Genomic DNA, 72,089 nt, shown 5'->3' on the forward strand with positions numbered 1-72,089 from the left:
AATCGCCTACCCCTTCTGATGACCCTGCCTGTTTTTACCAAAGAGTGTTTCCTTTTCAAGCTTGCCCTTCCCCTATTCCCTCCAAACCCCTACCCAAACCCAAAAAGCTAAACCCACATCCCAAGCCTCCCTTCCACATCCAAATCCTCTGTCACACCTGCCCCCATGCAAGCACCCATACCCCTCCCCCAATAAAGAGGCCCACACCTCAAAAGAAAAAGACCCCCCTCTCAAACGCAAGCCCACCCATTCCAAATCCAACCCCACCCAAGGATGATCCCTGAGGTGCCTGCCTGCCTGCTTGATGCACCTGCCTGTGGAGGTTTCCTGGCAGTGACTGGAGTCAAATGTGGGCACAGCAATGTGCATGGACACTATGGACTGGCCAATGGCCTTTATTCTAAATCATTTGGATGGAAGAAACCCAAGTTGTTGTTTTTTGGGTACACATTAGTTCTGCAATTACTTTTCTATCTTTATGCTGTTCCTGAGTAACTTGTGTTGTATGCCTACAGTTGTGTGTGTTTCACCCAAATTGCTGATCCATTTACTGTTGTTTGCAATATATGACTTTGTGGGCAGTGCTGATTTTACCCAAGACAAAAGTAGATGTTGACTGTATGGATATGTGGGTGTTTATCCAATTTGGGTGTCATCACGTTGTATTCTGTTTGCTATGGTAAGTATTTTGTCTTGTGTTGTCCAACATCCGCATATATGGTATTAGACTTGTCCCTCTGATATGGATTGTACATTTGTCTTGTGTGGAAGCTTGAGTTTTGTTTGTCCAAACTTAGAGGCTGTTCAATTGTTGTTGCTTCACTTGCATTAGACTGAGCATATGTTCATTTTGATTTGCATACCTTGCAGCTACAAATGTGGCCCATGCTGTTGCTGTTGTATGTGCTTTATTGACTTGCACTTACACATTATGCAGATAGGCATGTCATTTGGCCCTACTATTGTATGTCCCTGAGATACATGAAGGGCCAGTTCCTGTGCAAATATTGTTTTAGGGGCATGTGCAAAGTGTAATGAGTCCCCGGGGCAGCATCCTTCCTGGAGTGCTCCTGATGCCCCATCCCTATTTTGCAGGTATTGTTTGCCTTGTGAGCTTTGGATAGTTGTCTCTTTGACTATTGTGCATCCTACTGACCTTCCATTGTATTGCAATGTGGGTGACATGTGGGTCCATTGCAGGGCTGTTTCATGTGAGCAGTGGTTTTGTTAAACAACAAATCCATACATGTTTGTCTTCCATTTTGCGATGGTCCGTGGCATGTGATCAATGTGTCGGTGTTATTTGAATTATGTGTGATGCTGCTATGGTGTTGCTGTTGCGTGACACAATGTTCTGTACACTTCACTGTCCCTGTGCCTGAGATGGGCAGACATGTGTTTTTGTGGAGTGTGGCTGTGCAGTGGCAGTGATCTGCCCAAAGGGGACATTTAATGGCTGTCAATGTGTCCTTCTTTGTGAATGACTCTGACTATGGACACAATGACACATGTACTTGGTGCCCATACTGTAAGCCCCATATCATGTGGATAACGGCTCAACTCTCTATTCTTGAGCTTGATGACACAGGTAGGTGTGTGTTCTTACCGTTGGTTGCATCCATGGCACCATGTATTTTGGACACCTTCGATGAGCAGCGGCAGGACATGTGTGATGGGCTCAATGGCATCACAGCACGTGCAACACTGCCTGCGGGTGAGTTGCTCCCTTCATACTCTCCGTTTCCGCCTGCTGGGACATGGTGGTTGGACCTCTTCAGTCACACTGGTGGTGTGCAACATCATAATGTGTCCAGTGAAAACACTGGCTCTGTCAGTCTGTTTGGCCTGCCTCATCATCACGGGGTTTGGTGGTGCCTGACGGTGCTGGCTCCATCAGTCTGTTTGGCCTGCCTCATCATCACGGCAGTTGGCGGTGCCTTACGGTGCTGGCAGGACCAATGCTGTCTTTGCTCTATGGGACCACCAACAGAGTTATACAGTGGCCCGACCGCCAAGCCGATCAATCAATCAGTCAGGATTTATAAAGCACAGCTAAACACATGATGTGGAATTCAGACACTTGCAAGTCCCAGAGGCTTATTCAAACAGCCAGGTCTTGAGGGGCCTTCACAATTCCGGATATGAATTGATGGTCCGGAGGTGTGTGGGAGGCTGTTCCAGGTTTTTGCTGCAACATGAGAGGAGCGTCCGTGATCCTGGGAGTATGGGCAAGTGAAAGGGAGGCAGAGCGTAGTCTTCTCAATGGTCAGTGGATGTTCAGGCGGTGGTTAGTGTACTTAGGTCCTGTCGAGGTTGTGTAGAGCCTTGTGTGCAGGGGTCACCAGCATGAATCTGCATCTCTTCTTTCCGGGAAGCCAGTGGAGTTGCCTGAGGTGGGGTTTGATGTGGGTTTGTCGGGGAAGGCTGAGGATGAGTCTGGCTGCGGCGTTCTGTATGGTCTGAAGTGTCTGTAGGAGGTGTGAGGCGATTCCTACATAGAGGGCGGTGCCAGTTGACTGGTGATGAGGGCCTGTGTCATGGTGCATCACGTGTGTAGAGGTAACCACTTGAAGAGCTTAAGTAGCATGCGCAAAGTGAGGAAGAAGGTGGAGGAGACAGCGTTGATCTGTGATTTTATGGTGAGCTTGTTGTTAACGATGATTCTGAGGTTTCTGGCATGGTCGGTAGTAGTGGGTATGGGTCCTAGGTCTGATGGCCACCAAAAGTCTTTCCATGTGTTGCTGCTGTTGCAAAAGATCATTACTTCCATTCTGTCTGTGTTCAGCTGCAGGCAGTTGTTCTTCATTCAATCAGCGATGCTTGAATCTGGTTCTGGTGGTGGAGGGGTCGTCAGTGAGTGAGAGGATGAGTTAGGTGCCTACTGCGGTTGGACCACCACCACTGCCATGGTGGTGCACGGACCACCAAACTTCTAATCAGGCCCTAAGATTGGAAATAGAATAGTAAATCTGACCACACCGGCATCCCAAATACATGCTTTTTCTCCAATGATAGTAGAACAGGAATTATAATGGCAAATCTGACCACCCAAAATATGCACTTTCCTGTAAGTTTGCAGTTAGAAAAGTAATACAAGTGTATGCACTTTACCCAATATTTGTGGCTGTCGGTTTAGAATAATAATTATGACCTCTCCAAACATATTCACTTTCCCCAATGTTTTTGGGACTGTAGTGATCATAGTAAGTTTGGCTTCCCAATATAAATGCTTTTCCCCAATGTTTGTGTGACTTTTGTGTGACAACAGTTAAAATAGTAAATCCGAACATATGTACTTTCCAACACGTGTGTTGTACTGGAGTTTAAGTAGTCACTCTACAACCTCGAAAGTTATACACTCTTCCCAATGTATGTTGGCTTGGAGTTACATTAGTAAATCTCACCCTCAATTTTTACTAAAGTTTTAAAGTTAATATTTTTCACTCAACATTTTTGTACTTTACATTTCAAGTTTGTAAAGCCAATATTTAGTTGAGATTTTGACAACACTATTTTTCTGCTAGGATATTTTTGTGGTCAGCATTGTGACATGCAACTGCCCCTTGTCCTACGTTTTTTTCTGCTACCCTAGCTGCTCACATTCTGTGTCTTTTCATCTGTTCTCTACTCATTTTGACAACTCCTCGCCTTTGTATAATTACTACGTCTCGTATATTCAAGTTCCAGTATAGAGTTTGCAACATGTGTTTGTCTTCAGTTTGCAATAAAAAACACACTTCGCTCAAGTTGACACAGTTCCTCAGTGAGTTGCGCCCATAATGTTTGTGGCCTGCAGATCATGGGATCAAATCCCAGCAGAAAACAAACTCAACCTTATAATTTTCTGAGACTGGTAAAATTAGCAATTTCAAATGTCCTAATGGTAACAGTTTCTGTTTATATGTCTGAAACAGATCAATGCGGCTGTTCTGCGTGGGACCTGATGCTGCTGCTAGAAATGCCTTTTATGTGAGTTAACGTTCTACCTGCAGCAGGCTGCGCTATAACTATTCTGCAAGTCTGTTGGGATGGTTGCACAGTTGGTATCTACACTACACCTTCCCTCAGTGGTTAGGTCAGTGATGCTTGAAAATACATTTTCACTATAAAAATACCAAAACGATTGGCTTTGTCAATGCTAATTGTTAATGTGCCATTATATGTCTCTTTCCATCACTTCCCCGTCAAGCTGCAGGATCCCTCCCTCCCATTATAATATTTGGGTTCAACTAGAGTTTATAAAAGCCGTGATTGCTGATCATATGTTTTGGGGTGCGACACAGTTAAGTAATCCAATGTTGTCAGTGAGAAGAGGAAATAATTCAGAAAACAGTGGTTGTTCTCCAAACAAGTACAAAGCCGCAGTCAGTCACTTTGCAATTTATATATGGTATCGTTTCATCAGCACATCAGTCTTTTTGACATATTTTACATATGGCTGGCACAGGGCTATTTCAACATTTAAGGTCTAAATTTACCTGAAGAAATTGCGAATACAAACGAAGCAAAATCCTTAATCATCTAACGCATATACAATCGTATCTTATAATGCCAGCAAAGGCTAACATTCTGGGCAAACAAACAAGAAGCTAGTCTGCAGATTGGCTGGTTGTATCCCCGTTTCATTTCTTCAAAGAAGCAAGCTATAGAAGCCGCAGAAGAGCTGAACATCTGTCTTAGCATGGAGGCAGATATTAAAGGTTAAATTAACCTGAAATGAATAGAATGATGTATGACAGGGTACAGATGTCCCAGCCACAGTGTGATAATTTCGGTGGATAACTATGTGATGAATTCCATACATTACAGAAATACAAATGCACCACTTTAGGTAATTGTGATGAAAAGGTATGAAACACAGTGGATAGACAGGCACGGAACCCATGGGCATTTTTCATTTGCTATTTCTCTTCAGCCATCTTAAAATGATTTTTAGCAGTTTTAATGCAGGTCTATTACTACATGTTTTCTTTTTCGCCCTTAACATCTCAGGCCGGAATGACTTGAGGAACATTAGAAACCATTTAATATGTCTTATTTTCTGATAGATCGGCTACCCTTCTATTTTGCTTTTACGGTTTATGAAGCTGATATCATCTTAAGGACACCTTCAATGTGCCTTAAAACAACACACTGTCACAGTTTTGAAATACTTTGAGCAATACAAATTATAAATTGGCTTTTACAGACCATGTAATACAAATATGTGTTTTGCTACCTCAAGTCTACTGCAAAGAACTGAACAGCGAATGCTTTATCATATGCTTTTAGAACCTTGGGATAGACCATGTCCGTTGCTACTCACTAGTCACTGAGAATGCCACGCTTAAGAGGACAAAAGTAAATATATGTGTGACCAGGTTAACAAATTGGCAATTCCCCTAATCACAGATTTTTGGCCAGAGATCTTCGCCTCCGCCTGTCATATACATATATATTCACTAAAAAAACAAAGTTTACAGGGACGTCATAGTTAGTTTCAGATTTTACATGTACAAAACCATTGAAATTCAGCTGGTATACAACTAGTCAGAGTTATTTTGAGTAACTATAACTCGTACCCTTAGGTAACTCTAACTCGCACCCTCTCCTTGCAAAGTTTTCTCATCAATCATTTGATTGCAAATGATACAGTCCTATTATCAATGATGTCATAGAAGATGTCATGAGTGATGTAATATCTGTGGTAACTAGCAGTGCATGGCCAGGGCATGATAGCCACCTTAGGGCACAAATTATAGTTACTCTAAATAACTCTAACAGCTGCATTTCTATGGTTTTATGGGTGTAAAATCTGAACCTAACTATAACGCCCCCGTTAACTTTGGCTTTTTAGTGAATTTCTAAGTTTTTTTTTTAAATTTCTATTTCGTAACTATAACATCCCTGTAACCTTTGTCTTTTTCAGTGAATTTCTAGGCTTTTTTTAACAATAACTAAGATTCCCATTGCAGTGCAAGGTGGGAAGAGGTTGGATGCAGGGCCTAGCCTGGCATTGTGCTGCCCCCATCCAAGCTTGCTGCTCCCGCCCCCTCCTCCTTGCCATCCATTGCCCATGCCCCTGCTCCCTAATTACAGCCCTGTGTGGCTATTGTTCTGCCACTACCCTTTCCTCCTGTCCTGATGGTTAGCTTGCTGCCCATCCACTACTCCCTGCCCACTGTTGCCTGAGTCCATGCACCAGCCCTCTTCCTCCTGCCTGTATGGTCAATTGTGATGCCACTGTCCTCTATTTAGTTTAATGTCCCTGCCCACTGTTCCTGCCATCCGTTGCTCACTTCTATGTCCCATCATTGCCCTCCTGCTTAGTCTCTGTGCTTAGCTTGCTGCCCCACCCTCCTTCCTCCTGCCCTCTGATGTCTGTGTGCATGCACCTAATCCCTCCTATTTGCCCAGAATGTTCCAGCGACCTGCCACTGTCCCTCCTATCTACTCTGAGTGTTCTGATGAGCTGCTACTGCCCCTCTCACCTGCCTAGCATGGTCAGATGGCTGCCATCTGTTCCTACTGCCTCCACCCTGCCTGTCTGAGTTCCATGTCCCTACCCCTTCCCTCCTGTCCTCCATGGTCCATTTTGCTGCTACTCCCTTCTGCCCTCCTTGCTTTGTTGTGCTACAAGTGCTACTCCTGCCTGAACCCACGTGGTCTGTTGTGAAGCCCCTTTCCTTGCCCTATCTTTTCTGTGTCAAGCCCTACCCCTCCTTACTGTGCTCCAATGTCCTTTGTGTATGCCCCTGCCACCTCCTTCTTGCCCACCATGGCCATTGTGCTGCCACTAACCCTCCTGCTTGCCATGCATGGTCTTCTGTGCTGCCGTGCCCCTCCCACCTCCCCTGTGTAGTCACTTGCTCTGCCTGGCCCCTCCCACCTTCCCTCCGTTGTCTGTGTATATGCCATTATAGCCTCAATGCTTCCCTCTATGGTGTGTTGTGCTTCTAGTGCCCATTCTGCCTGCCCTCTATGGTCAGTTTGCTGCTTTTGCCCTGCCCCCTTGCCCTCCGCCCTCTGTTTTCCATGTGCAGCCCCTATCCCCTCCCTCCTGCCTTGTTTGGCCCTTTGTCATGCCCCTGTCCCCTTCCTCCTTCCCTTCATGGTCCGTTATGCTGCAACTGCCCCTCCTGTCTGTCTGGTATGGCCTCTTCCTCTCTGCTCACTGTTGTCAATGTGCTTGCCCTGTCCCCTCCCTATTGCTTTCCATGGTCCATTGTGCTGCACTGTCATCTAGCTTGCCCTGTGTGGTGTATTGTGCTGCTCCAACCTCTGACGCCTGGCCTGTAAGGTTAGTTTGATGCCCCTGCCATCTCCCTCCTGCTCTTTGTTCTCCAGTCCATACCCCTATCCCATTCTTCCTGTCCTCCGTGATCCAATGTATCATACTTGCCAATATTTTGGACTTGATAATAGGCGGACTTTGGAAAAAAAATCCTGGGAATTTGATTTTCTACATTGATTTACTTTGAAAAAGAGGAGATTTTAGGTAGGCAACAGATAAAATAAAGCCCTTTTGGCATTAAAACATTGGGAGTCTCCTGCCAGAACTAGGTCTCTTGGCATTTATGGTTGTACTGCCATTGCCTCTTCCTTCTTCCCTCAATGACCTGTTATATCGCCAAATCCTCTCTTGCCTGTCCTGCATGGTTTGTTTGTTGCTCCTGCTCCCCTTTACCCTTCCCTCCATGGTCCGTTGTGCTGCCAATGCACCTCCCACCCATTCAGCATGGTCAACCCACCTGCCGCTGCATCATGCTCCCAGCCCTCAATTATCTGAGTCAATGCCCATGACATCTGCTTCCAACAGTACTCAAATGAACAACTAGATTGCTAGCATTCTTTATTTGTTACAAAATTGTCGTCATCTTGATATTTTCAAAACTGTAATACCAACAGCATTTCCTTTAGAAACGGAGAGGGGCTTATTCCAATAGAAATTATGATTAGTGCTAGTACTGAGTTCTCAATTAGCGACAAATCACTTTTAAATTATTTGACATCTTGCTGTTTTTTTATCCAGTTGATCGATTGATTGTATGTTGCACTGAGGGGAGAGAATGTGGCATTGTTTGCAACTGGAAAATCAGGTTTGAGTTTCAGCGTCAGCTAGACATTCTGTGTTTCTGGGCAGATCATTTACTCTCCCCATGCCTAAAGCCCAAAAGGAATGTGTCCTTGTGTAATGTAACTGATGCTCATGTAAAGAACTCCAACACCTTCGGGTCAAGTCTGTACTACATATCTTTCTAGATTGGCGTGGATGGCACAGACATTTGAGGTGTGCAAATTTAGAGTGTTGCTGGTGCTCCTTACTGGAGCTGCTCTCCACCTAAACTTGGGAACATTCTTATTTTGTGTGTGTATATATATATATATATATATATATATATACATATCTCCACAGCGGGTAAGATGTAAGCGGCACAGCTTCCAATGGCAAGAATCTTCCTTATTCTTTGGAATGAAGAGTGCAAAAGTGCACGTTTCGACCATAGCCTTCTATTTTGTCATAGAGTCGGAACGTGCAGTCTGTACAATTTAAAGGGAAAAACACTCATTAACCATCATCATCTACAAAAAATCAACGAGACTGCTCAATTATTTGTTGTCTCATCCAGTATCATCTTCCATTTTGTCATTTCCATGCATATAGGTTACTCAATACGTGACCTCATAACACAGTGCAGCAGAGATCTTTTGCATCACTTCACAGTGTTGCATTTAACCCCAAGGTGAAGTATATATATATATATATATATATATATATATATATATATATATATATATATATATATATATATATGTGCATATATATATATATATATATATATATATATATATATATTCACTAAAAAAGCCAAAGGTTACAGGGAGGTTATAGCTAGGTTGTGAATTTACTTGTACAAAACCATAGAAATTCAGCAGTTATAGTTATGGTTAGACTTATTTCAAGTAACTATAACTTTCATCCTCTCAGGCTCACTCATAGACTCACACTCCTATTTTTAGACCCACTCAGACTCGTCAAGCACCCACTCACACATCCACTGACAGAGAGACCCTGTGGTCAACCTGCATTGCGATTGGCGTAAGGCCATACGTGGCATGGATTTGGGTGGTTATAAGGGCTGGGCTACAAGAACATAAGCGAGATGAAACCAATAGCATATGTCAGGGAATTCTAGTGAGACTCAGGAGCAGAATGTGGAAATTTCCCAATGCCCAACTCCCAGACTCTAAAACCATAGAGGGGCTACCTGAGGTTATAAAAACTAAAGAAGAGGGAATGGGGATGGAGAAAAAAGACGAGACTGCCACATCCAAAACTTCCAGGTTTTCTTCTTTCAGTCTGCTCTGGAAGTTATGTTGGTTTGTTGAAGAACTGAAATTACATTTAACTCTCAAAGTACATTTATTCATTATTTTCATTTCTCTGCTTCAATTTAACTACTTTTTAAATGGAAAATCCTACTTCTTTAATGGACTTGGCCTTGGCTTCTCTTCTGTAATATTCAATAGATAATAACTTCAGCTGTTTTCTAACCTTACTATGTAGCACTTGTATTTCATCTATCTATGTATATTTTAAATAACAAATGTCTTGTCTTATCTACAGGTACTTGGTGACCCAACGGCCGGTTGAGTAGTTGACATCTGCTGCTGGATGAGGTGAGTATAGAAGATCTCCTTCTTCCAGTTCTAAAATGAAAAGCTCACATTATTTCCCTACAGTTAAGCACAAGTTAACTAGTCAATATTCAACAAAACTAGACCAAGGATGACTTGCCACAACCAAGTAATTATCATTGAAAAAAGCGCTATGCACTGGCTATTGAACATAGTCCAGTAAGCGCATCAATTGTTGGCCCAACACGCATGAGCAAAAGTGGGGAATACAACTCAGACACTACTCCCCAGAAGTCTTCATAAGAAACTAGACAAGCGTGAGCAAACATGAATAACTAACTTTACCACTACTCACAGAAAATCCACTATTCACGCATCTTGACGTGCATGTGCAGGTACAATATTTGACTATGAACACTACTCACTCGATACAGAGTTACTGAGTCTGCGCAAAACTAAGCGATAACCGATGAGTCCGGATGCTACTTGCTACCACGAGTCGTTAAAAATCCTGACAGACTTTAAGGTAGCGTGGCAAGCACAGAACAGGTCTATTCAGGGCAAAAGCTTCAGTGAAGTGCGCATTTTGGAATGTGGTGCACTCTAAAGATTCTACTACTGGCTCCCAGAAGGTTCCAAGGAAGGCAGACAAAAACCTAGACGGCTAACCTTGAAATCCTCAATTCATCAAGCTCTTCTCCTTGGCAGAGGTTCCTCTTGATCCAGAAGTAATCTGAAGTTGTGTGGTCAGCAGTCTAATCCTTATACTCATTTCTGCCTTTGAAGTAGGAACACTTCAAAGGAAAGTCTTTGTAGTGTGAAAGACCCTGCCTCTTCCTTGTCTTGCCCTTGTCACACTCTTGGAGGTTGGAGACTGTGTTTTGTGAGGTCAAGTACAGCCCTTTCAAGTGCAGGTGTTAGCTCCTCCTTCCCACTCTAACCCAGGAAGACTCATCAGGATATGCAGGACATACCTCAGCCCCCTTTGTGTCACTATCTCAAGTGAATTCACAACCAGCCCATTTTGTAAGGTGGGTCATTAGTTGTGTGATCAGCACAGTAATGGGTCTGCACTCAACCATCAGTGGGAACGAAACACCCCATTGTAGCGCTTGAATCTCAGAGGGTAACATTGCAGAACAGTCCAAGGCTTACACAAGGGAGGTGATGTTGGCCAGTAATCACCATTCACAAGCGCACAAGAATAACAATCAATGATTTCTAGTCTGTGATTTTCCTATTGATAAAGTAAAAGTACATTTATTACACACACACTACTCAATACTATGCAACAATTTACAAATATACAAAAATTGATGGAATTACTTATGGATGACATTGCGTAATCGTTCTTGTCTCCCCTGATGGACATATAATCCAACAACCCACATTGCAAAACATTTACTTGTATCCCAATGCAATATTTGATGTAACTTGGAGTGAAAGCACCTAATTCCTGCAATAAAGTGCATCTACTTTGAGAAGTGGTGGTTGTCAGTCTGATTACTCAAATAAGCATGGACAAGAACATGTATAGGCATGTTGGAATGATTGGTGTGCTTATGATTACTCTCAGACTACTTTCAGATTACTCTTGATTAATATTATGTAATACCATCCTGCACCTCTAGAGAGTGCTTTGCCATATGACTTTTCACAAGTCAAACTATTGGCCTCAATACTGGGACCATACATTTTTCAAATACACTTAGCATGTTATGCTACCTTTTCCACCATTACTGTAAAAACACTTAGAATTACAGCTTATGCTCCCTACAGGGTGCAATTCCATGTGTCAAGAACTAAAGTTCCAGCAAGGTCATGCTTAAAACTTAAAAATCCTTTGGAACCCTAGGGGGATTATCATTCTTTCGTCCCACCCAGCCTAGGGTGGGTACAGAAAACTGTGTTGGGGGAGGCTGCCCTGCTCCTGCAGATCCCCCATGCATGTGCATTCTGTTGGTGGTGACCCCATCTTCCTGATGGCCGACACAAGCTGGGAAAGGAGCCAAGGAAAACATTGTGCCTTGCAAGGCACTGTGGGGAGCTGTGCATATTTGATTGGAGGATCTCCTGCTGAGCCGGGAAGAGCCGATTTGCTTTCTTCAGGCTGCCTCGTGCCATACTTTTCTGAGTCCTGGGGTGTCTTGTCCCACCCAGAGACCCCCTAGATGCTGCCTCATTGGAGGGCAGCATGGGGCCCCACTCCAGGCAGCCCTCATCTTTGGGGTGTCTGGTCCCACCCAGACACCCCTGTGCGGTAGGTGATGTTGGGGTGCGGCTCGGGGAGCCCAGCCCCTGCCGCTCCCCCACCGGCTCCTTTCAGGCCAGCACCTGGTGGTGCTGCTGCAGGAGCTGACACTTCTCTCTTTGGAGTTACTGAGTCTGCATGGAACTAAACACTAACCAATGACTTTGGACGATACCTGCTACTGCTGAGTCATTGAAAATCCTGATTGACTCTGAGGTGGTGTCGCACACCCTCCCTGGATATCTGTAGTAAATGATACTTGACACTAATATCTCCCTTATCTTTCATTATGTTAAGATGGTTTATTTACTATTTGTGTATTACTATTGCTTTAAATGTTCAGCTGCATTTTACGATCATATAGAATCTTTTATCTGGTTGCTAGGTGAACGGTCAGTTTTCCCTGACTCTTCACTCAAGCAGCTCATCCTGGCCGTGGGTCCTTTCTTTCAGACTTCAGGAATAAACTCCTTCTAGCTACTTTCATCTGGCTCCTGTGTTGGTTATTCAGCCTTACTCCGATACTACATTCATCTGGCGGCCATTGGCTGTCACCAGGGAGGGGTTAAAAGAATTCTCTGGTGCAAAGCACATGAGAATTCTTTTTTTTTTCCACAGGGGTGACATACAGAATAACTACTGCATCTTTCTCACCCCCGTCACTCCTACTTGTGACGTCAGAATGCCGCAAGTGCACTGGTGTCACAAATCCCTGCTGGAGTGGCTTGGAGGAAGCAGATAAGGTCTGCTCCTGCATCCGACGGTGTTTTGGGGGATTTTAGATCCCACCCATGTTGTGGAAGACATCGCTGGAAATGGGAGAGTCTCCATATTTCAACACACACATATATATATCTATATATATCTACATGTATATATATATATATATATATATATATAGATACATATATATATATATATCTATATATATATATATGGAGAGAGGGACTCTCTTTCTCTCTCTCTCTGGAATGAATTGCATCAGGGTCAACACTAGTCCTCATGCGAGGACTACCATTGACACTTGTGTAATCCATTCCTGTCGTAGGCACTTGGCCCAGGAACACCAGTGGGGTAGCATTTTTATTAGGACAAGTTGGGGAATGCTTGGTGGCAAGAAGTCTGTGGATCCTTGTATATCCCTGTAATTTACATCACAGAAATGCAAGGAAAAACAGTATTGGTTCAGTGTTTCACCTTTTCAGGGCATTCTCTGTAAGTAAACTTTGAAGGACCCACACAAGCAATACCTTCCTGGACTCCGCTTGATATCTACTTTTCGGAAACATTTGGGTTTGCTAGGTTTCCCTGCATGGTTGCTGATCCCAGGACTAATTAGTATACCTACCATAGTTATCAATATTGCTAAAATGTGTTTTGGGCTCTTTCCTGTAGCGGGAATGTGGCTCATCCAAACAAGTGAGGTACCATTTTTATCAGAAGACTTGGGGGAGTGCTGGATGGTAGAAAATCTGTGACTGCCTGCAGATTCCAGAACTTTCCATCACAAAAATGTTAGGAAAGAGAGTTTTTTAGTGAACGTTTGAGTTTTGCAAGGAACTCTGAGTAAAAACACATGGTGAGAGCCATGCAAATCAGCCCACCCTGGTTACAAAATCTCAAGCTACCCACATTGGAAAACATGGTCGTTTTCGGTGGAAAAATGTGCTGCATCCATGTTGCGTTTTGGGGTGTTTCCTGTTACAGGCACTAGGCCTACCCACAGAAGTGATGACCTGAAGGAATGACAGATTTCGGAACTTTCCATCACAGAAATGTGAGGAAAATGTGTTTTTAGTTAAAGTTTGAGGTTTGCAAGTGATTCTGGGTAAAATAATGTGGTGAGAGTCACACAAGTCAGCCCATCTTGGATACCCCTATGTGTCTAATTTTCAAAAATGTACAGGCTGCCTAGGTTTCCCTAGGTGTCGGGTGAGCTACGGTCCAAAACCTCGAGCTACCCACATTGGAAAAAAAGACAGTTTTGGGTAGAAAAATGTGCTGCGTCCATGTTGCATTTTGGGACGTTTCTTGATGCAGGGACTTGGCCTACCCACACAAGTGAGGCACCATTGTTATCAGAATACTGAGAGGGATGCTGGGTGGAAGGAAGTCTGTGGCTCCCTGCGATTCTAGAACTTCCCACCACAGAAATGTGAGGAAAATGTGTTTTTTTGTGAAAAGTAGAGATTGGCAAGGGATTCTGCATAAAAAGACTAGGGTTGAGTTAGGGTCCAAAATCTTGAGTTACCCACATTGGAAATGTGCTGTATTCATGTAGCGTTTTGGGCTGTTTCCTGTTGTCGGCACTTGGACTACACACTCAAGGGAGGTGCCATTTTTATCCAGAGACCTGGGGAAATGCCGGGTGGAAGGAAGTTTGTGGCTTGCCACAGATTCCAGGACTTTCCATCACCGAAATGGGAGAAAAATATGTTTTTTAGTGAATGTTTGAGGTTTGCAAAGGATTCAGGGCAAAAAAATTGTGTCAATTGGCCATCATTAGAAAAAGTTATAGATGAAAATGTAACAAATACCCATTTTTCCTACACATTTTCAATATTTCTTCATTTCAACAGTTCTTTTCCATGCAAAACCTTGGGGGCTCTACACATATGGCTTGTTGTTGAATTTGGAATTTTGTATACTTTTCAGAAATGTATAGCTTTTGTAGATCACTCATGAGTTACATATTGGTTTCTAACACATACTGGAAGTGGGTTGAGAGCATAAAAATTCGGGAAACTAGGCTACCTATTAGAAAAATGCCAACACTGTGGTACAAAATTAGGTTTTGGGATTCAGCTCTCCATGTTTCTGAAAACTGGGAAGATAGTGGCTTAGAACAGAAAACGTTTGTGGATGCCATTCTTAGGGGAAAATACATTTATCTGGAACCCTTTTCCCCATTTCTCTAAAAAAAAATCAAAATGTTGCTATATGCTGCCTATTGTCTTGGTCCCCTCCAGGTGAATCCACAAACCCTGGGTACCTTTACAGTCCCCAGGATATAAAAAAAAAAATTATGGAACCCCAAACACACACTACCCCCAATAACCAAAAAGGGCTCAGCATCGGGTGGGGGAGGGTCCAGCAGCTAAGGTATTAAGCAGTAGTTCGGTTCTCTCACATCTTCCACCAGGCATGGAGTGTGAAAAGTGTGAATGGAATAAGACAGCGACAACATTACAAATGCATTAAATAGTAATATTGTTCACAATGTCAGAGTTGTGAGGATATATTATATTGTCAGTGATGTCATTGATTGTGTCATGGGCCAAAGTTACAAGAATTATTGAACCCAATAAAAAGAAACTTTGAGATAAGCAAAATGTATTGGATGTGATAATAATCACCTATTCCAACTTTTTGAGGACTAACAACTGAATTTTTAGGTGCTTACCTCACCAAATCTGGTCATCCCAGTAAATACAGAACATTTTCTTCTGGTACAATCTGACAGGTTTGACCTGTCAAAATATAAAGGAGGATTTACATTTTAGCACACCTGCTAACTAACTGTAGGTTATAAACATCACACCACTTATAATTAGTTAGAATCCCTGAGCAAACAAGTGTTTGTGAAGGGATTGCGAGATAACAACCCATGCAGAGCATGTGCACATTTAGGTTTTGTTTTAGGTGTAAATGAGGAAGTGTCAAGATGAAGTGTGTGAAAAATGAGGAATAACCACTACATGGGCCTAATTACAAGTTGAAGAGTACTGAAGTGTATTACAACTTATCATTGTGTGATTACATGTGATTTAGTGTTTCTGTGTGGTAAACAGTGTGTGATTATGAGTAAACCTCCATAGAATGGGGAATTACTGTCTGGGATCCATTTCTCTGGTCATAAAATCATACAGAATTCCCACTTCCAATTGGTTTTAATGATTACATTCAGGACCTGCTCTGAGCAGGGATGTTTTGGTGCTATGTAGCTGATGAAAGGGGTGATGGGTAGGGGAGGGAAGGGCAATGTTTTTTTTTATGGCAGAGGGGTGCATGCTCCCAATGGTAAAACATAGGAGTGGGGTTGTTGATGCAGCCAAAGATTTACAATTTTTTTTCCAAAACAGGTGTGGAAAAACCTACCTACTCTGAATTAGGTCAGTTCAAATTCCATATGGCAATTTTTCCCCAGCTCAGAAAAGGGGCTAAAGTGGGAAGGGAAAGGGAACATTAGGGCGGGGTGGGTAGGGAGAGACAAATCACTTGCAACACACAAAGTTTACACTCACATCTACCCTAGTAGAAAGAGGTTTATCTCTACTTCAGCCAAACCTTGTAGTAAGCCACACACTACACACTGCTACTCACAGTTCTTATAAGGGAATCGCATAAAAAGTAACAAAATCTAACAAAAATAAATTACATTTAAAAAATGTCAAATAACTTTACCAATTGCACTACCTCAGAAGAACCAAACAGTAACAATGTTGAAAACGTTACAAAATGAAAGAAATACAATCATAATAAAAAAATGAAGAAATAACCTCATACCCCTCAAACACCAATGTTGTAAAAAAGTAAGAAAAAAAAGAAAAAAGACCACAATCAAAAATAACCGTCATATAACTTCAGACACACATATAAATAACATTATACATGTCAAAAAGGGATCAAAAGTAAAATAAGCAAAATCAATAAAAAAAAAAATCATAAAACACTATACATTGTGAACCCCCAGAAAAGCAAACTTGTAGACATATAAACATCACAGATGCACACACATCAAATAATTACAAATATATAAATTGTACACAAACACGCACACACAATGACACAACACACAACTGTAATCGAAGCTTCACAGTGTACTGCAGCAGATGGAGAAGTAGACACAGCCCAGGATGAGGGCTTTATTTATGTGCTTCCTCTTGTAATTATTGTCAGGCATGTACTATTTTCCTCTGGTGATGCTGTTTCCTCTTTTTTTTATAATTCATAGTTTTACATAGGGAAGATCTCCACTTAACGTGTAAAGAACTACATGTGGCAGATTGTTATATAAAAGTCACCCATAAAGTTTTTGTAGTATTTTTATAGTCATATTGTGAGTTCTACCTGTCCCTTCCCCTTCATGTATAGGATTGAGATACCTACTACTACCATTAGCTGTAAATCATTCCCTGGAGCTCCTGAATTAATCTATGTGAGAAATGTCCAGGCATAAGAATACATCTACATATGGGGAAGTCTCTGCCTATAGACTTACATTTGTGAATTGGACAAAATACATACATATGTAATCATATGTTTGCGAAAGAGAAAAACTTTATTATCTTGTTAAAAAATAAATGTTATATCTACAAGTGAAGTCTTTTTATGTACTTGTATTGCTATCCCCAATCTTCTTGTTTAGAAACTCTTCTTGTGCTTTTGGTTAATATATACACTGTACCTGCACCAGCCATGCATATACATATATAAACAAACTTTCTTAGCAAATTAATTTCTCGGATCATGAGATAACGCCCATCATACCCCCCATCATGTTTGAAACTCTGCAGGCCCATTAAGCCACATACCTATCAACCATTGTTGGAAAGTGGATCATTGGCAAGGTCAGGTAATGACCTACACTTAGCAATAGGCCACTAACTGCCACAAGGTCTCAATAAATTTTTCCCAGCTCAACCCTTGGTAGCTTGGCAATCACCGGTTAAGCTTAACTTAGGATACACGTGTGTAAAGCATTTAAAAATCACAAAACAATAAATAAGTAAAACACAAAAAAGATCCCACACCACATTTGGCATGGGCAGTGCAGGGGCACCCCGGCCATCACCATGGCAATGTTCACTGTCTGCTTTGCAGGCAGTGAACATTGCGAGGGTGCTGTTGCACCCTACAAGTTACAGCATTGCTGTGAGCTCGATTATGAGCCAGAGACAATGATGTAGCCTGTTTCCCGCTAGGCCAGAGGCAGAAACTCAGGTTTCTGCCTGCCGACCTAGCAGGAAACTCTTAATAAATCCATTGGGGTGGTCACCGCAAAGGCGGCGGCCACCCTGTTGGGATTTTGGCAGACTAGCTTTCCCATCTGCCAAACTCGCAATAGGGCCCTGAGTCTTTTTCTTGAAGATTTTCTTCACCAGGCAGAGGTCATAAGTCAGATCTGCCTTCCCTGGAGCCCTCTTTGGATACCCGTTGCAGGAGACTTTGGTGATGAAATCGACATTCGGACTTAGTTGATTTTTCGTTATGGAAATCTTCGCCTGGGACTACCTTCAAATTGAAACTGACCTTCCTGGAGCCCTCTTCGGGTATGCCGTGCAGGTAGACGGGCCAACTTTTTTCAGACTCAGAAACTTTTTTGGAGCTTTTTTTTTCCAACGTCCGACGACCCTCCACAGCAACCCAATTTCGAGTCAACATCGTCGGATTGCCTTTCCAGGAGCCCCCGGTGAAATCCTGGAAGTCTGGGGCTCCGGAGACTTTCAGCGGGATGAACCTTCAAGTTCGGCCAGGTCGTGGTCGTCATAAGCCGGCTTGGCTCACGACGTCGGGTCGGTCTACTTACGGAACTTTTTTCCAAAGTTGCTCCAAACTTTTCAAAACGTCTGAGCCTTCTTCCAGAAGGTCTCTGAAGGTCCTTTAGGAGTCCACAACTCACCCCACAGTTCCAGAAGCTCTGAGTTCCTCCTTGAGGGTTAGGACTCCAACTCCCAAAATGCACCTGGCTCAAATCCAAAAATGACTACTGGTCAGTTTCTTCAGGGCTTGATGCAGGGGACTCTGGTCAGATATTTCCTCACTGTAGCTAATAGGGAGTAATTTTGTGAATCAGTTGAAGACAGGCAAAGTCCTTTTAGTGGTGAAACCCAAATGTGCAGCTAGTGCAGTCATTTGGAGTGCAGTGTCCAGGTGCAGGGCAGGGGTCTAGCAGGGCAGTCATTCTTTTTCTTTGTCATGTTCCAGAGCTGCACCAATATGTGATAGTTAGAAAGTTCACTAACCCCAGGGACCTTGCCAAGGAAGCAGACATCTGGCTCAAAACCAGGGTGTATAAGAATGTACCCTGGGAGAGACCCCGAGCAGGGAGGTTCAGGTTTCTCCCAGAAGAAGGAGGGGGCGGTCCAAAGTGACAGCGAGTGGTCCCAAAATAAGGCAGAGGAAAGTATCCCATGTCCATTCTAAGAATAGGGGGGGGTCTTGCGGGCGGTAGCCCAGGGCACCACATTTCCAAATCCAGTTCTTTGATTGCTCCCAGTTGGGGCACAAGCAAGGGGGCCCAGTCTGTACCAAGATACCATCCATTGACAGCAATTCCACAGAGGTAGCCAGTGTGGCCTTAGGGGAAGGTATTACCCAGAAAAAGAGAGTAGAACTTTCCCTTAGCTTGGAAGGGGATTCCATAGGTAAACTTGTGATCCCTGAGGGTGGGGCTTGTCAATTCCATTAGGTCACAGTTAATGGGATACCTGTCACTACTCTGAGTGATACCTATGCCAGTCAGACCATGGAGGTGGAAAGACTGTTTTCCCCAGAGCAGCACACTGAACAAGTGCATAGGACAGTTCAGGCTAGGTACTAGACTTCTTTTTCCCTATCGCTCTAGTGTCCCTAAAACGGGGCGGGGAAGTGACCCAGAGGAAGGTCATAATTAGTTCCCAGATGACCTTTGCCAGCCTTCTGGAAAATGAGTTAATATCCCTGTTTAAAGAACTGGGAGGAGAGCCTGCCTTTGGTGACCTAAAAGATCATGTTTTTAAAGGTTCTCCTCCTAAAGCAAAAGTGCAGAGGCACAGATGGAGGGGCTGGAGGTAAAGGCAATCCACAGTGAAAGACCAGTGGATCAGTGGTTACCAGCTCTGAGAACAGAGCACCTCAAAACTGACCCTGGGGAGGCCACCTATGACCTGGAGGTGCTACCTGTGCAGAGACAGGGGACAGGAGACCTACACCAAGCACCCCCCTGCGTGACACAGATTGTGCCACCTTTGAGGGGGTATTGGTCCTCCGTGGAAGTCTTGGCTTGCCAGGCACCTGTTCAGCCTGAGGGTTTTGACCCAGGGTTGAGTGGCAAGTTGGACGGCCTCAGGAAACCACCCCTGAGCTGGTGGGAAGGAGAGTAGCAGTAGGGTGCCTAGCACAAGAAGTTTGTGCCCACTGTTTGAAAAGTTATAGAAGTCAGAGAACCCTCATGAGCAAGTTGGGGACTCCTTGAAAGCTCGAGGCTGGAAGTAGGGCCTGAGCAAGACCCCCACTTAAAGCCTTTGCCTGGCAGTGGATGTCCTGGGGCCTGACACTTGACCCTGATAGCTGTCAGTGGTCTCAGTTGGTTGTGTTTATGGGGAGAGTTTTCTCTGAGCTTGGAACAAAAGTCTGACCCAAGGGGTGGAGTGGGCCAAATCAGCTTGTTGGCCCTGGTGGTACTATCTGCCTACTGGGATACATCTGTGAGCAAGTTAAAGCAAGGAGCTACACAGATGGGGTCCACAGTTGAGTGAAAAAGGTTTCCCATGGACTAGTGTAGTTATCACTGAGGATAATGCTGGGGGTTGCATTTAGGCTTGGATGTGCATAGGACTGAGAGGTTCCACTGCAAAAGAGGGCCATGATGCGCTTTCTTACTCCTTAGCAGGGAAGTCCATAAAGGTACTGATTAGACTACCCTAGATTATGTAGATTTTGGCTGCAGGGTTCAATGTTATATTTGTCCTTTTTGCAAGGTCTCCTTTAGATTGTTGCCTTCTGTTGCTGAGTTTTGTTTTGTTGCCATTAGGACTGTGTTTACTTTTCTCAGTTAACCAGTGGTAAATTGCTTGTGCTCCCTCTTTAACAGCATAGTCCATTGGCATCTACCTGACTGGTACATTTACTTGTAAGTCTCAAGTACATGGTACTATATGTACTTGGATCTGTAAATTAAACGCCACTAGAGAGCTTGAAGCACTCATTGTGCCTCTCACTAATTAGCCTCTTAAATCATCTCAGGCCTGTCAGTTTTAATCTGTCATTTTGCCAGGCCTAAGCCTTCCTTTTTACATGTAAGTCACCCCTAAAGTAGTTTCTAAAGACAAATAGGGCAGGGTACATTGTATTTAAAAAGTAGGACATGTGTACTTATGTTTCACATGTCCTGATAGTGAAACACTTCTAAAGTTGTTTTTCACTGAAAGGCCTATCTCTCCCAATGCCTAACACAGGGTTACCCTATTACTGCATTTAATAAGTGATACCTTTGGACTGGGAGCACATAGTGATATGCTGGTTACACTCAAATGAATTGTAATTTTAAATCCTCTTTAATGGTAAAGTCAGATTTTAGTCACAATTCTGAAAATGCTACTTTTACCAAGTTGACATTTTCTTGTCCCAACCATTTGCACTGCCTGCAACTGTCCTGGGTTGCATGACAGTGAATGGCTCTGTTATTAGCTTGTGTGTATTGCTTAGTAACACACATGGTGCTTAGGTGTGGACAGGATGGGCCATCCTAGCATAATGACTGAGACAGGCTGTACTGGTCCCTCTTACATTTCAAAGGGCTATGCCGCCTCCTGTGCTCAGAAAGGAATCTGGCCCCATGCCTCCCCTATCCTATATCACCCCAGACAGTTTGGATCCTTATATACATGTCAGCAGAGCCCCATTATCAACTAGCTACATATCAATTAACTCATATGCCTCACTCTTTTAACTTTTCCTTTTATTGAAAAATTGTTTTCTTTTAAAATCAACTTTCAAAGATCCTTTATACTTGAAATACCAATATATTTCACCAAAGTTTCTTTACAGTGATAGCTTTTTAATCACATTTTAAAACAAAGCCATTGGTTTGGGAGTTGACTTGGCAACACTGCCCTGCCTTAGAGCCACAGACTGCAGAGAGGAACACTGAGGCATTGGGTAAGTATGCTGTCTCTTTTTAATTAAAACTGCTTTTTCACCCATTTACCGGCAGTGTGAGAAACTCTCACTGCCTTCACTTCACTTCAGAGTCACCTCCAGAGCTCTCAATCACGGCCCATTTGAAACACTGTTTATAACGGACCACGACTAAGGGGGTCATTCTCTCCGCCGCCCGCCAAAGTCCCACCGTCAGAATACCGCTGCGCGGTCAAAAGACCGCCGCGGTAATTCTGAGTTTCCCGCTGGGCTGGCGGACGACCGCCAGAAGGCCGCCCGCCAGCCCAGCGGGAAACCCCCTTCCATGAGGATGCCGGCTCCAAATGGAGCCGGCGGAGTGGAAGGGGTGCGACGGGTGCAGTTGCACCCGTCGCGATTTTCAGTGTCTGCTTGGCAGACACTGAAAATCTTGGTGGGGCCCTGTTAGGGTGCCCCTGCAGTGCCCATGCCATTGGCATGGGCACTGCAGGGGCCCCCAGGGGCCCCACGACACCTGTTACCGCCAGCCAGGTTCTGGCGGTCAAAACAGCCAGAACCAGGCTGGCGGTAAGGGGGTCGGAATCCCCATGGCGGCGCTGCCTGCAGCGCCGCCATGGAGGATTCCCTAGGGCAGCGGGAAAACGGCGGGACACTGCCGGTTTCCCGTTTCTGACCGCGGCTGTACCGCCGCGGTCAGAATGCCCATGGATGCACCGCCAGCCTGTTGGCGGTGAATCCGCGGTCCCCGGCCCTGGTGGTAGTCAACCGCCAGGGTCAGAATGACCCCCTAAAAGCTTTGCAGATTTCTCGCAGTGTCTGTAAGTCGGTCAAAATATTTGCTCCACCACTTTCACATATAGGCAGCTGCCACTGGTCACATATTCTTATTGTTTTGATATTTGTAATTCCTGGTGTAGTTAACAGAGGGTTATAAAAAGGACTTGAAATCACTTGCAAAATGATTACCGTAATCTGTCAATAAATAAGACATAGTAAATGAAGAATTAGATCAAGGTAGATACTTACTGTATTTATAGATTAATTTGAAGAACTTTAGCTCTACAATCATTGTGAAGCCATGCCCCCAGTAACCCAGGAGAAAGTACGTGAGGGGTTCCCCTCATTTATCTAACCAGCAAAATGGCTTATAAAGCAGACTGAGGCATTTTAACCGACACTACAACACGAAGTACTTTAGTACACCTATATTATTGGAGTATTAGTTGGCTGCCTACGCGGCTGCATGTCTCTCATTATTAGTTTAGTGATTACATTTTCATTGAATTCATTTTTTTTTATTCTGTTCAATATCGATTTTGTTAAAGTAAACTTAAAAACCCAAAACAATTAAATGAAATAGAGAAAGGGGATTACAAGAGCGTATACAGGAATATTAAAACTAGTTTATTCAAGGATAACATGTCGCTCTTCAGCTCCTAAAATACATGTATAAAAGATACACAAAATATATTCAATTGCCTTTACATGCTCGTTACTTACAATGTATTTTGATTTGAGTCTATTAGAGGTTACAGCCATGAATCTTATCAATTTTCTGATAAAGCCGCAGCGATACTTTCCTTAGGGAGAGTAGTAAATATTTACTGCGAATAGCATTCAGCCCGTGACAAAGACAGATACATTTTCATTTGGATAGTTAAAAAATCTGCAACTAGGGACAGGAAATGTAGAGTTCCAAGAACCCTCAAACTCTGTCAGAGGAATGTATAATAAACAGAATCCTAAGAGTTTTTGTTTTGTTAACGCTTCTAGGATAGAATCGAAGTACTACTGGTTGAGCTAAAAGTAAGATTCCACAAGGAGCCCGGTACGTGTTGCTTTTAGTAAGTCTCTTATAAGAAACGACTCCTGGAGGCATTCTTTCTCTGATGATGCTTTTGCAGATCGATTTTGGCATTTCCCGAAGATCCTTATTGATTGTAAATTATGATCTAAGAATGCAGCAGCAATTTGATCAGAAGGGAAGAGAGAGGGAGTTGTGTAACATCTCTTAACAGTGTGAGTTCGCAAAGCAATTTTCCACTTAATGGGGTCTTATCTGATCACTTCATACTACCTGTATGATCTGCACTTTAGAAGCACTTTAAAATTCGTACTTTAAGCAGAGCACTAGCTTGTCGCCACTGTAGCAGCACTCTCCCCACCACTGCTTGAAGAAAGTTAAGCCGTTAGTTATCATTCAGGGTGGCAATCTAATCTATGTTTAAATTCTCATCAACGTATCAGTTGTTGTGAGCACTTTAAGTGAAGCGTTAGGTCATGTTTAATTCGGTTTTGTATCCAGTTTTTCCCTTTTCCTTAATATTACTATTTGGCTGCACATTTATGATTTTTAGGGCAAAGTTTTTAAAGCACTAAAGATGGTCTTCTCATTTATTGCATACATAGGTTGAACCAATGTTCATATGGTTTCTAATGTGAATGGGAAACATTCATTCAGACTATGGAAAAATGTGCAGGGAATAAATGTTTGGAAGTAATACATATTGTCATTAAATATGACTTTAAAAAATGACATCATCCCTTATATGTTATTCAGGCCACTGAATTAATCAGGTTCTCTATCGCCCATTACATCATTTATCACATAATATTTCAACAAATCAGTACTATATATTCGATAAGCATTCATCAAAATATTTCAATATTTTGGAAAACAGCTTTGCAAAACACATTTACATCTAATAGAAACAATTACATCTAATAGAACTTTACACCTAATAGAAACAGCAAGCTGTGAGAGCGGGCCTCTTTTTCACATGGTTATACCCCCACTTTTTGCCTGATGTTGATGTGTTCTAGAAATTGTAGTGTCTAGGGCCCCTGCTAACCAGGTTCCCTGGGCCAGAGCTCTTTCCCTAAATCTGTTGTGATGCCTTGCACCATTGGATACACCCTTAGCTACCACTATAACCCCTAGTAAGTGGGCATCTATGTGTCCCGGGCATGGGGTACTATGGGTAGGCCCTTGAGGGCAGCAGCACTGATTTGCCACCCTAATGGGCCATGTACTCAGATGCAACCAGCACTGCCATTGCAGGCTGAGTGTTCTGGTGCAAACCTCAAATACAAACTCGACATAGCACACTGTCTGTGTGCCTGTCCAACATACACTGCATTTACTATGGATAAGACATCCCTCTGGCAGGCCTTATAGCCCTAAGGCAGGGTGCTCCATATTATATGTGAGGGCATAGTTGCATGAGCAATATGCCTCCACGGTGTCCTTGCCAAACCTGGGACATAGTGAGTGAACGGAGCAGCCATTTTAATACATGTGCTGGACACCGGTCAACACGAGTTTCACAGATACATGATGGCCACCCTGAACCCTGGATTGTTTGGTATCAAACAACTCAGAATAATAAATCCAAACTGGTGCCAGTCTTGGATTTATCAATAAATGTACCCAGAGGCCACCTTAGAGGTGGCCCCTTCAAAAGTCAAATATCCTGGCATGGTTGCTGACTGGTCTAATCCAGCTGCCACCTCCAGACAGCCAATATACAAACCTTGGGGGAAAGCCCTGCCTCTCTGGTTTGTAAGGCAATGCCTTTCCTGGGTGGAGGAGTGAACACCCCCTCCCTCAGGAATGTGCACTGTCATGGCGGTGAGCTTCAAAGGGCTTACTGCCCTTGAAACTCAACCTCAAAGCCTGCTGCTAGCAGCAGCTGGCCTCCCTCTTTGCAAAGCCCCAATTTTGGCGGGAGCAAAGGTGGAAAACCTAATAAAGGGTAGGAGGAATGGCCTCACCTGGCATACATCACCCCTAAGGTGTTGCCTGCGAGGTGAACCCTCTTTTTCAGTTTCCTCCATCTTGGGATAGAGTAAAATAGCCAATGAGGTTTAGGGTAGTGACCCTTCGCACAGGAAGCGGTCTCTGTAGTTGGTGTAGCCACCCAAAGGTAAGTGTCCCATTGGACACTACCAGGTTCCCCCTAAAACGGCCACTAAATTCAGTATTTAGAGGGCACCCCTAGACCTAGATTTCAGATTTGAAAGGACAAAGAAGACCAGCACCAAAGAAGATCCAAGGCAAGAGAACTGTGTACCTGGTGCATCAAGAAAAGGTGCCATCCCCTGCCTGCTGCACCCAGGACCTGAAAATCACCGCTGAGGAGGAGCTGAACACCGGACTGACCCCAAGAAATCCAGGGCACCATAAATCACCCCAGATCTCTCTTCTGAGTAGAGGAACCACTCTGCAACAAAGCAAGAACCAACAAGCCAGTAAGGTTTACTTCACAGACTGGCCAATATCTCCTGAACTGGAAATTGCAGCTGGACCGAATAACACACCGACGACTGCCAGGACAAATTCCACAAGTGTGCCAAGTTTTGAGGCACTGCACCCTCCAGTGGCCAAGTCATGCCAATACCCCAGGTACATCAGTGGATGTCAGAAACCAAATAAAACAGCTCTCCCTGAGCTGCAACTTGAACAGAAGGAAGCCCCACTTGAGTGACTTCAGGAACATACCACCCAGCCACCCTGTGTCCTGCAATGAAGAACTAGCTGTGCCTCAAGGGTCCCTCACCCCTTGCGACCTCGACACTACAAGGGGACCCCAAGGCACCACCTTTAAAGCTGCCTCTGCAGACCTTTTCCAAGTGGTCCCTCACAGTGGCTCTGCACCAGCTCCAAGAGTCTTTACAATGCCGCTGATGCCAGAACCGGGAGCCACCTGAGCCTTTCCTGCTGGCACAGTGTGCCCACCGATGACCACAAACAACCTGCCAAAGTTGAACTTGGTAAAGCAACTGTATGATTTTATATGCATTTTTTTAGTTGGCCATGCATTGATTCCTATGGTGCATAGTTACGCACAGAAAGACTGCATTTTATTAAAACTTGAAAAATTAATTACTTAAAAATTACTTAAGCAATCTCAATGATTTTGGTCTGAAAAATTATATAAAATTCTGAAGTATTTTGATAAATTCATCTTGAGTTATTCCTTTGAGTGTGTGAGTCGCATGATTAATACTGAGAGTACAACAAATGCTTTGCACTACTCCAAGATTAGCCGAACTGCTCGACCCAGCTACCTAAAAAATTAGAGCATTAGGTGATCTAGTTTTGCCTCTGTAAACCAACGTGTGGTTGCCTGGACCCCCTGCACAGTGTGCCTAGTTTCTACACTACATAGAGGGCCAACCTCCTACACAAGCAAACTACTTATTCCTATGTAGTATGCTGCACTATGCATGAGAAGCTCAACATAGGGAGATTCCTTTCAATGGTGTAATGTCTTATTGATTATTTATCCCAGGAATGTGTGTTTTATCTCCAGGATCCCCTAAAAATAGCTAATTTATTACAAATCCATCATTGACTATGTCAACAGTTAATTTGGCTGGCTGTGTATTCATCACACAAAATGTTTGCATCCTGTATTTAATTGTTTAATTGTTTCACAGAAGATCCACTTATAATGGATTGATATAGTCATATGCTTACAAACGCACCTATTAAATAAAAATCTGTGACAATAAGGGTTGTGTGTTGCTCGCGTATCACAATGCAACACAAAAACTAGTGAATATTTACTACACATGATAAAGGTCACCAAATAAAGCACAAACGTGCCCTGTGCTGCATTAGTGAACTAAGTAAATTTACCGTAAGTCTGTGGAAGCTGCCACAGTTCAATGTCGGACTGCGACATAAAACAGGCCCTAGCGCCACCGTTAAAAGTAGCCCCCATCAGTAAGTTATAGCTAAAAAAGGTGGCTCATGTTTGCAAATGTTGGTAGATTTTCAACTTGTAAAGACACCTGTATAAATATTTTGCAAGAATGGAACACTGAACGAATTTGAGTTTGCTGAAGGTAATGTTTGTTTTACTATGAAGGAAATCAACAGCAAAAACGGGCCCCTCAGACAATGAAATATGCCCCAAAACAACCAAGAAAGCATTCAAAAGACAGGCTGCGCATTAACCTAACAGACCAGCCCACAGGGCACTGCCTGGTTGCCAGTCCGAACCCGCAGCTGTTCTTTTCACTTCAGTGAAAGTTGCAGCGTGAAACTCTTTCCCACCCACGTACATTCTAAATGCTTCTCAGGGTGCTTTATACGCACTCTCTTGATCTACGGTTTCAGGGCACTATAAAATTTAGATTGCCCAACGTTAATGCGGGTCATGCCACTCGCATGTCTGTGGGCCTTGTCCTAACTTGTCCCATGTGCCGGCTTCTCTCTTCATCTAATAAAATGGGCATCCGTGAACCTGTAGCCTTGGGCGTAGGAAGTGTGGGGGACGCGAGGGATTTATCCCCCCCAGATTTTGGAGATGGGGAGTCACAGGGGACAAAGGTGGGGGGACGAGGCGGGCAAACAACTCTAAATTATAAAAAGAGACAGAGCTGCAGTCCCTGTTTGAACTCCATTCATTTTTCAGTGCATTAAAAGCAAAGAAACTGAAAAACAAATGAAGTTTAAATGGGCTGCTGACTTAAATACTGCACGGCTCTTTTCCCGAATCCAAGCGCGCAACGCCTAATGCTCTACAAGTGCTCAGATTCCCTGCCCCACCAGCCTGCTGTGCTGTAGCCCCAGCTGACAGGTTCCATGACACAGAGGATCCTTATCTGATCTGTGTACTGGATTCTCGTATATTACAGGTCATTCAAAGGCCTTTAAAAGTAGAGGAGTCTTTGTGTTTTTATTTAATTGCTTCTCTTGCCACCTGCAGGTCTTGCTCGCTCTTAAGCCCACTTCCAAGGTGGACAGATAAACTGGGGTAAATGGCTCAATTAGCATAACTTTTACCGATTGACAAATACACTGCAACAGCGCCTTGTCACACATTAAACTACTGCAAAGGAAAGGTTGTGCAAGTTTCCTTTAAATATAAATGACCAAGCATGTTACATTGTATTATATGCAAATTTCAATAAGGCTTTGCTAACTCTTGTGAGTGCCAAGGAACTGTTACAAAATATTTGTGACAGAATACCTATGTTTGTTACTTTAAAAAAAATGTTCTTAGTGCCTTTAAACCATGTATTACATAAGTCGTTTAGACAGAATCTTTAATGAAAAAAGGTATATTCTGTCATTGGATTCTATAAATGATTTTAATTAATGGCCCAGCTCTCCAAGTTCATCCTCTCTTCTCATTCCAGTGAATTGTTGCCTTTAGCAAAGTGTACTGTGGGTGCTACAGGCCCAGTTGCACTGTGAAGTGCATGTCACATTTTCTTCCTACTGAAGATGCTTAGGGGTGAATGTAAAGGACTTTTACCTGCTTGAAGCACTAGGGCCCAGATTTAAGAAGGTCTTGCGCCATTCCAACTCCACATTAGCGACATTTTTCTGACGCTAATGTGGCGCTGGAAGGCTAAAAACACATTGCCATATTTACAGAGTGGTGCAATGCTTGCACTGTGCCACTTTCTACCCTCTTGCGCAGTATTATGCCTGCGTCAGCCATAATGTATGCAAGAGGGGGCATTCCGGCGCTAGGGGTGGCCCAAAAAATGACGCAAGGAAATCTAAGAGATTTATTTGCATTATTTTTATTGCCATTTTTAATGCTTGCTAAGAGCAGGCTTTAAAGGGAGGCTCCCATTGTTTTCAATGGGCCTCTGGGTGCTTTGCAGGATTAGCATTATCATTTTTGACACTAATCCTGCAAAGCGCCATACTAGCGTAAAAAATTATGATGCTGGTACCCCTGACTACCGCAATGGTGCGCCATATCTTAGATATGGTGCACACATGGTGGCGTTAGGGGGCGCAAGAAAAGTGGCGCTGCACTAGGTTCAGCACCACTTTTCTTAAAAATGCCCCTAGGTTTGCATCTCTAAAGGCTGGTAGCCTTCATATCATATTGAGCATTACATTGGTACTAATGAGGTGAAACCTTTGCCCATACAGTATTAGGATGTGTGCAAATGGCAATATAATGAAGTAATACCATCACAAAAAGTGTCACATTATGCAGAATAATTTGCTTTTTACTGCTGCATAGTATAGTCAGTACTGTCACATAATTAGGTCTTCCTGCCACATATTCCCAGTGGCCCTGACTGTAGCAATACCTGCATGCAAAATATAATTGCAGTAACCTTAAATGAAAAATAAATGCAAGATAAACTAATCTGTGAGAAATGTATTGCTCTGAGAGTAAAGCTCAGTTGGTTAACATGGATATGGTGAGCCAACAAATTACCAGGGCAAGCCGAGTCAGAGCTGAGCCCAGGCTTGGCTCCTAGAGCTTGTGCACAAGTTGAGCCTTGAAAATGTTTGCCACTAAAATCACACCAAACATCATTTAAAACATGATCAATTCTCTTCAAAATTCAAAAAGTTTATTTCATTAACATGTGGAAGTTTTGTCATCAATATGTCATGTTATAGCGCTGCACCGAGAAGTATTTATCAAAAGTTTTCAAACATGAACTTAGAACCATTCCTGTCTTGACAGGTATCATGTGATGTGAATCCTTTATGAAATTCACATTCTTCTAAAAAGAGAAACATTACTGTCTGTTAGATGAAACACAATAGCTGTTACTCTGAACTTGTGTATCTGAAGGTCCTTTCATAGCAATACTGAGGAAAAAGAAGATTGGTAAAAAAAAAACTAGTGCCTAAGATTACAAAATTTAGTTAAGCGGGGAAGCCATGATTAATCCAGGTTTTCTGGTTTCACTTTGTACAAATCAGCACTATATTGGTATTTGTCTCGTTTTTACCTCAAATGTTAATGTTTTTTTATTACCTTCTTTGCATGAGGGTAGAGTGAGGGTGGCAGGCAGAAGCCACATGAAATCTCATCTCGTTATGGGCTTGAAGTTCCAACTGGAACCCGATCTGAGCCAGGCTTCAGGTTCAAGCCTGCTTGAACTATCAGTGGCTGGCCCACTTCTACACCTCTAAATTCATAAGAATACTACAGATATCTGAATGTATAATCGGTTGGTGCACTGGGGTCTAGTGACGTTTGTGTTTATAGACCTATGAGGTCCAAGCCTGGGAATGAAAGCACTATGTGTAGGACAATTTCAACATGTATTAGTGACTGCACACAGTATAAGACAGACTGAAAGTATGAAGAAAGACTCAAGGGGAAATTTACTAAACTTTCTCACTAGGTTTGTGCCACAAAAAAGTGACACCAAGTGTTATGCTGGAACTTACTTTCCAACCCACATCCTGATTTCCATTGCAAAGTTACCTAATCAATCAATCAATCAATCAGGATTTATAAAGCGCAGCTAATCACCCGTTAGGGTATCCAGTCGCTTGCAGGTCCCAGAGGCTTATTCGAACAGCCAGGTCTTCAGGGTCATTCGGAATTCCTGAACTGAGGTAAAGGTCTGGAGGGGCGTGGAGAGGATGTTCCAGGTTTTTGCTGCGATGTGATAGAAAGAGCGTCCTCCACTTCTGCTTCAGTAGATGCAGGAGTATGGGCAAGTGAAAGGGAGGCAGAGTGTAGTCTTCTTGACGGTTGGTAGAAGTTCAGGCGGTGGTTAATGTACGCAGGTCTTTGGCTCTGTAGAACCTTGTTTAAGAGTGTCAACAGTTTGTATTGGCATTTCTTATGTACGAGGACCCAGTGGAGTTGCCTGAGGTGGGGTGTGATGTGGGTTCATTAGAGAAGGTGGAGGATGAGTCTGGCTGTGGCGTTCTGTATGCTCTCTAGGAGGTATGTGGCGATTCCTGCATAGATGGCATTGTAGTAGTCCAGTAGGCTGGTGATGAGGGCCTGTGTCACGTTGCGTCTTGTGTGTAGGGGTAGCCACTTGAGGGTCCTATGTAGCATGCTCAAAGTGAGGAAACAGGCAGAGGAGATGGCGTTGATCTGTGATTTCACAGTGAGCCTGTTGTCAATGATGATTCCAAGGTTTCTGGTGTGGTTGGAGAGAGTGGGTGCGGTCCTAGGTCTGATGGCCACCAGGAGTCGTTCCATGTGTTGCTGATGTTGCCAAAGATCAGTACTTTCATCTTGTCTGTGTTCAGCTGCAGACAGTTGTTCTTCATCCAGTCAGCAACGCTTGTCATGCATCTGTGGAAGTTGGTTATGATTGTGGAGGGGTCATCAGTCAGTGAGAGGATGAGCTGGGTGTTTCCTGCGTAGGAAATTATATTGAGACCATGACATCTGACGATATTGGTCAGCGGGGTCACACATGTGTTGAAGAGCATGCTGCTGATGGATGAGTCCTGGGGGACACTGCGGGTGATCACCTTGGGCTCAGAGGTGAAAGGTGGGAGGTAGATCCTCTAGTTTCTTCCAATGAGGAAGGAGATGATCTATCTAAGACATCCCCTTGGATGCCGATGTGGTGGAGTCTTTCGATCAGCATGTGGTGGGATATGGTGTTGAAGACTGCTAAGATGTCAAGATGAATCAAAGCTGCTGTTTCTCCTCATTCAAGGATGGTTCGGTTTGTCATCAGTGGCTGCAATCAGGGCAGTTTCAGCGCTGTGATTGCTGCGGAAGCCAGATTGGGAGGCGTAGAGTAGCTAGTTCTGCTCCAGGTATGTCATGGGTTGCTTGTTGATGATCTTTTCCAGTACCTTCGCTGGGAATAGGAGAAGGGAGATTGGCCAGTAGTTTTTAGGTCCGCTGGGGTTGGCGGGGTATTTTGAGTAGTGGTCTCACTTTGGCATGTTTCCAGGTTTTGGGAATTGTTGAGGTGGTGATAGAGGTGCTGAGCAGGGTGATGAGTTCCTAGCCGATCCTTTGGTTTCCAAAGTAGAAGATTTGGTGCGGGCATGAGTCTGTGGGAGCTCCAGAGTGGATGAATTTCATGGTGTAGGTGATGTACTGGATGGAGACTATGTACCAGGTGGTCAGTGTGTGGTTCATGTCAGTTACAGTGGTGGTGTATCTGTCAAGGAAGTCCGTAGGTGTGGTTTGGGATTCAAAGTTTCTGTATATGGTTGCAATCTTGTCATGGAAGAAGTGGGTGAGGTTGTCACACAGCTCCTGTGAGGGTATTATGTTTTTCCTGGCAGTTGGGTTGGAAAATTCCTTAACCATGTCGAAAAGTTCCTTGGTATTTTTGGCACTGTTTTGATGCATGCAGGAGGGCTGTCTTCTTTGTTGCCCCCAGCAGGCGGTGGTTGATGTTGAGGGAGGTCTTTAAGGCTGTGCTCTGTTGGGGGTGTCCTTGCTGCTGTGCCGTCTCCTCTTCAGCTTGTTGCTGTCTCATTTATCTGTTCTGAGTTCCTGGTTGTACCAGCTGGCCTTCTTGAAGGATTTTCTCTGGATGTTGCTCTTGATGCGTACAATGCTGTTTGTACAATTGGTGATCCAGGTGTGGAGGTTTTTCACTCCCTATTCGAAGGTGGTGGCAGTAGCAGGGTTGGAGGTGTTGAAGGCGTCCGCGCAGCTGGTCTCTGAGATTTTTCCCAGGTGCCTACTGGTGTGATTGTGCTGCGGCCTGCATTTAGTAGGTCCTAGGATGGGTGGGGCTTCTGTTGGTGGGAAGAACTGTGAGTGGGAAAACCCAGTCGGGAAAACACCAGCGGGAAATCCCAGGCAGCTGTGGTGTCACTGGATAATCCTGGAACAAGCAGGAACTCAAAGCCACAAGCAAGTGGCAGGCTAGGTGTCCAGGTGCATAGCATAATGCCATGTAGAGCTAAGCACTACTTTGCAGAAAGGTTACTTTCCATGTGGTTGCATTCCCATGTAAACATCCATAGTTTTTGAGACAAAGCCCTATTTACTTAAAAAAGGAAGATCGGATTTTGTGCCAAAATTTACACCTCCTTGAGACAGGCATAAGGAATGAGTAAAGTTTTCTTCTCTCTAAACTTTGTAAACTTTACACATGCACAGCACTTTAAAGCATATATACAGTGATAAAAATATTAAACTATGTTAAAGCATAGAGTTTGTACAGAACGATACCCTTCCACTCCAAAAACCTTTGCTTGACATCACACACACACAAAAGTGTGTGTCTGTGTGCATTGGCACAAGTCTGCCAAATGTGGTACGTGCAGAGAAAGACATGACTGAGTCATACCTCAGTAGATATAATCTACTCCCTCCTATTGATGCGGGAAAGCATCTTTAGTTACTGTGCTATGTTGCATCTAAAATTACAACTTTGCCCCTGAATGTTTAAATTCTTACAGTGGTTTCAAAAAATATTTTTTTTAGTACAACACATTCAGACTGTACGTAGTGCAGACCTTTCCAGGATTGTTAACAACCTTAGAGTGCTTTTCAAAGAAAGAATACCCGACATAAGAAAGCTTCAAATGATTCTATGCTTTAAAGCCGGGCTCCATAGAAGACCTCAGATTTGCTTATTTACTAAGCATCACCAACACTCATCTCATTCTGCATATTTCACTAGACTGAATTTCTGTGAGCATCTTTGAAGCTGGTACCACATTTCTAATTGTTTCAAACATCTGATGACGTAGGCTACTCTTTGTCTCACACAACAAGCTTTATGCATTTGTATGTCTTGTCAAACACGCACTGCATCTTGTGTTGGCAAACGTTAAACACACAACACCCACAAACACACAGCATCTTGTTTGAAAACACAATTTGTAAAGCATCTATCTCCAAAATACACACTGCGTATCACATTTTGTGAGCATCTCATACAGAAGGCACGTTTCATGTCATGTGTGTCTGCATCACCAGCTATTCGTTTTGTGAGCATTCTACACTCATGGCATCCATCTGCACTAATTCTTCCTGCATATAAGACAGCAAATGTTTAAAGCTTTTTTAATGTGTTATATATTTTAGGTGGGCATACAGGGCCCCAGCGTCCACCTTCCAGCCACAGGAGAGGAAGCAATACACTTTAACTGTATGTGGTAATATCCCCAACCCCCCTCCCTGCCCTGTGCAATGCTAAAGTAAATGGAAGCACAGTTATATGATGAAAATATAATTCAACATGGGCTTACCGTTTTCCAACAGGGAGGATGTGAATAATAATCATTTTTCCTGATCCCGCATTGCCCACAGCACTGCAGGTATGGTGGTGTGGGTTCTGATAAAAATGCTCAGAGATTGCCTTCATCGACAAATGGCACTGTTGGGAGCCCGGTACAGATTTTAACGAAGTGGTTATCACATCATACTTTTATTGAAAAGAAGAAGCTGGGATTAGAAATCTAATAGTTCTTTGACTCAAACGTACACACAGGACCACACTTAGGAGAGTGGTTCTGTCTGTTACTCCATAGAATTGCCATCTGGGGGTATGGTCAAGGATTTTTTTTAATAGCATTGTTTCTAAGCTCCATCATTCTTGACAACCAGAGTTTTTGATTGAGTGCAGCGAAAACCTGTCTCAAGCTACAACCACAATCTTGGTCAGGGTGAATCACAAAAGTTACTAAATTAACTTGTGCTTAACCGTCTGATGGCCTGGCATAAAAGCAGCCAGGGGGTAACTTAGAGGCACTGTGTTAAGTACACAAACAGTAATAAAGTGAAAACTCAACACAAGAAAACCCCAGACACCAGGTTAGAAAATAGAGTAATCTTTAATAAATAGAATGAGACCAAAATGACAAACCTACAATCAGTAGAATCAGAGAGATGCTATTTTAGAGGTTTAAGTAAAAATAGTATAGAAAGCTCTTAACTGTGGGCTTCTGGTGACTAGATCAGGACAAAAGCACAAGTTCAGGCTGCAAACAATGAAATGTGGGCCAGATACAGGGACTAGGTTAGTCCAGCTGAAAAGGTTACCTTCTCAAAGTCCTACACACAGAGTTCAAAGCTCAGGATTTCACTGGGGGAGCTTAACTAATGGCAACCAAGGGTCCAGGTACTGGGGAGGCACCTCTTGGGCCTCAGGCAGGTCCAGTTGCAGGTCCAGACATGCCCAGTTGCAGGTCCAGGCAAGGCCAATTGCAGCAGACCAGCTGGACAGTTGCAGGGAGGTCCCTGAAGCTAGTTGTGCCTCTGTAGCTCAGAACAGAAGGTCAGCTACCTGACCATTAGAGTCACTCTGTTAGTCCTGGGTTCAAGTAGATAGTCCTCTCTTTTCGAGCAAAAGGTTAGGCCTCAAGAAGCAGGGCAGTCCTCCAAAGAACAAGGCAGGCCTCAAGCAACAGGGTAATTCTCTGCAGAAAAAGGCAGGCCTCAAGCAGCAGAGCAGTCCTCTGGTAGCAGCAGGGCATTCCCCCACGAAACAAAACAAATCTGAAGCAGCAGGATAGTCCTCTGAGAAGCAAGGCGAGCCTCAAGCAGCAGGGCAGTCCACTGAAGCAGCAAGGCAGTCCTTCTACAATATTTATAACCAGTGCCAGCCTTTGAGGTGGAAGAAATCACTAGACTTCCCCCTCTTTTGGTTCTGGAATTTCCTCCCTTCCCCTACCCAGTCTACAAAGGTTCTGGAGTCACAATAGACTGGTGTCAAGTTATTTGTGAATGTGTTGAGACTGAAAAGTAATTGGGCAGGGGAACAGCTCTGCTCCTTCAAACCGGCCAACACCTAATCCACCTTTGTTTCACAGTCTGAGGGGAATACACAAAGGCCATCTGCCAACAACACCCAGTCATGTGACCCAGGACACAGGCTATAGGCACCAAATGGTTAGGACAAGAATATGCCAACTTTTGAAAAGTGGCATTTTCAGAATTGTGACTTAAAATCCAACTTCACCATTAAAGAAGAGTTTAAAGTACAATTTTTTAGACACCAAACTTGAGCTTCCTACCTGTTCCCAATTGAAAGTTGTCACTTATTACATGTAACAAGGTATCCCAATGTTATTCTAAGGGAGAGGCAGGCTTTGCAGTAGTGGAAAATACATTTGAGAGTTTTTCACTACCAGGACATGCAAAACTTGAAAGCACATAGCCAACCTTTTAAATACACTGCATCCTGCCCTATTGACCATTTAGCACCTACCCTACATTATAAATTAATGTTTAGGCGTAGCAAAAGGTTTATTTTGCCAGGCTGAAATTACAGCTTAAAACTGCCCTGCAGACTTGTATGGCAGTCACGAGACATGTTTTAAAAGTATGCTTAAGTGGATGACACAATAAGTGCTGCAGGCCCAATCATAGCATTTAATTTACAGGCCCTGGGGAAATGTAGTTCGACTTTTCTAGGGACATATAAATGAATTAAATGTGCCAATTTGATGTAAGCCAGTTTTACCATACTTAAAGGAGAGAGTATAAGCATTTTACCAATGGACGCTCTTTCACTCCCACCCTTGTTTGCCAAGTGCATGAAGATGTTTTTCACATATTTTCTAATTACTTTCCAGAATGTAATTGACAACAAAGCATAATTACATTCTGTGACAACATGCCATCCTTTCTTGCTATTTCACTTCAGAAATATGCGACGATATGTATTTATCGAAACATGCAGGTCTCAGACGACTAGCACTTTCTATAAGGTCAGTGAAAAGTCTGCAAGGCTGTCTGTGTCCTCCCCAGAGCGCCGCTTTTTGACGCAAAACGGCGCAAACCTACAAAATACAATGGCATTTTGCAAGTTTGTGCCGTTTTTGTGTCAAAAAACTACCCAAATGCGGCGCAAAAAAAGTATAAATACGGGCCTTAGTGTCTCTTACACTCCTGCGTGTAGGAAAAAGAACTGTCAGTTGGGAAAGCCACGCTGTACATACTCTTGCAAAGCAGGCAGTTTTTGTGAAGTGCTTGAATCGCCAAGGCTCAAAGGGTGGTCTGATGTGAGTACTAGGGGGTCTGTGAGAGGGTGCTCACAGTGTCTGACCGCCAGTGTCTTCCAAAGCAGCCTGTTAAGCAAAGCGCATCCAAAGCCCTGAATCTTAAACCACCATGAAAATTCCAGATCGATGTTCTTCTAAATACGTCGAAACCTAATGCTCATCTTGTATTCTACTTTTCGCAGGGATATTGGTATGTGAAATATGTCTTTGAGACAGGCTTTACTTTGTAACTTTAATTTAAGCTGTCTACAAGGTGTTGTCATTAGGAGGGCGCAGAGCGGCCATTGTTTTGTTTCATTGTATAATACAGTTGGACTTTGCACGCACAAAATAGTTTTGCAAACTGTGTTTATCATATTGCCTTCCGACGTTCCTTGGCCTCCCTGGGATACAGTCCCATTGTGACAGACCGAGGCATTTAGGCATGAGGTATATTTTATGATCAGGGGTATATATACTCGTGGACCTTCTTGTAACGAAGTTCACTTGACAAAGAATTTGTAGTGATGCAAAGTTCAGGTAATTTACAGCTACAGATGTCTACTAATTACATTTATGATAATGCCATGCAAAAATGTAGGCAGTATCTAGTTCAAAGTAATGCTCATATCAATGACAATCAGTCATAAAATGTCTGCAGCTGGCAATATACTTTAAACGTTTGATGATTTGCTCCACTGTTGTCGACGCTTTTGAAAAAAGGATGCTATTTAGAGGCACAGAGAATGCTTCTTTCATGGCTAGCATGGTTCTTTATCCCCCAAGAAAAGGCTTTGAGGTGATTCTTTTTAAAAACAGGTGTCCGGTTAATTCCACTGACATCATTCATTTTTGACTGGACTGATTATTTGATGAGTTAATTGAGCATTGCTAACAACAAAATGCTCTCCGCTCATGAAAAACATTTGAAAGAGGACTGGTATTGAGATCCTCGCCTTTTAATAAAGGTGTCAGTTCTGTACTTATATGTTCATAACAGAAGGCATGCACAAGTTCAACCCACTGGAAATAATTCTGGATAATCTCACTCCATTACCTTTGGTGAAATGGAGTGTGTTCACTCTAGCATAATAAACTGATATCCGAGGGATATAAGAACTGCATGTCTTCTGCGTCTGTCATAAAATAAGGAACTTGGGGCCTCGTACTAAGAATGCATTTGGTATAACTGGTCACAAATTGTGCATCGACTTTTACGGAATGCATTGATATTTTCTAAACTGAAAAATGTACAAATAGGTTGGTTCACAAAATACTGAATCATAATGGGTTGTGATTCCACGTACCTCATAAATATTATTGAGGTATGTGATGAATTGTGACCACCATTATTCCCTGCCATTACAGGAATGGTGGTCTGCTGGGGTGAGCAAACCACTATATCTGTGATTGTGTTTGAATAGAGCAAGCATTGTTATAAATGCAGAAAAGTTTCTTTAAAATTAAAGGGGATGCATTTAAAAAAAAAGAAATGTTTTGCAGACTTTTGTTTAGGATTAAACGGTGGTCCATGAGACCACTGCCTACTCTTAAAAAGTGTTTTGCCAACATTCACAAAGGGGAAGGAGCTTCCCTGCGTACTCCTTCTAATTTGCAATTAGGTCACCAATATCTTTATGTAGTCTGTAAAATATAAATGGTAATGTTTTGAGGAATCGGTATTGGTAGGAATGCCCTAAATAATCCCCTTCCAAATACTCATTCAGAAAACCTTTTCCGAATCTTTAAATGGGCCTATTACATTTGAAAAAGGGTTTCAGCATTCACAAACCCTGTGATTTACCAAATCAGAGGGTTCGTGAATGCTTAAATGTTTTGTACATGAGGCCCTTGTAACAAAGAATGCATGTAAAGACTTGCATCTGTCTTGGTTCTTAAATTGGAATAGTTTCCCTAGTTTTTTTGTATACATCTTTTCGAGGATAGGCAAATCTGCTTTTGATGGGTTTGTTGCAGGTCAAGGGTCCACTATTGTGAATCAGGACTACTATGTTCCTGGTGTTTTACTTGAGAAAGATATGTATATGTACAAGATGTATACATTGCAAGTTCGAGAACAGGATCTATGAATTATTGAGGATGTAACACGAGGCCTGCTGTCAGAAGGTAAGTTTGCAATCTAGTCAGTCTTTTTTTCCACAATGACTGCTTTGTGAATTCGCGTTCACTGTGCAATATGACTGGTGTACTGCATGGTCGCATTACACAATGTCCATTAGTAGAAAGTTGCATAAATCCTTGTCTCTTGTTTTCCTACATCGCTAATATACCCATTTATCAATATACAGTTACAGTTAACAAAAGCATTCCTTGTGAGCTCTACTTTTCAGTTTCATATATGGATAAACAACCAAGAGTGAACTGGGATACTCTGACATTTCCATATTCCAGGGGTTGGGAGAGATCCGCTGTTTCCCATCTGAAACATAAACAGTGGGTGGCACAAGCCATGTACATGTTTAACTGGTATTACCCAGAACACCGACTTCCATAGTTTGAAATGGAATATGATAAGTTGTCTAAGCTGCATTCGGCGATGACTTGCTGGAAGCCACAACTACAAATGCAGTTTAGTACTGTAAGATGTCTAGTGCTTACTGGCATAAACTGGCTATATTGCAGAATTGCAGTGATAGAGCCTAGGGCCCTTTCACTTATTCTGGGGTACGATGAATCATTTCTTTTAATTTCCGAAGGGTGAAGAGTAACAAATTTCAATTACATCAAACAGTTTCTTTATAACCCAAATGTCACCTAATAACACTCAGAGTCAATTCATAGAGTTAAATGAAGTCTTATTACAGACTCAGAGTCAACGTTACATAAATGAGTCTCAAAACCATAGCAGAACCATATAATATCACTGAAGGAGAATTGAAGTGTTGCACAATGTTAAACCTAGTTAGCATATACAAGACTAAAACTTCTATTGCAATAATACAAACAATCAGGAAAAGCATATGATTCTTGTCACTAGAACCAAACTCTCCTGCCTAACCATTTAAAGTAAACTGCAACCATTATAATACAAAAACAATTTTAGAAATTTCTGCAAACAGAAATTCAGTAGAATATTCTATTAAGAGAGATGTGATGGCATGAAGCGACACAAAGTGTGAGGTCTTTACCTCAGAAGTGTCCAGTCAGCTCTAGAGACAGAAAGGGTCTGAATCTTCGCTAACTAAATCCTCCTTAAATCACAATTGGCCAGAATGATGTCATCACAGTCAAAGCTTCTTGAATGAAAACCCTAATTAAAATGAATTGGAAGTTACGTTTCCAACCCCTGACACATCCTTTGTAATACTCTTCTGTCTCAGCAAATTCAAAATAATTATTACTGCCTAGCTTCCAGAACATTCCTCTCCTCGTCCTTGCATAGTTCAGCCCAGGCTTTCTTATCTTTCATGGACAATGAGCTTCTTGTTGACTCTGTCTCCGCTCCTAACACCTGCATCTCGAAAGAAACATTTAAGAAAACAACTCCACAATGAATGTTAAGTGGGAAAAACAATTCAATGTGTAGGCCTTCACCCCAGCCAAATTAATAAAACACAAATATACTTTCTAATTACATGAGTTCCCTAACACTAAATATAAGAATATACCATATGAATATGTAAAATAATACCTTTAAAAGGATATTCTCAAAAACATATTAATAAAAAGTTGATTATAGACCATAAACATAAATGCACTTCACGCACATGCTTTGCAGTACAGGAATTAAATGAATCATATTTAATGTTACACAAAATGTGGCCACAATCCTGTGACCACCAGAAAATGATCACCGTTTTATGTTCTTTTTCCCTAAAGCCAAAGCAGCTAGGTTTCCAGCCAACTGATGCTGTATTACTCTATTACTTCCTATGTCCATTTATTCTGACTTCAGAACAACTCATTTGTCTGTGATCCGGCTTCCAACTCTCTCCTCCTGTCTTCAACTAAATTCAAAGCTTATTTTCTACAGCTTATAAAAGACAAGTCAAATTGTGTCTACGTGGATATACAGTACGTAAGGTAGAAACAGGTTTGAAAAATCTTGCAATGATCATTATTTCAAAAGGAGCTGGGTGTCTATTCAAGTGTCCAATTATTGGAAGTTCTGAAAGAACCATGTCATAATTGGAGAAATATTATTGATAATTTCCTGTCCCATAAAATAGACTCAACAAAAATCTATATGAAATTCCATAGGTCACAGGGATGTGGTGATAGAGAATACCCTCTGTATCAGAAGGAGGCACTTGAGTACATACATAACAGTCCCTTGCCTTTTGGTCTCTACATATTCATACAGTAAACGAAAATATACATTTGCAGAATAATCTTCCCTTGAAGTATCTATATGTAATGGTTTCTCATTTAGCCTATTACTCTTCCTAGGACTAATAGTTTGGGAAGGAATAACAGAAGACATCCCTCCCACTACAAGATTAGTGGTGGAAAACACGCCTACTAGTAATGTTAATTAATATGATAAGCAGGACAACCAATAAAGCACCTATTATACTTATACGTCTATTTCTTTGATTTCTCTCCATTACGTCTTTAGAATCAGATCTATTATCAAGCAAAATATGGTGGCAACAAATGTCTCTTTGTTGATTTGATCAATACAATCAGAAAAATAAAGCTCAAAAGTTCAAAGTTCATTCACAGCATTGCATATAAATCTTTGTGAGGGTTCCTTACCCTACTCTGTGGTCTTCTAAATGACAGCCTTTGTTCTTCTACTGGGGCCTAAGTGTCTTCCCAAGTTCACGTTCCCGATCAATTTAAATGTCTCTAAAGTGTGCACTCTACCATATAACAATGAAAGTTCCAAATACTGCTCAATCACAATGTCCTGTTCACAAAGGCTCAGCTGAACCAGTATGATGATTCCAACATTCCCAGAATTTTTGATCTGCGTAATTTGCAAAGTAGGTCCATTCAAGTGAAGAGTATGTGACTTGGGATTTGTGTGCTTTTTAACTTTCTCTGTTTTTCACTTTTGTCTTCACTTTCACTCAGATCAGAATTCTGTTTCCTCAGCAATCGTTGATGGCACACACTTTTTATGAAGTGTCACTCCTTCTCACTCCTATCGTATAGGCCATCAGTCTCCAGCTTCCACTCGCCTTCCAGTAGCACTTGTTCCCTCACCAAGGTCTCAGTCTGACTCCGACTCCTGTTCCTCAGGACAAACTTCAATCAGTTCTGCTTCAGAGTCAGATATGATTTGCTCTAGACCCTCTTCTGCTTGGTCGAGTGCTATTTCAGGCTCAGGTTGGTCCATGACAGTTTGATTGACCTGCTCTGATTGTCTTTCACACACTACTGGCTCTTCTGGGAAAGGCACTGTTTCATTGAGGGGACACTCCACCCTGTGAGTGTGAGAAGCATGGATCCAATTAGGGACACCTTGACAGCAATTATCATCACCAAGATCACCTGATAAGGCCCACGTCAATGTGGTTTCAGACACTTCTTCCTGAGGTGTTTCTTCACCAAAGTGCAACCACTGGGACTAAGGTTATGACACTGTTCTTGTTGTGGGAAGGGCGTGACTGCTCCAACCTGATGAGACACAGAATGCACCACATCAACTAGTTCCTTGCAATAGTCTAGGACCATGTCATCAGTTATATTCAAAAGTGCATTTGCAGGAATTGCCAGCAGTCTCATCACCCTCCCCATCAGGATTTCATGGGGGGACAATCCAGTCTTTCAATCAAGTACACTCCAAAGTCTCATCAACACAAGAGGCAAAGCATCAGGCAACTTCAGAGACTTTGAAGCTCACACTTTTTCCAACCTTGATTTCAGAGTTCCATTCAGTTGTTCAACAAGACCAAAAGCCTCAGGTCTATAACGCAAAGTAGTCTCTGATCCATCTACAATGCTGCACATGACAATTTCAGCAAAGAGGTTGGGGAGCCAAACCTCGGGATGAGTTCTCTTGATAATAGTTTTACCACAGCAAGACTATCATTTCGCCTAGTTGGGTACGCTTCAACCTAACGGGAAAAGATACACATAATGACCAAAATATCCCTCAATTCACTGCACACAGGCATCTCAATAAAATCCATCTGAATTCTGTTGAAGACTCCTACTGACTTCCCTATGTGACTTGCCAGAAATGGGGTCTTTGGTTGGCAGTCAGGTTACCTCCTCTACAAGCATGGACCCTCACTCTAGTCAGGGTAAAGGAGAATCACCCTTGGTTAACCCCTGCCCTCCCTCCCTCCCCCTTGGTAGCTTGGCACTAGCAGGCAGGATTAAGCTCAGAGGCAATGTGTTAAGTATTTGTACCAACACACAGTAACTCAATGAAAACACTACAAAAGGACACAACACAGATTTAGAAAAATAGGGAATATTTATCTAAACAAAACAATACCAAAATGACAACAATCCAACATAAACCAGTCAAAATATGAATTTTCAAATGAATAAGAGTCGTAGGTGGTCATTATGACATTGGCGGTCCTCTGACCGCCACGCCAGAGATGGCGGGAGTACCACCGCCAGGCTGGTGGTAATGACTGCCAAATTATGACCATGGCGGTTATCCCTCCTATAGACAGTAAATGTACCACCCCATCTGCCAATGTGTTATACCCACTGACCACAGAGGTAGCCATCTCCAGGCAGGCGGAACACAAGGATCCACCCAACATACTATGACATAGCAGACCGCCAGGATTTCCAGGGCGTTAGCAACGCCACCAAAATCCTGCAGGAAAGACATCATATAAAAGGAGACACTCACCTCTAGGGACACAGAGGAGTTCGCGGACACCATGGAACCAGAACTGGAAGTCTTCCTGATGCTGTATCATGTGATGGCAGTCCTGGAGCATCAACGCCGATGAAGATGATGACAGTGAGTACAGCCACCTAGCACACAAGGGAGGGAGGGGAGAGTCACACACGCACAACACACATACCACACACCCAGGACCATCTGCAGAGAAATCCCACATCAACATAATCCAGAATGTAAGAAAGCCAGGACCCATACCTTCGATCAAACCACTGTAATATGTTGGGTCTAGCGACCTCAAGATTGTAAATACAAATATTTATAGCTAGGGCCATTGGGCCAGTTCAAGTGTATCAAAATGCCACTGGGCAATGTCCAAGGCCCAACTTGACTCCTGACATCACAGTTACTCCACTGGGCAGGGGCATCATGGTAACGGTAGGCAGGTACCTCAGAGGACAGGGGAATAGGGGGTTTCTTCTTTGCAGGGTGGTCCTTGGATTTGGGTTTGGGAGTGGGCTTGTCCTTGCCCTTCCAACTTGGGGGTGGAGGAGTGGCCTTGGGATGGGGGTGCCAGAGTGCCACCCTTCTTCATCTTAGTGGCAGGAGTATACTTAAGGGGAGAAAGAGGAGTTGGTTTAGAGCTGGCGGTACTGGGTGGGGAGAGAGAGACTTTCTTCTTACGGGGAGGACGGGGTGTGGGGGAAGGAAGAGGTCGAGGCGGGAAAGTAAAAGCTTCTTAGGACCAGTGGGGTGGGATGGGAGAAGAGGTACGGGAGTGGAGGTAGAGAGAGTGGTTGTAGGAGGAGTAGGTGTGCTGGACCTGGGTGCAGGTGCATGGACAGTGGGTGAGGTGGATGGCTACTGAGGGTGTCAGTGGGAGCATTTGTGTCTCTTTGGAGGGGTAGATAGGGTGGGAGTGATAAACAGGGCGTGTGGATGTATATTGTGATGGTGTCTGCAAGTGAGGTGGGTGTGCTGCTTGAGGTGGTGATGGTGGTGGTGGTGACTGCACATGTGGCGTGTGGGGTGCATGTCTGTGGGTCTGCTGTTGTAGTGACTGTGGACAAGGCTGTGCAGATGGCAGGATCTGAGACTGTTGATGCTGTGCATGCAGGTGTGAGTGCCTATGTGACTGTGAGGGAGGAGGAGGGGGAGACAGTGGAGGCAGTGGCTGATGTTGTGTATGCATCTGTGTATTGGCTGTGTGTGTGCTTCTGGACTGGAGTGTGGCGCCTGTGTTTGTATATGCAAGTTCTGTCTGTTGTTTTGGGTGCATGCTTGTCAGAATGTGTGAGTGGGATGGGCTGGTGGAGAGGAGACAGGGACTGGGAAGAGGTATTTGGAGGGGGGACGGTAGAAACAGGGACACTGGCTGCCATCAGAGAGGAGGCCAGAGCCTGAAACGATCTCTGTAGGGCCACCAAGCCACTGTGAATGCTCTTCAGGAATCCATTGCATTGCTGCATCTGGGATGCCAGCCCCTGGATGGCATTCACTATCGTTGACTGCCCTACAGAGATGGATCTCAGGAGGTCCCCCTCACTGAGGGCAGCAGGGCTGACTGGACCAGGGCCTGAGGTGCCTGGGCGAAGGAGACGTCCACTCTCCCAGGTGAGCGGGAACGGGCAACTTTGTCGAGGGCTACTGTGAGGGTGGTGCTGATACAGGGTGGCGGAGGATGAAGTAGCTGGGTTAGCCCCAGAGGGGTCCGCCATCAACAGGAAGCTTCAGTCGGAGGAGGAATCAGAGTCAGTTGTATCAGCTCCTGTCTCCCCCATGGTGCTCCCTTTGCTCTCCGTCCCACTGGTCCCCTCGGTGTCAATGGACTCTGCCTCTTGGGTCCAGTGGGCTGCAGCTCCCTCACTCGCCAGTGCCCATGCTCCTTCACCAGATGATGCTAATGCACACATGGACAGGATGACAAAAGGAGAAAGGGGGGAGGAGAAAGAAAGGGTGCACAGGGTCAATTACAGCACCAACAGCAGAGATGGCATACACATCACTATCATTCACTGGGACTAAGAATGGCAGTATGGACCACAGTGGCATACCATTAGCTAGGTACTACAGCAGGTAGGACTCAAACACTCCCATCTGCAAATCTACTGAGACCAACTGAGCCCTGTCTGCCATGGAAAGCTAGCTACCTAGCATTTCAAAATATGCATACCACCCTATATACCTAAGCAGGACCACAAAGAAATCTGGCATATTGGGGCATCCACTGACTAGAACCATTCACCCAAATCCCACGCCAGACAGCAAATGATGAATATCGTACACACTGTATTCACCCCCTTGTGGCTGCTGTGCTGCCCTCAAACCCCTATCCAGCTTCTGGTAGGCCTCTGCCATTATGCGGGCCAATAGTGGGGTCAGGGTCCGACAGGCACCCCTCCCTCATTGGGAAGCTGTCTCCAGCTGGACCTCCACGGTCACCGCACCCAGCGTTTCAGATCCTCCCACCATTTCCTGCAGTGGGTGCTCCGTGGGCTATGGACCCCCAGGGTAAGCACGTACTTGGCGATGGCATGCCACCACCCCTTCTTCTGATGGACACTGACCTGTACAGAAACACAGACAGAAGGACACCATGACCCTTACAATCCAGCCTGTCACACATATGGCCTACATACTGCATTTGCCCCTCATCAAGCACACACATGACCCCTACCTTTTCATTCACATTGCCTGTAGCTATACCCCCTTCAAATTACATACTGCCAGCACACACCTACATCTACATGCAGCCATGTAGCACGCAATGTACCCATGATGTACTCACCTGTTGGTCTGGAGGCCCAACAACTGCTCATACAGGGGTAGGACCCCATCCACAAACCTCTCCAACTCCTCTGACATGAAGGCTGGGGCCCTTTCCACTGTTGCAAGGGCCATGGCAGGTTCCAGACACAGGTCACAGCAGCACACACAGTGGAGATGTAGTCAAGAGGAAAGTCAGGAATCAAGTGAAGTAGTAGGAAGAAAATGGCAGTCGCGTGCGTGGCGGTGAACACCGTCACCACCGACGTTGATCATCATTGGTTCCTGTACTCCATAGATCCCAATGTAAGCCACTGAGAAATTGCACGGCGGTGCAGACCGCCTTCCGCCATGACACATAGGGCCGGTGGAGTGAAGTCACTTCCACCTGTCCCTGTATACAGGACAGGTGGTTGCCATTTCCTACTGCTAGTACTCATGTATAGTATTTAAAAGTGAGTCATTGGTGTCGACTGTACACACCAAGACAATTCTAGTGCCCAACATACAAGCATGCTCTGTGTACTCTGATTTTGTGGGTCCATAGGTCCTGTTCTCACACCATTTTTACTTTTTCCTCACTTAGGTACCAACCACTGCGGAGGAACAGGAGAAGGAGGCAAGCACCTGTGTACAGACCCCTTATGGACTTGGCTACACTGGAGGACAGGCACATCACACTCAAATATCATCTTTACAGGGGCACAACGACAGAGCTGTGTACACAATTGGAGTCTGATCTCCTGTCTGCTATCCGTTGCACCACAGTATTTCCCCTCCTTGTGCATGTACTATCAGTGCTCCATTTCCTGGCAACAGGTTCTTTCCAGGTGACAGTGAGCTTGGCTGTAGGAATGTCACAGCCAGTGTTCTCTATTGTGCTTGGAAGGGTTTTAGCTGCCTTGCTCAAACACATGTGCAGCTACATTGCATTCCCCCAGGTTGATGATTTGCCCACTGTGAAGGCAGGATTCTACACAACATACCACATGTGATTGGGGCCATTGATGGGACCCATATTGCCTTAGTCCCTCCCAGGGCCAATGAACAGGTGTACAGGAACAGGAAGAGTTTCCACTCTCTCAATGTCCAGATAGTGTGCCTTGCTGACGAGTTCATCTGCCACGTCACTGCCAAGTATCCTGGGTCTGTGCATGATGCCTTTGTCCTGAGGAATAGCAGCGTCCCACAGCTGATGGCACAACTACAGAGGCACAGAGTCAAGCTCATAGGTGAGCTTGACTCCCCACCCAATGTATGTCTGTGTATGCCTACAGGAGTCATACCCCATGACATTGTGCAAGGCTAATGTGTGTCCCTTAATTGTTCCAGGGGACTCCGGCTACCCAAACCTGTCCTTGCTGTTGACCCCTGTTAGGAATCTGAGAACAGGGTCTGAGAATAGGTACAATGATGCTCATGGGCGTACCAGTGGGATTGTTGAATGCACCTTCTGTCTCCTGAAGGCCAGGTTCAGGTGCCTCCGTCTGACAGGTAGATCGCTATGCTACTCCCCAGAGAAAGTTTGCAAGATTGTTGTGGTGTGCTGCATGCTGCACAATTTGGCTCTCAGACGCCATGTGCCCTATCTGTAGGAGGAGGGCGGTGACAATGCACCTGTGGCAGCCATGGACACTGAGGACAGTGACGAGGAGGATGAGGAAGAGGAGGAGGATGTGGACAATAGGACACATATAATTCAGCAGTATTTCCAATGACACTCAGGTAAGGCTGTTGAACTATACATTTCTCCATTTAAGTGATGTGCTGTGTGGCTGTAGTATAATGCCAGTCACTACCTTCACATCCCAACTGACTGTCACCTTTGTCTTCCCTTATTGCAGATGTTGGTGTGGTTACAATAGTGTAATGTTGTGTTGTGTACAGACTGCTGAGACACATATGTAGCATGGATTAACACATTACAGGACATTTGCACAGGATCATGCAGTTTAATACAGTTCAATAAATTGTAAATTTCTTTCTGATAAAGAACTATTATTCAAGTTGTCACCAAGGGTGTTTCTTTATAAATTAGGTATACAATGCATAGTACAATAGGGTGGGGTGATGGCTGGGGAAAGTCCAGTGTAATGGGCCAGTCAGTTTGTAGCAGAGATCCAGTAGAGAAATGGCAGTTCAAAGTGAACCAGGTGACACAGTCGACCACAAGGGAGACATTGTAGAGGGGCTCATTTACTGGCAGTGGTCTTGGCAACTGTCTCTGCTGTCTGTCTGGGTTGCAGGGAACATTTGCTGGGTAGTTCACCTTCTACAGGGGGAGGGGCGCTAGTGGCCTGTGAGTCCTGTGGCAGGGCCTCCTGTCCACTAGCTGCAGCAGATGTGGAGAGCTGGTCAGTACACTGGCTAGTGGTAGGGGCCCGTTGGCGTGCTGTAAACTCCTGCATGATGTTGGCCATGTCACTCAGCGACCCTGCAAAGGAGGCCATGGTGATATTCAAGGCCTGCAATTGTTGCATAACCTGGTGGTGTTCCTACTGCAGCTGCTGGTTCTCCTGCATGATGTTGAGCACCTGACCCATCCTGTCCTGGGATTGTTGGTATGCCTCCAGGACATTTGAGAGAGCCTCCTGGGCAGTGGGTTCCCTGGGCTTGTCCTCCCCCGGGCGCACAGCTGTCCTCTGACTGTCCTTGGCCCTCTGTGCCTGTGTCTCCTGAATGGTTTGCCCACTCCCACTGTACACAAGGACCCTCATTGTCTTGCCTGTGTGGTGTAGACTCGGGTCCCTGTACAGGTGGGCACACTACTGATTGATGTGTCCTTGGGACAGAGGTCTGAGGGCGTTGGCTGGCTGCTGTGGTGTTTGATTCAGAGGGAGGGGCCCTGTAGTGGACTGGCTGTGGGATGGGATATCTGACTGACCAGTGGTCCCAGATGGGCCAGGGAGTTCATCCAGATCCAGACCTCCTGAGTTGCTGTCACCACTGGGGGAACCTTCTGGTGGGGGACTGGGTAGCCATGGCACTTCCTTGTCGCTGACATTGGCTAGAGCACCTGTGGGGATGTAAGTGATGTGTTTGGGTATCTGTCTGTGACATATTCTGCATTTCTAGCTTTCCCAATGTTATTGGTGTTGTTCTCCCACCTTTGACTGTGTATGGTGATGTATTGAGGGATTGATAGTTCTCCTTGCTGTGCATGCATAGGTGGTGGGTGTGTATGGAGAGCTGGAAGGGATGCGCTTGCTGTGGGTATGGCAAGCAGGGGTTGACATTTAGATTTGGTAATTGGGGTGGAGCATTGTGTGGAATAGATGGGGTGAAAGGAGTCAGGCTGAGGGGGTGAGATGGCATGCAGATATGGGGGTGATAGGTTCTTAATGGTGACTCACCTGTGTCCAGTCCTCCGGCTACTCAACTGAGTCCCTCAGAATGCAGTATTGTCAAGACTTGCTCCTCCCATGCTGTCAGCTGTGGGTTGATGAGGTGGGATCCACCGTCAGTCCTCCTGATGGCGAGCTGGTGCCTTGCTGTAATGGAACGCACCTTCCCCAGTAGGTCATTCCACCTCTTCCGTATGTCATCCCTTGTGTGTGAATGTTGTCCCACAGCATTCACCCTGTCCACGATTCTCTGCCATAGCACCATCTTCCTGGCAATGGAGATCTGCTGTATCTGTGCTCCAAACAGCTGTGGCTCTACCCTGACTATTTCTTCCACCATGACACACAACTCCTCATCAGTGAAATGGGGGTGCCTTTGGGGGGACATGGGTGTTCTGTTGTGTGCGTTGTGCAGAGGGTGATGTGTGATGTGGTGTGTGTGTGTTGCATGGTGTGTTATGGATGTAAGGGTAGTTGTGGCATGTGTGTGCAGTTGTCTCTGGGATTGACGTGGCAAGGTGTGGTGATCGTCTCGTGTTTACAAAAGTTTGTGGGTATTGTGGAGGTATGTTTTATAGTGCTGTTGGTGGGTATGTGGGGTGTGTGTATTTGTGTCAGGTTTTTTTTTTTTTGTTCTGGCCAATCTTGTATTGTTTTGTATTTGGGTGGCCATTCCCGCCTTTGTAGTGTGCACCGCCAATGGTTTACCACCATTGAATGTCCGCTGTGGTGATTTGTGGGTCATTATTTGGAGGACGTTGTTTGGTGGCGTTCTGACAGTTCATGAGTCTGACGGTTTTGTGGTTGAGGAAGGTTTCTGTTGATTTTGTGTGTATGTGTCCTAATCTGATGGATGGATATTCACCTCTGCAGCAAAATATTGGTGGCAGTCACCACGGCGGTATTCGGAATTTACCACCTATGTCATAATCAGGGCCTGAATCCTTAGATTAGATAAACGCAGTTATTTCACAAAAGTGCCTAGGTATCGTCAAAAGAAAGCTGTATGGGCAAGTGTGCATCGAAAAAGGCCAGCGATGAGTCGGTTTCTCACCTGCAAGCGAGAACGTGCGTCATTCCTTCTTCGGTCGGGTCGGCTTGGGTCGTTTTTGCTCTCCTGCAAGAGAGAAAGCATCAATCCGGATGGGCACATTGCATCTGGGTAGGCTTTGCATTGATTTCCGTGCCCAAAGATGTTGCATTGAAAATCCGGTCGCACAGTATCACAAAACCGCGTTGCATGGGGTTTGCATCGTTAGCTTCGATCTTCTAGCCTCTATGCAGGTGGACCATGGTTGTCAGCCGGGAAGCCGGTGGTGCGTCATTTATCAGCATCATCATGAAGGGTGCATCAAAAAGTTCCCCACACAGCGGTCTGTGTGCAGATTTTCAGTTCTTCTCTGTCAACTTCACTTTTCAAGGGCCAAGGAACTGGATGGGGCACCACATGGCAGGGCAGGAGTCTCAGCAGAGAGTCCAGGTACTGGCAGGGGAGTCTTTGATGGCCCTGAGACTTCAACAACAGGAGGCAAGCTCAGTTCAAGCCCTTGGGGACTCTTCTCAAGTAGGAATGCACAACAAAGTCCAGTCTTTGTTCCCTTTCACAGGCAGAGGCAGAAACTGCAGGATAGCCTAACAACACACAGTCACAGCAGGGGCAGCATTTCTCCTCAGCTCTTATCCTTGACAGAGGTTCCTCTTGATTTCAGAAGTGATCTGATTTTCAGGGGTTTTTGGTCCCCAGGCCAGGCCCCAGACACACACCAGAGGGTTGGAGACTGCATTGTGGGAGGATAGGTACAGCCCTTTCAGGTGTAAGTGACCACTCCTCCCCTCCCCTCAGCCCAGATGGCCCAGATGGTCATCAGGAAAGGCAGGCTACATCCCAGCTCCCTTTGTTGTCACTGTCTAGAGGGGAGATATATGCAGCCTAACTGTCATACTGACCCAGACAGGGAATCCACAAACAAGCAGAGTCACAGAATGGTTTAAGCAAGAAAATGCCTACTTTCTAAAAGTGGCATTTTCAAACACACAATTTAAAAGCAAATATTACTAAAAGATGTATTTTTTTAATTGTGAGTTCAGAGAGCCTAAACTCCACATTTCAATCTGCTCCCAAAGGGAATCTGCAGTTTAATAATATTTAAAGGCAGCCCCCATGTTAACCTATGCGAGAGATAGGCCTTGCAACAGTGAAAACTGAATTTGGCACAATTTCACTGTCTGGGCACGTAAAACACATAAGTACATGTCCCACCTTCAACATACACTGCACCATGCCCATGGGGCTACCTGGGGTCTACTTTAGGAGTATCTGACATATATAAAAAGGGAAGGTTTAGGCCTGGCAAGTGGGTACACTTGCCAAGTCAAATTGGTAGTTTGCAGTGGCATGTCTGAGCCATGTTTACAGGGCTACTTATGAAGGTGGCACAACCAGTGCTGCAGGCCCACTAGTAGTTTTTGATTTACAGGCCCTGGCTTACTACTAAATCAATAGGCCAATCAGGAATAAACCAGTCATCAGTTCCATATTACACAGATAGCATACGCACTTTAGCACTGGTTAGCAGGGGTGGAGTGCCCAGAGTCCTGAAGCCAACAAATACAGGTCAGAAATAATTAAGGAGGCAAAAAGATTAAGGATGACCCTGCAAACAGGACCAAGTCCAACATGACTCAACGTAACTGCGGTCCTCTTCCCGACATTGTTCTGTTGACACACAACACACTTGTGACACAGTGCTTCAGCCATTACGCTGAATTTAGGATTGACCCAAGTTTACCTGTGCAACCTCACCATAGCAAACCCTACCAATGTGAGCAGGGCCATGGAAATGTCAAGCTTTAGGTTGTAACATACTATTTGGCAATACTGGCCTACTGTCCATTGATGCCCAAATGTCATCATCTCTTTTGACACAACCTGCTCTAACCCAACCTTGCTGTTCTTCCTCAGACACCTCTTCCTGTAACGTTTTCACCTTATTGCAGGTGTCAGTTGTTGTCAACAAGTGGTTAAAGTTAGTCTCATCCATTACTTTATTTGTGAATTCTACATTAAATGTACAAATATTTTGTGCTGAATAGCTTGCAATCTCATTGGCGTACCTATTACTCAAAGTTGAATGGGGCATGTACAGAATTAATGGATAGCCCATAACAATATTTTCACACCTCTAAATTGCAGTGCTTCAGCAGTGCTTTAAGGCAGCCAGGCAAAGCAGAGGCAACAGGATCATAGCAGAAAAATATGCCACTGATCTCTTGGCATTTCTATGCCTGTGTGTCAGCACACAGAGAGCACAGTCTGCAGGAAAGTACAAAAGATTTATTATATTCAGGCATGCCTTGTGCTGGGGCATGAAAGGGAGATTCTCTCAGCTCAAGAAATGCAACCAGGCAGTCGTTGTCCCATGGTACCAGATCAGGTACATCCTTGTGCGTCAGTCTCTGTAAAGGCATGGCCACTAGAACAAAGTTGGGTATCCACTGTCTACAGTAGCTCACCATTCCCAAAAACATTCAGACCTCCCTCTGTGTAGCTGGTGGATCCTCTTTTGTGACAATACTGCAATTTCCCAGGGTACACCTTACATTCATTCTCAGCTTGGGGGGTCAACAATGCAATAGTATCCTGTTTACATGCTTCTTGAGTATTCACCACCACCATCAAGTCATTGATTTACTGAATCAAGACTGAAGTGCAAGACATAATCAAAGATTCTAGGGCCCATATTTATACTTCTTGACCCAAAACTGCGCTGGCGCAGGTTTTGCGTCAAAAATATTACTGCCGGCTAACGCCATTTTGGTGCGCTGTGTAGGCGTCATATTTATACTTTGACGCACGACGGCGCAAACAACAGGTGGGAGTCATTATTTTTTACGCACACCGTGGCGTCAAGTCGTAAGGAAAACGACGTTGACACGGCGGAAATAACTGTGGATCGATTTACGACACTGCAAACCGGATATGCATCGTTTTTATTTTACGCAATAGCGTCAAAAAAACCAGCAAACACTGCCATTTCACCAGAGGAGAGCCAAAATGGATCCCAGATGCCACTACAGACCCCAGGAAGATGACAGCAGACCAGGAACCAGACAGGATGTCCCACACAAGAACCAGGACACTTTTAAGAAGAAAAGAAAGTGTCGCTTTAGTGCAGAGGAACAGGAAATTCTGGTTAAAGAGGTGACGGAACACCAGCACCAAGTGTTTGTCACATCAAAGTTGCCAATCAGTAGGAGAGAGGCTATATGGCAACACACTGTCGACAAGATCAACAGTGTGGCTGAAGTACGCAGAACAGTCATCGAGTCCAAGAAACGCTGGCATGACTGCAAGCTCAGGACCAAGGAAAAAATGGCCAGGAACAGGAAGGCAGCACTGCAGACTGGAGGGGGGAGTCCAGCACACCAGGAGGCCCTGGACCACATGGAGGAGATTGTCGCAGCCGTCATCCCTGAGGAGATCGTCACAGGGATTCAAGGACAGGACAGCGCAGACTACCAGGAGACAACGCACATGCAGGGTAAGTCGCATGGGGAATTAAAATGCACTAATGTCAACTACAATCGGGGGGGATACCGACCACTAAATGCATGGAAGTCATCTAATACATGGAGTGGCATGGGTAAAGGGGCACAGCAGGGGGGCATGGCCCGTTCTGAGAAGACCTGGGGCACACCATTTCACAACACCAACAACAGTCCCATGGGGGCATGCTGTCATGCCAACGATGGAGCAAAGGGAAAGCCACGCAAGGAAGGAAGGCCACTACGTCAAACTGACATCCCGGCACATGTCAGCCAACATACCCCCTACATTAACTAAGGCGCTATTAACAACCTCTAGCCATAACGACAACTGGAATTTAACTGCGACAACAGGTGCCACTACCACCTCTGCTCTGTGTGCAGCTCAAGTAGCCAATGGCAGTAACCTCCCCATGGATCATACACACCTAAATTAGGGGGTGAGGATGACAACTGCAACAATCCCCAGAAACAAGACAAAGGCCCCAGTAGTCTCGAATGTCAATGCCCATAGTTGTCGCAAACATCAGCCAATGTAAACATCAATAAGAGCTACACAGCACTAAGGACACACCCATGCTGCATATGTCAGGGTCCATCCTGTGCCTGGGTAACAATGCAACATCCCAAATGTCATACTGCTTAGACAACAGCATTGAGGGGGGGACACATGGAACTGGTCACTGAAATACACCTGCACAGTCAGAGTAGGAAATAGGACACTGATACGATTATCAGGGCAATCCAATGTAACACACATTCCCCAACATCAGCAGGACACATTACCAATGTCAACATCCATATTGGATCATAACATTGCCATGGACACATTACCAATGTCAACATCCATATTGGATCATAACATTGCCATGCATAGGATATGCCACATGTCAATTACATTTAAGTGGATATGAAAGATCAGAGATTGGGGCAGGTCCAGATTGTTAAGTGTGCTGTCAGGGCCATCAGAACACCCACAGCCAGTGAAAGGTCTCACCATGAGAATGGATGTACACAGAGGGTCGAGTAGGAAAAGAAGGTGGCAATTCACTATTTGGCATAAACCAACATCTAGGGGCAATGAGGCTGACAAGTCTGATAACTCGATAACATACATGTGACACACAGGTGGGCCATAGGCCTAGAAGAATGCCCATCTGAAGGACTGGAGAAATTAACACAAAACAAGATCACAAAGTGAATTCATCAAAAGGCAGGCATGTCACATCAAAATTGCCTCAACACAGACACACTAATTGTACCCTGTTTCATTGCAGAGGAAGATGGATCTCCTGCCGATATGCCTGTCCCAGATTTCCCTGATGACATGGATGACGAGCCGATAAACATTCCCCAGGAGACTATCCAAAAGGTCCTTGACACCCTCCAGACCCCACCTTCAGTCACAAGGAGGAGCACAGAACAAGCAGCCATCGCAGAGGATCCACCCACCACCCCAATTGTAAGACCTGCCAGCTCCAATACAGCTGAAGACTCTGACGACACTGGCACCAGCTTTGAGAGAACTGTAGTTGGAGTACAGCGGGAGCTGGTCAAGGAGGTGCGGGTGGGGATGCAAACTATGGCAGCCAGCCTTGAGGGGATGCGTTCGTGCATGATGTCATCTGCAGATCAGGCAGCAGCTATGCAAGCCCTAACATCCATACTGCAAGGACTACAAGAAACTGTCAAGGAATTCACCACTGCAGTAAGGGAGTTGCCACAACACCTCACACCCCAAACCTTCCACTGCATGCACGAATACAATCATGACTCCCTCAGGGCCGAACTGGATGCCTACCATCGTGATGTGGCTGCTATTCTCAAGAACCAGCAGGCCCTCCTTGCTGCAGTACTGCCCTTAAGACCTTCACAGGTAGCAGTGACCGGGATGTCTGACTCCACGTCTTCTAACACTGAGGTGTGTGTTGCCACTTCACAACCAACAACAACAAGGACAAAGCAGGCAACACACACATCAGAAGAAGAAGACATGGAGCAGATCACATTCACAAGGAAAAGTACCAGGAAGCACTAGTCCCTGCCACATGGCCCACATTCACCAAGGTCCTGCGCATTGTAACTTGCCAGTCTTGCAACAACTTTACTCGAGCACCGTTCTGCAAACCACTACATATCTTGTCACCCAGCCCAGTGATTGTCTTTCTCCTACTCATTGCCAAATCCTGTCCCTCTGCACTGTCTGAAACATCAACCCCAGCATGTCAAAAGCATTTCCATAACCCCTTGTGTTGGATCCCAATTTAAAATGCCGCTATAATGGACTCACGATCATGGACAATGTACAGATAGCACTACAGCACGTTTCAATAAATACCACTTACACAACAAATCTGTCTCTGGGTAATGTGACATCAACTGTGAAGTAGATAACTGAAATGTGCCTACTGTCAAATTACATAGCTTGTTAATACAACTGTCCTAATAATATGTAGTCAGAGAATTCTGCACAGTGCTCATGATTGCATCATACTCTGCCCTTCCTGAGGGACAAATCGGATGAAGTGAGAAACTATACACTACCATGCTGTGTTGGACAGAAGAATGCTTCCTCAGGGGATAACTAAGTCATCAAATAGTGGCTGCAAAATGTTGTAAACATGCAAAAATAAGACAATAAACATGCCACACTAATCTAGGTAAACACTTAAAAAACTGCACAACTGAAGGTGTCTGAGTTAACTTACAAATAGGTAAACATGCCAAACTGTGTCACAAATGATGTATGAGGGTCATGAAGACAAGAATACAAGACTGTCAATTACAACTCATCTTATAAGGGTGTGCATGATCATCACACTGCAGTCAGACCTAAAACTGTTTCCCCAATATCAAGTCTGGAAGCACTGTTAGTGACTTTGAAAACACACTTATCAACAGAAACACATTGGGATCCATATTAACTGTGATTGGCGGTTGCAACGAAGGGTCGACACTTTGCAAGGTAGCTCTGGGCTAGCTGCCAATCATACAGCTCAGTTGGGATTTGTTTGTAGCATAGGACACAGATGTTATAGTACCAAATTGATGTACACTGAATCCAAACCCACGATCAAGTACCATTCAACACATACTATTAAGGGTTAACCAAATATTTATTAAATGCTAATCACAGATGATGAAACTGAGGGAAAAATCTTACCTACCCTAATCTACCCTGACTACTCATTACCCACAACTGTCCCTAACTAACCTAAGCTACACTTACTTATCACATGTAACGAAACGTTCTAAACATCTACCCCCACCCCCCTTATGAGACGGGACACATGGAGGACAACACATACTAACCTAAACACATACTATACTATCCTATACAAATAAAAATATATATATATATGCATTTTTTTTTTAACACACAAGAACCCCAACATACAACACACACTTAATAAATAAAAATATAAAGAATGAGGACCCCACAACCCCCACCCACTAACACTAACTAAACTAAAAGCCTATACTAACCTAACACTAAGCCCCCTAAGCCTACTAACTATAAGAACAAGGAAAGAGGAGGGAGGGGAGGGAATCATGTCATCAAAAAAGTGTCTAGAGGTTGGCCCTCCGGAAGGTCCTCTTAGTGGACTTAACCCGCTGGTTAATGTGCCGCATGTCCCGGCTCAGGTGGTTCAACTTGCTCAGCACTTTGTCCATCTTATGTTCCATTCGGTTGAAGGCTGCAGGGTCAACAGATGGAGCAGTGGCAGTCTGGGTACTGGTGGAGGAGGTCTGTGTGGGTGTGGTGCCAGGCCTAGTGGGCTGTCCTTCACCGGTGGCAATGCTGGGGCCAGGAAGTCCAGCAGATGTTGGACCAACAGTGGCAGTTGTGGGTGGGGCCACCTGGCTCTGATTGGTGGTTGTGCTGGTGGTGGCTGTGGTGGGCAAAGTAGGCCCACCCTGTGGGAAGGCTCTCCATGCCCCGGAGGCCCGTTCATGGTGATATCGCCCGGTCATCCTCCGGAACCCCGACTCCACCAGCAGGATGTGCTGATATCGCATGGCCCGGCGGTGAAATTCTCGGACCTGGTCTAGAGTCATGTTAGCAGCTGTGAAGACAAATGCAAGTATTCTACATTAGTAACTGCATTGTGTGAAATGGCACAGCAAGTTAATCAGACATTACATCTACTGTACTTGTAACAGCTCATATCACAGTACAGAGCATTGAATGTCCCTGAGGAAGTATATGGCAGGCCAGACTGCAACGGTCACATCACACAAAGCACATCCATAACCTACAAGATGGGTAATTACTGGCTTTGACTTGCAATCTGAGTTCTGCCAGTTATCATCTAAGATTCATGCTGCATATCCTCCGCCAAGACCTGGGCTACAAATGTCAGTGTACGGAAAGCAAAACTAAAGCCACATGCTCTGCAAGTTGTAACTGGACTTTCCAGTATAGTACCAATGCCACACCTGAGTGTGTATACTAGTACGCAACCAAACCATCACTTATTCACATGTATGTGTAACATACTGGTAGCATCAGTACTAGGTACCCCATTCACAAACCCATGGCCGTGTTTGAGGGGGGGCGGTGGATACCCAAATATAATTTGCCAACAACATGTACACCGAGGAGTGTATAGGAAACTCCACACATGTTTGTCTCTACAGACACACCACAGGTAAGGTCTATCTACTATTAGGAGTCAGCAAACCCTAGAGCACTCATAAGGCCACACATGTCAGGAAATGCAGAAATTGGTACACAACTTATACTTCCAGTGAGGCCTGACTTGCATCAGACACAGAGTTGCTAGAACACCCATGATCATGAATTGCATGCACACCTAGGCCATTGCACTCAGGTTCCACAGACTTGTTGCACTACATGTGGAAGTACATGCTGCTAGGAGGTTCTACCTACTGTTTCAAAATAAAATAACGTAGGTAAATAGGGAAGCAGATGTCAAATGGAAAGCTATTTGCTGTACCAATCTTAGAGAATGTAGGTCTGACAGGCTTACTAAATTGGGGCTGACTTCCATTGCGACTCTTGGTGATACAAGTGTCATACACATGACTAACCCCTGTACTCTCAGTGGGGCCTACAGGGATGTCCTACAATCTCTACATGATACCATTGGATACGCATTGGCAAACTCAAAACATGTGAGAACTGCATTCCCACTCATGGAACAAGAAAAAAGCTTGCCCAACGCATCACACCTTGCTATGCGTCCAACTCACACGAGTCCATAACCAGCTAACACAACACATAACAGACATATCAACACTTACTGGAGTGGTCGGGGTCCTCAAATGTCGCCACCTCTCCAACAGTGTAGGGTGCCAGTCCACCTGTAAGGTATGGAAGGAAGAAATGTGCTCAAAATCTGTGCACAGTGCAAAATTTTCATAAACATTTACAATGTGTAGGCTGAATAAGGAAATGGCAGCCATTCAGACATGATGGTACTGCATCTGATATATCACGGCCAACTTATACATAGCATGGGTCTCCTGTGACAGTTACACACATATCTGCACACATACATTGGCCCTAACTATCATGTGGTTGCAAACATGCCCCATAATTGGTGAGCACAAAAAAATATGGAGTATAATCGTCTCATCATGTGCATCCAAGAGAGACATCCAAAGCCTGGTTACTTGAGGACTGCATTACCAGTCAAACATGCCTTGTGGCCATGACACATTTATTGCACGTAGGCCCAATGTAAAGAGGGAGGGGCAGGGACTTTTGTAAGCCATCCTGTTGTTACTGTATAGTCAATTGATGTGGCCCAGCTATGGTGATTTGCACCAACCATGGAGATGTGAGGCCATGTGCATACACTTTGACGGCCATCCATATTTGGATTGTGGCTCAACTAATTCCAACAAACATCTTAAGATATTAGCTGAGGGCACCTTACACCTTTTCACAATGTTTTCAAATCAGGAACTGACATGTATCCAAAAAGATCAAGGAACACAATAATCCCACACATTCATAGTACTTCTGTGAACGCTTTCCTTCCACACTCACCAGACTCACCAGACTCACCAGAAACATATGTCTGAGCCACTTTGCTATTATCAATTGACGTGAAGGCAGCACTCATTTTCAGCATCATGTAGTGATTCTAAAGTCAGTCTAGCAATTGCGTCAACATAGTTGGCCTAAATGTTGGTACATCTGTACTTCTCTGTCAATAGTACCCTATATAGACATGATTGGCTCATATTTTGTTAGCTGTTCTGACAAAAACGCCGCACCAATTTCCTTCATGGAAAAGTAACCTGTAAGTTTGCTGAGCACGTGCTACCTGACAGCTAGCAATTGTGATCCTTGCCATAGTGCATCAATAATCATCTTATATTTCCCCAGCATTACACACAGTCAGCAAGTTAGCTGGCAGACATTGTACTAATCCCCTGATGTCACTACAGAGCATTTAATTGTGCACATTAACATAATTCGTACTCACCAACAGTGCCACCAATCATGATTCCCAGGTGGGCCAAGAGATCCTGCTCCCTGGTAATGAGGTCAGCCCACTGGTGCTTCATCTGGTGGTCACACCTCTGGCTGGCATACATACGCTGCAGGTGATGCAGCACCTTTCCCCACAGGATTCTGCGCGCCTCTGTGGGAAATCCCTGTATCACCCTGCCCCCTGCCTGGATCATGAGCGGCAAGAAATGCGTCACCAGCCAGATGAACCCCCCCAACTCCTCTTCCCCCATCCTGCCAAGACGTGGCCTACCAGACATACTTATAAGTGAAATGGAATAGGGGTAAAAGAAATAGAAAGGGGAAAAGGGGGAAAGTAGGGGTACAAAGACAGAAAAAAAGTAAACCTAAACACTAAAAGAGCCCAACTATCCCCAAACTAACACTATCCACAACAGACTCCCACAAACAAGAAAACCACAAGATAAATGGACAAATGTAGACAAAACACAGTAGTACAGTATACACCAACAACATTTATTTCACAAATTGACAATATAGATAGCACACAGGACAAAAACAGCACAAAACCTCAGGACAACACTCTCTACACAGCCACACAGTCTAGAAGGATCATAGACTGCAAGGTGAAAGTGAAAGTACACCCACTGTACATGATGTGTAAACAGGATATCCTATTACATCACTTTCTGTATGAAAAGTCCCGCCTTTTTCGCGTTATGCGTCATTTTTTGTTTACCAAAACTGTTTTGCGTCATTTATTTTGACGCACAGACATGAATATTAACCCGCATCCACATAATGAGACATGGACTGTACAAATATCTGGATGCGGGCTAAATTTCACTCCTGTGCATCAAAAGAAATGACGCAAATACAGTTTTGGTTGTCAAAAAATGACACTCAACGCTAGGGACGTCAAAATGACAGTGCATTAACTGGTTTGGGGCATTTTTACTTGAATTTTGGTTATTTTACATTTGGGACACATCAGAGATTGGCTAATTGAAGACAGTATGTTGTTGATGGTGTATGTTCACATGTGTGACATTATACTGCAGCGGAACATGATCCACTACTCCCTTCACAGTATTTTTACAGTTGGCTGACGCAATAGATGGTCATAAGTGTGGCCTACATATATGTGTTGCACAAATTGGGCATGTTTGGCATAAGGAGAGGATAGCAATGTGATGCACATATGTACAATACCTAAATGCCTTTGGCTCAAATTGTGTGCTTTGACAACTAATGTGTTGGTTGACCAAGTGTGTGTGTATCACATGAAGCATAATTGTACATATGGTTGTATGAATGGGACGTCCATGTGTCCAATCCTTAGATGCAAGTCATATTGAAAATGAGCAAGGGCATGTGTTAGTCATACATGTAACAACACTTGTAAAGTGTGCTTCCAAGTTTTAGGGTCACGTAGACACCACATGTGACATAGCATGCACCAGATGGATGGCAGACGCTTGTTCATGTCAATGGTCCACATTTTCTACATCCTATGTCCTAGAGTATTGGTAAGAGCTTCCTAGGCACTACATGGAGAATCCCACAGTGAGTCATACACATGCATTGAGGAAGTGGGTACCATGTTGTTTGCACAGACAGACAAGGGTGAATCTCATATGTATGATGACACCACAGTTGAGGCCATAGAAGTGAGCCCCAACTATCACGTGGCTGTGGTGGACCAGCATACAAGACAGCAAGGGCCAGATGTAGCAAGAAACCAAATTGCGACTTGCAATTTGCGAGTCCGTGCGACTCGCAAATTGCAAGTCGCAATTTGGTATGCAGAAAGGTGTCTCAGACACCTTCTGCAACTCGCAATGGGGTCGCAAAGACCCACCTCATTAATATTAATGAGGTGGGTCGCAGTTTGCGACCCCATTGCGAGTATGGGCACTCACGGGGATGGTGGCCTGCTGGAGTCAGCAGACCACCATGTCCATGACTGCTTTTTAATAAAGTAGTTTTTTTTTTCCATCTGCAGCCCGTTTTCCTTAAAGGAAAATGAGCTGCACTTGGAAAAAAAAACGAAACCTTTGGACCACTGCCTGCCCTGAATAAACATTTTTTTTTCCAATCACAAAGGGGAAGGGGTCCCATGGGGACCCCTTCCCGTTTGCGACTGGGTTACCATCCACTTCAAGTGGATGGTAACTGCGATTCCATTTTCGGCCGCTTTCGCGGTCGCAAATGAAATTGAATCGCATTGCGAGTCGCAAATAGGAAGGGAACACCCCTTCCTATTTGCGAGTCGGAAATGTATTTTGCGAGTCGGATCCGACTCGCAAAATGCATTTCTGCATAGCAAAGAGGCTTTTGCGCCTCGCAAACGGCGTTTTTCGCTGTTTGCGAGGCGCAAACCCTTTGCTACATCTGGCCCCAAGTGTCCACTTATTTCCAGTGATCAATTGCACATAGGTGTCTTGTTCTTGTGTGTGGTCCAATGATGATCCTGTAGATTGTTTGGGGTGTAATTTGTCACAGTTCGGTCCAGGACTCATCATGAGTCAGTGGCAGCTATTCCTGTATCTACTGAGTATCCTTGGTTGATCAATGTGAGTAAAGTAGATGTGGACATATGAACCAACATGTGGATGGTCCCACCCTGTCACTAAAGACGTGTAATGAGACAGTCAACAGGGCAACCTTGGTGTGCGGAGTGAGATAATGTCTCAGGTGTCATGTTCTGGCAGGTGTCATTACAACATTTGTACACAGGTTGGCCTCTGCACTTCCCACTGCATCTGGGAACATCATAGCCTCTGTGCTGATTATTTTCGCAGCTATTCACCACACACAGCCCATCACTATGTTGTGCGCACTGTGATGCTGTATGTGAACTGTCAGGGTCCTGAGATTTGTGTATTATTCATGGACATTATCAGAGGTTGCTGGTTGTGCTGAAAGCCCTGTACCCAATCCCTGCCTACGGCCAGGGACACTGTCACACTTTGTCATTCATGCATAAATGCAACCCAGACAAGGGATGGGCCATGAATTTTGCTTTTCCAAGAGGATGTAACTCAAATGGTACAGTTAAAAGGCAGATGATGCCATACAATGTATTTGGGTATGCATGGAAGAAGCCCATGCCCAATGCCCCCTGATGAATGAGAGGTTTGCTAACGCAAGTGTGGTACATATGTAGACACAGGGATACTTTAGTGTGACGCACAGACAGTTGCCAGTCAGGCTGACAGAATGCAAGGTGATTCAAGATCCAGTTACTTGACAAGTTACGTAATCAGTGGTCTGACTGAGACTGTATTGAGGACAAACTAGACAGTTGACATGTCAAACTGTGTACGTCCTGTGTTTTTGAAGGTGACAAATGAACCCAAGGGCTGTGTTACACGGCTTAATTAGTATCAATGCTTGACGGTGTATTTGACATAATGGCAACTCCTATGCTGTTCCAGGCATCATCAGGGGCAGTGCTTTTTTAAATGGGTGGTGTGCATGGAGGTGATCATAGGTGTGGGCTGCATCTGTTTCTCACCAGTCCTGTAGGTGAGACTTCCATTCTAAGGGCCAACAGACATTTTCACAAGGGGAAGCAATCTACATGTGCTAACAGGGCTTTGAAACTAGAAGACAGTGTATAAATTGACCTGACGTCCTTGCAGTCAGATGTTCTATGACAATGGCATACCATAGGAAAGGGTGTAGCACACTGGTTTGCTAATGTTGGTCTGTGTGTGTAGAGGAGGTAATAGCAGGGTACACATCTTAGTATTCCAGGGACCTCTTCCGACAGGTGGGTTGTGACCAGGTGCATGGGTGTGTCAGGAGTTAGGAAATGGGCTGACATGTACATGGAATGTCATGTGCGCAATGCTTGTCATATGTGTGGCACTTGTGCTGTCTATGTTCTGCTTCTAGGGAACTCTGGTCACAGATATTCCTTGAAAATATTGGATGCAGTTGGACTTACTGCTGTCAAGGGTCTGGTCAGGTATTCCTGTTACTGATGCCAAAGCACATTGACTGCCTAATGTATGAAGCTTGTTTTCCCTTTATTGAGTGATTGTGTCTTAGCTGTGTGCCATATGCTGTGTTGGACCTTGCTTTCAACATGTATGTGTGAAATAGTTGTGGTCCTCTGCTATTGGCCTTCAAAGGAGATATGTACATGATAAATGTAATTAAGAGTGTGTGTGTATGTGACCGTTGTATGTTAGGCATCACATTAGCTCTGGGATGTTCCGTGTCCTACTAAGTATCTCAGCAATGCTCCATGAGGCAACACTCTTATTCTGATAAGTAGAGATGAAGGTGTGCAAAAAGGAATAGCCAGACCATGATATGGTGACTAGAATAGGTGTTTATTTAAATTCGTTAACTAAAGTGGTGAAGGTGATCATATTCAAAATAAATTATTTACGATCTGTTGCCGCCTGCGTATACCAGCGGCCGTGTTCTGTAGTTCCCCCTCCTGTTGCAGGCCAGCATCCTCCTCTTACTCCTCTTCAGGCATGTGTGGCTCTGCTTCCAGGAGGGGAATGTTTCTTTTGATACAAATGTTGTGCAATATTGCACATTTGAGGATGATCCTACAGACCATCTCCGCGGAATATAGGAGGCTACCACCAGTGATGTCGAGGCAGCGTAACCTTAACTTGAGGATGCCAAAGGTCTGCTGGACAATGCTGCGTGTCCTCCTATGGGCGTCGTTGTAGGCACGCTCTGCAGCAGTACTTGGGTTGCCAAATGGTGTCATGATCCATGGCTGGATGCCATACCCCTGATCAGCTGCAAGAGAAAATGATTGGGATCATGTTGATGTAGCTGGCACTATTGAAAAGACCTTCCATGGCAGTAGTTGTCTTGTGTTGTCTGTGACTCTTTTGTGTACTAATGTGGCATCCTATGCTTGTAGGATGTACCATCTGCATTGTGTTGTTTCCTTGGCTGAACGAGTGTTTGTCTGCTAACCGTTTGTCAGCAGTATGTTTTGGGATTTGCAGTACAGTGTGCCCTCCCTAGCATTGTGACTTGTGATACAGGTGTCCGTGTGTCTTCACTGGGGGTGAGATGATAGTTCCATGCACAGTTAAAATTGACAGTGTTGTTAACACATTCATATCAATGTACCCTGGACATCCCATACCTTTAAACTTATGCAATGGATTAATGTAAAGGTCATTGGGACAATTACAATTTGCAAGGTGACATTTAGGCAACCAGACTCATTGACGTCTTAACAATAGGCTGTACTTGTAATTTCCGATGTGTGACAGGTTCAATGGTGACTTAAGAAACATGGCTAGCGATGTCACGACCTCAGTGTGTTCCTGTTCACATGTTGCTGTTGTGGTGTATGTTTTGTGTGTCCTAGAGGGTTGCTGTGCAATGTGTATATAAGTAGGTTTTTGTACTTACCAACAAGTAGTCCATTGCCATACCGTCCATCCTGGAAGTGTTGATTGATGGTGCAGTGACGGAAGATGTATGAGTCATGTACACTCCCAGGATATTTAGCCACGACGTTGGTGATCAATCCCTGGTGATCGACTATGGCCTGCACGTTGATGGAATGTATGTGTTGCGGTAGAGGTGTTCAGTTGCAGCAGGTGGCACAAGGCGTACATGTGTGCAGTCGATTGCACCAAGGAGGTGTGTGAAGCCACTGATGAGGTAGAAGCCCTGTTATGTTTCCTGCTGCTTCTGCAGTGTGTTAGGGAAGCAGATGTGGCGAGATGTCAGTCGAATGATGGCATCTAGTACTTTGGGCAAAAAGGCGGAGAATGATGGTTGTGATATTCCGCCAACCAGGGCACCAGTTGTTTGGAAAGAGCCACTTGCCAGCATATGAAGTACGGCAAGCAGCTTTGTTTCTGTTGGGATGGTGCCGGGTGTCACCAAAGTGGGGGCCAACTGCTGTTCAATGTTGCGCAGCAGCTGCTGAATGGCCTGCCAGTTCAACCGGTACCTCTGACTGATGTCGTGTTCCCTGAGGCCCTGAAGGGTGGTTCTTGGGCGGAATATCCTCTCCTGTCTTCTGCGCTGCCTTTGGGGTTCCTGCTGGTGTTGTTGTAGCTGCCTACAATTAACGCAAGGCGGGTTGCCGCATCCAAAAAATGACGCACACAGCAGAATTTTGTCATCCGCGGACTCGCGCGTCAAAGTTTAAATACTGGGCAACGTTTGCGCTGATTGTGCGTCAATTTTTTTTACGCACAATCGCCGCAGACGGAGTATAAATATCCCCCTAGATTTTTCTTTAAAATCTGGTTAAAGATCGAAGGAGATTCAGTATACCCTTGTGGGACACAACACCATGTTAAGACCCTGTTTCCAAGCCAGAACAAAAAAAGGAACTGACTGTTCTCATGCAGCGGTATTGAAAAGAATGCCTGATGCAGGTTAATGACAGTGAACCACTCAGGCTCACGTGGAATTTGAAACAATATCAACAGGTGCAACAAAATTGCTTACTTTTCTCAAATCTTGTATAATCCTGTACTTTCCGTTTGGTTTTTGGAGATCCATGTAGGGAGAGTTACAAGGACTTCCCAACATCTCCTTCAAAATTCCCTGCTGAATCACCAACTCGATTACAGGAGTTATTCCAGCAATCATCGCAGGAGTCAAATTATTTTGTGGTGTCTTTAGAAAATCAACATTTGGTTTGACAGTGATTTGAATAGGCTCTATGCGTTTTATCAGTCTGATTTCCTTTCTTCAAAAATCCCACTCTTCATGCTTAAAGGTTTCCCTCAAATCCAAGGGCAGATCATCGACTATTAACAGAGTCAGTAATGTGTAGTATGTCTCATTCTTCATCAGCTTAAAGGCAGCATCCTCATTTTGAGTATGAACTTGTATTCCTGCTGGGGTACAATAAATGACACAATTTAATTTCGACAACAAATCTCTTCCCAAAAGATTTACTGGACCATGGTCAGATAATATGAACTTGTGCCTGTCTTCAAAGGATCCTATTTTAACTTAAAATGGAGTGATTTCCTAAACTGTCACCTGTCTATCTTTTAACACAATAACCTGGATTGTTCTTTGCTGAGAGGTGTAGGTTTGGGACTTCTAATGTTCTCAGAGTATAATGGGTAGCACCAGTTTCAACCAAAAATGACATGTGGTTGCCATCCACATTTACAAATGGTCCACTCTGGTCTACCACTAAGGCTGCGCCAAGTACACAGTCTACCTCCCCTCTCAGGCACCACCAGGCTGATTGATCAGAACCATTTCATTCACCCACATCAAACAACGGATACTTTTGAAATGGATTTCTATCCTGCATTCCATTCGCATTCAACCTCACACCTTGATTTAGATGTTGACATAATCCAGTAGCATTTTGCTGTGACATTGGAGGTTCCGGGACTTGCATGGTTGGGCTTGGGGCAATTAGAAATTTAGACTCCTAGGTCTTTGATCTCTCTGCATCTGAATAAAGTTATTATTCTGTGAAGATGCAAACCCTGCATTTTGAGCTTGATTAGCAGGATTTAAACAACATCCACTCTTCCAAAGTCCCAGTTTGGTACAAACATGACAGGGGGTTGACCTCTTTATACTGTTCACATCCATTCCTGTAATAGGATCTCGTGGGACACCTCAACCTCTCCCTTGTGCTAGAATTTGTAATTGTTGATATACACCTTGCATTGAGCCTGCATTATTCACAAGGCATCTGGCTAGTTCTCTGAGCTCCTTTCATCTGAGCAAGCATCAACTTCTCTTTGAGCTTTTTCGGTTTCATTTTTATTTCATCATGGCAGTATTTAGCATAACGCAAAATCTCATCAATGGGCTTATACTGCCAACAAATCAAATGCTACTAGATTATCAAACTAATCTCTGATCTCAAACCCGTCACAAACCTTGGCACAAAATGTCCCATATATTTTGCCCCTAGTGTCTCTGTACCACTATACTGTTTAAATGCCTGTAGAAATCTTTCAAATTAGGCATGTATCATCTCCTTTGGTTCCTGAGTTGTCCTGTCAATTTTAACCCAATCAACATCCTGAGGGGCACCTTCCCTTTCAGAAATGTTATGGCGTACTGATACTTCTTCATATCCCATGGTGAGAGGCCTTGGTTCCTAGGTTCCTAGGTGGTTCCTTCTCAGGCTAGTAAAAAGCTATCTTACAATCTTCCCACAAATCACTTGGAACAACAATTACAAACAATGAGTTTAAATCAACACACAACACCTGCAAAATCTTCACAATCCTTTCAACCTCTTTGTACAATTCAACTGGTTTCTCTTGCAATTTTGGGAAATCATTGGTAAATTATGCAAGATCACTCCTACTCATGGAACATGTACATACCCTCCACTAGGCTCCACTCTCAAAGGGAAAGTTTCAATGCTTCCCTCTGCTCCAACCCGAGGTGGTTCACCAGAGAGTTACTTCACCTCTTTCTTCTTTGACATATTTTTTGAGGATTTGGTCTCCCTTTTATCCAATTCATTCCATGTCCTAATGTTATGAATCAGTTCCTTCATCTGGATCTTTAATCCTTGTGTCCTTATCTCAGAAACATATTTGTTGCTGAAACACACCTAATAACTTCTTTGCAAGTTTTTTGTTTTATTCAAATCTACCTAATATTTCTGTGTCAATTCTGCCAACCAGTAGTACTTGGCCCGCTCGTTCGGTAATGTCCCTCCACATGAAAGTGAGCTCATCTTCTTGCTATGTATCTAGCCTCTCTAACACAAGATTTCCAACAATCATCACGTCCAGTTCTGCCACTAATTTATTCACATCTAAAAATCTCTCCCTTGGGGGTGATGGAAGCATCCCTTCACTCACCTTTTGGCTTGTATTCTTCTTAGAAGTGTTTCAATAATTCACAAATCATATGTGCCATATTGCAGAAATCTCTGTGGACCATCCTTTTCTGTGATCTTGTACCATTAACCAAACCAGACACACATGTAAAGCCCTACATTCGTCTCCATATAATGACCTGGTATACCTTTGGGCGGTGCCATTTCTCCCTCCCTACTAGGAATATAAACATCTCCTCTAAAATGTCCTGCATTACTTCAAAACCTTTTATCCTTCCAAACTCGGTGTGATAATTCAATTCAGTTCGAAATAGCACCGTATCCACAATCTGTTGCTCTACAGCAACCACCAATCACAGCGAGGCATCTGATGATGTTGCCCACCTATCACACCAGCGTACCTATACCAGCATACCAAACATAGATCTCGCTCCTCACAGCAGTTCCCCCTACTTTATAATCTGCTCGTACACTTTCTCCCAAACAACACACATATACAAAATACAATACAATAAACTATTGTCAGCTTTGCTAACGAGTAAACAGTTTCAATCACACGAGAAAGTTCGCAATCACTTCTGATGAGTCCTCAACCTGTGAGGTAAGATCCAAATCAGTACAGTTTCTCTCTGCGCAATAAGATCCACTATACTAATCCTCTCACATTCACACAAAGTGAACTTCTATTTTAAACTGCCCATTGACGACGTCCCACAATGACTGCAAATCTTCAGCAAACAATATAAAATGGTGTCTTCTATACCTTCTAAGCTATCCTGGGATCTTAGGCCACATCAGACCTGATATCATTTCAATTTCTCTTTAACCCCTTAGCTGCTGCCCTCCCACCCACCCCACCCCCAGTGTTGAACCCTTTTTGGCTATTTGAGGTTGTTCACGCTTAGGCCTCCATAACTTTTTGTCCACATAAGCTATCCAGGCCAAATTTGGGTCCTTTTTCCAACATACTGAGGATTCTAAAGATACTGAAAGTTTGTGGGTTCGCTTGGAGGAGACTGACAAATTAGCTAAAATACAGCAAGGGGTCATTTGTGAAGATCCTTCAAGGTTTTTTTAATCAAAAGTAACATTTGAAATATGTCTACCTTTTCTTCTGTAACATTTTCCAGCTATGGCAGATTCTTGAAAGCAATATACTGTTACATCTGCTGGACCCTTTTGGTTGTGAGGATATATAGGGCTTGTAGGTTCATCAAGAACCCAAGGTACCCAGAGTCAATAATGAGCTCACCTTGCAATGGTTTTTCATTGTAGACTTGGTATACAGCAATTCATTTGGTAAAACATAAAGAGTGAAAAATAGGTATGAAGGAATCCTATGTATTTCTGAAACTGGCACAACACATGGACTTTATCAGCAGTAGTTATTGGCACATATCTGAACTTGGGGGTACCCATACTATCATGTGAACTACAGGGCAAACCTCAAAATCTGTCTAAAAACATATTTTCCTCACATTTCAGTGATGTAAAGTTCTGGAATCTGAGGGGAGTCACAAACTTCCTTCTACCCAGCATTCCCCCAAGTGTTCCAATAAAAAAGGTACCTCACGTGTGTGGGTAGGCCATGAGCCTGCAACAGGGAAGGGCCCAAAATGTACTGTGGCGATAATGATAACTGAGGTGAATGTACTAATTAGTCCCGAAATCTGGAACCATTTAGGGAAACCTACTAAACCCAGACATTTCTGAAGACTAGACACCTAGAGCAGCCCACAGAGTTATAGCTTGTGTGGCTTCCCAAAACTCTTTTTTACCCAGAATGCCCTGCAAAGGTGAAACATTGAATTAAAACACTCTGGCACTCATTATGACCCTGGCGGACAGCATTATTTTGGAGAAAGGTACTGACAACAGGCTGGCAGTACCTTCCCCAAAATATGACATTGGCGGTTTGGCTCAAGCCAAACCACCAATGTACCTCTTTGTCCAGCGGGGCAGTAACAGCCGCTGGGCTGGAGATTTCGGTCTCCAGCCAGGCAGCCATCACAATCCCACTGTCTGGATTATGACCCCGCCTACCACCATGGTT

The sequence above is a fragment of the Pleurodeles waltl genome, chromosome 3_1, assembly GCF_031143425.1.
Source record: "Pleurodeles waltl isolate 20211129_DDA chromosome 3_1, aPleWal1.hap1.20221129, whole genome shotgun sequence".
NCBI classification, from domain to species: domain Eukaryota; kingdom Metazoa; phylum Chordata; class Amphibia; order Caudata; family Salamandridae; genus Pleurodeles; species Pleurodeles waltl.